The sequence below is a fragment of the Lactuca saligna genome, chromosome 1 (genome assembly GCF_052625555.1).
Source record: "Lactuca saligna cultivar CGN05327 chromosome 1, ASM5262555v1, whole genome shotgun sequence".
Classification (NCBI taxonomy): Eukaryota; Viridiplantae; Streptophyta; class Magnoliopsida; order Asterales; family Asteraceae; genus Lactuca; species Lactuca saligna.
Genome location: NC_136417.1, coordinates 64,529,593 through 64,601,681, shown reverse-complemented (window position 1 = coordinate 64,601,681; position 72,089 = coordinate 64,529,593). Strand labels below are relative to the sequence as shown.

The 72,089-nt window shown below is 36.3% G+C and overlaps 1 protein-coding gene across 1 annotated transcript; it reads right to left on the bottom strand.

The window, feature by feature from the left end:
- Positions 1 to 31,204: 31,204 nt before the first annotated feature.
- On the bottom strand, positions 31,205 to 36,211 carry LOC145038326 (glutathione-disulfide reductase). Its single transcript, XM_078986723.1, has 16 exons — positions 36,013 to 36,211; positions 35,545 to 35,692; positions 34,657 to 34,721; positions 34,410 to 34,479; positions 34,209 to 34,280; positions 33,739 to 33,942; positions 33,568 to 33,641; positions 33,409 to 33,492; positions 33,159 to 33,246; positions 32,907 to 32,988; positions 32,733 to 32,806; positions 32,500 to 32,607; positions 32,358 to 32,422; positions 32,166 to 32,279; positions 31,981 to 32,080; positions 31,205 to 31,633 (listed from the first exon to the last, which is right to left on the bottom strand). The coding sequence occupies exons 2-16, from the start codon at positions 35,680 to 35,682 to the stop codon at positions 31,484 to 31,486; spliced, it is 1,488 nt and encodes a 495-aa protein (XP_078842849.1). The 5' UTR covers positions 35,683 to 35,692; positions 36,013 to 36,211; the 3' UTR covers positions 31,205 to 31,483.
- Between the last annotated feature and the right edge of the window lie 35,878 nt (positions 36,212 to 72,089).

Genomic DNA, 72,089 nt, shown 5'->3' with positions numbered 1-72,089 from the left:
CCCAGCGTACGTGTTGCCCCTCCGCGATCAACTTTGCATAGTACGCTAAGCGTACTCATAAGTAAGCCCAACATACTTAAGGGTCTATTATGCTCAAATTAAATATCTTCAAGGTTTTCAAAGTAATACCTGATTTGGAGTGTTACAACTCTCACACACTTGAACTATACTTTATCCTCGAAGCCCGTAGCTGTGAATAGATCGGGATAATACTCTCGTATCTCCTCTTCCGGTTTCCAAGTCCATTCAGAGCCTCTTTGGTGTTGCGATTGCACCTTTACCATCTTTACCTCCTTGTTTGGAAGACCCTTTGTCTTCCTATCTAGGTTGGAAACCTGCCTCTCGACATAGTTCAAGCCCTCATCTACCTAAATATCGTCCAACGAAATAACTGTGGACTCTTCAGTGACACACTTCTGAAGCCGAGATACGTGGAAGGTGTTGTGAATCTAACTAAGCTCCTCCGGCAAATCCAGGAAATATGCCACCTTGCTCACTCGGGCCATGATCCAAGAGATGTGCCACCTTTCCCTTACAGGGCGATACTTTCAGTAGCACAAAGTCCCCCACCTAGAACTCGAGATTTTATAGTCGTCAGTCAGCATAACTTTTCTAACAGCTCTGCCCTACCCGCAGCCGGTCGCGCACCTGCTAAATCAGCCCTGTAGTCTTGATTACTACCTCAGTGCTCCCCATGACCCAATGCCCAACCCCGTCCCAACAAACTAGAGTCCTGCACCCCCGACCATATAACATCTCGAATGGAGCTCGGTCGATACTGACATGATAATTGTTATTGTACGAAAATTCTGCCAACGGGAGATATGTGTCCCATCTCCCTCCAAAATTCAATACGCATGCTCGAAGCATGTCTTCCAATGTTTGGATCGACCTCTCGCTCTGGCCATCAGTTTGGGGGTGGTACACCATGCTAAAATGTAGTTGAGTGCCCAGTTCCTCATGGAACTTCTTCTAGAACCTGGATGTAAACCGGAGATCCATATCACAGACTACTGACACTGGAACCCCGTGTCTATCCACCACCTCTCATACATAAATGTTCGCCAACTTTTCTGCGAATCTACTCTCAGAAATCAGAATGAATTGGGCACTATTCGTCAGTCTGTCCACGATCACCCATATGGTGTCCACGCCCCTCGTCGTCCTCGGTAAATTCGTGATGAAGTCCATAGTGATCTCTTCCCATTTCCATATGGGAATGGGTGGCGGTTGTACCTTGTCATGAGGCTGCTGATGCTTGGCCTTGAACTTTGTGTAGGTCGAGCACCACTCCACAAACCAGGCGATCTCCTGCTTCCTGTAGGGCCACCAATAACTCAGTCTCAAGTCTCTATACATTGTTTTAGCCCCTGGATGAAAAGAGAACTTTGAATTTTGTTCCTCCTCTAATATCCTCCGTCTCACTCCTCCAATCATCGGTACCCATGATGGGTTTTGATCATAAGAACATCCTATGTGCTCATACAAACCCTAATGCTTGGATCTAGGTTTCTCTATTGTACATGCAATTTATCCAAGACTATAAACCCTAGATCTAGCATATGATAATCAATAAAACATATAATTAGGGTTTAGATCATACCTTAATTGTTATGTAGCAATAACAATCTCAAATCCTCCTTGTAATGACTTTAGAAATCTTAGAGTCACAAATGTCACTCCTCTAATGGTTCACAAACACCAAGAGCAAGAGGATAAAGAAGAGAAGAGAAGGAGGCTCTCAAAAACGTGTGGAAACCCTAGATAATTTGTTCACCCCATTTTTAGAGCATAAGGGTTCTATATATAGTGAGGCTATTAGGGTTATCTAACAAGGAAACCCTAATTTGGATGCTTAAGCCCTAAGCAACCTATGGACTCCTTTCCTTAAAGGCCTTGGACCATTTCCAATGGGTTTCCCCATAGAATTCGTCCAACCTTATAATATAAGGCAATCCATAGCCCAATTTCAATTATCTTATAATTACAATTCTAGTCCCTTAAGTTTAATTAATCTCTTTTAGTCACAAACTTAATTCTTATTAATTCTTGACTAATATTAATTAAACAATATGATTTCTCCTTTAATATATTATTCCCATAATATATTAATAAATCATATTTAATCCTTTCTCTCCATAATTCATCCTATCAAGTTGCTTCGGTGAAGGCAACCCAAAAAGACCATGCACCATCGGGTCAAGTACATACCAAAATAGTTATGGACTTAGACACTAATCCAACAGTCTCCCACTTGGATAAGTCTAATAACTATTCTGCGTATGACTTTAGATCCTGATCTGCAATCGTAGCTTTCCAAAGCCGCTATCAACTCTGATCCTATCAGATACGCGTATCCTTTATATAAGGGATCATATATTCATCCATTCTAGATATCGTATAAGAGATGATTTCTAATCATTCTCTCTGTACCATTTCTCGACTTCCGATTTGTGACGACTGACTAGTTGAACAAATCAAATTAGCCCTAGCCCGGCCGAGCATTTACGTTTGTCATCACTAAATCATCGAGGGGCCCAAAGATATCGCTTGTATCCTGCTTTGGATAAAAGGAACGGATAAACTTTGATTCAATGCTCGCATGCACTCACTCACCGAATCACACACAACAATATGTTTTATGACACCAAGTTACTGGTGCGTTTACATATTATCAATGTGCAACCGATTTGCAAGATATAACTCACACATCTTGGTTTCAAGAATATAAGATATTATCGTCTCACGAATCACTTGTGATACAATTCATGGAGTGATCCAAGTGAGCGTGGGTTTAATCCAATGCTCATATCATATTCATAAGCACTCATGAACGTTGCAGCAAATATTTGCTTATGTCTAATACTCTTTAGACAATCCACACACCAATTCATGACAGTCTTCATTCATACCTACTTCCAACATATGAACGACTATGGCCCGTTCGAATAATTTGACTGTTCTAAACCAATTAAATTATTTACGAAGTCAAAACATGCAAAGTGAAACACAAGGATAATACTAATCCCATTTGGCCTCAAACCTTTGAGTATAAATAAAACACCTTTTATTTATCACCATATTGATTACTCATTATTTGTTGTTTCGGGTTTTCAACTTCTTACTTGAATTATTATACTTGTCCCATGCTCTTAGCATGCACACAATGTTTACATATGGTTCTTACTTTGTGAAATAGATCAAATGAACACATTACCAATCATACTCATTTCACAACTCCCAATCCTTTTCATAAGTGAAAGGATATCAAATTCTTGCCACTTATAGGATATGTTAGATTCTAACATTTTATGCAATGGTCCTTTTGTAATGTCACTGCACTAAAGTCACAATGACTATTGCCAATGATATTACAAATTCCTCTATTGGATATTGTTACAATACAATTCCATAGATGTGATTTCTCTCACTCAAAGTACATTTCTTTGAACATCCTTTTGCATAAAGTTTCTAATCTAGACATAGATTCTCAATATCTAACTCCAATATGGAAATCTTTCCATACTTACCATATCACAAGTCATTCTTAATAGAATCTTATCTATTCATAATAATGTCGATATGCTCCATCCAATACCATACTTCCAACTACTCGCAAGCAACCAATCCTCAGCGAGCTTTGGATCATCCTTTGATAGTTGTTTAATTATCTTACTCAAAACCGATTCTATTCCTTTTTCCCTCTAAATGTGATAGACATTTAGAAAATTTTAGAATGGTCCAATATTATATCATTTGCAATCGATCCTATACCCGAAGCGTATGGGACAAGATGCATAATCTCTTACATGAAGATTTAATACTTTATTAATCTTCTGCCATAATATTCTATGTTCTACGTTCTCAACATTCAAACTATGAAGAGGAATTCCATAATCATAATCGAAATTTGAGAACACACTATGTATCCTTGACTAAATTATTAACATTTGACAACCTAATCCTTTAGATTTGAAATGAAGCATAATATTCTCTCCCTTAATTATAGCAAAACAACTTTTCAACTATTACGACTTTGCAAAGTATAACTCTTGTTTTCTATAATTAATATTGCTAACATGCAATACTTTCCATAATAATCATACTCTATCATAACATTTATGCTCCCACTATTATGATGATTATTATAAACATAACACTTATGCTCCCACTAGCTTTGACATGTATTCAGAAACCAACTTAACTTCCAGAAAAACAATACTTGTTGAATTTCTTAAGTTCATGTTTCTAATACCTAATGCTTTGATAATCCTTTATCTAAGCTTATACACCTTTCCATTAGATAGCTCATATGTGTGTCTAAACCATTCAGACTAATTGCCAAATCTTACAATTCGAATCATGCAAAGAGATACCATAACCATAATCGAATTCGAGAATTCAATTTCACAATCACTATTTTCTTAAAATCTTTCTTAGTGAAAGCATTTCCTCACAGTCACTTTCATGAAGGAGGGAATCTTAGATTTTAATGGTGTATGTGTTCCTATCCATGTGAATTTGTCAAAACTAAGGTTTGCGACAAATTCAAACTCATATGGACCGAACTTTCTTAATCTTGATTTCTTGCCTTATGGTAGCACAGTTGCCCACCATGTCTTCCAAGTAGTTAAGCAGCTCACCTTTTCCTATCAATTTACCTTTCATTGATCAAGGTCCTTTCCTTTTATGCATAATGAGAACTCATAGGGCTCACATGCATAATTAACTTAATTGGAACGACACAGAAATAATATAGTGTCAACACAATAGGTTGTAAACCTCAACTCGTGTGCTAGTGATGATCAATAAGGTCTATTTTGATTTGTTCTTGAAACCTTTCAAGACCATTAATACTCCCACTGACTCTTCGACATATAAGATTCTCTTGTCAATAAACATTTCTTGACAAATATTTAAGAGTTAGTGTAGTTTTTATCAAAACACTTCATAAATAGGTCCTAGTTGGTCTTTGTCTTATCCAAGACATCACAACTTTCCTCATTTGATGAATGTTATAAACCTTCTTAATACTTATTACTCAATGTCACAATCTTAACTCTAAGACTTGTTTTGGAATGAAGTATGATTGACTTCTTGATTTTAACCATTTCTTCAATTCTTGATTTCTCTTTTTAGACATACAATTGTACTAAGACTCACTTAGAAAATCAATTGAGATATGGTTCTTAATCATTAAGACCTATCATAAAGCGTAAAGGTACTCTCCCTTCTTCTTAGAATGGAGAAACTTTTATCTTTCTGCCTACTTAATTCTTCTTATTCATTCTGTTATTGATTTAAACCTTTTCAATCAATTCAGAATTACACTTAATCTTATAAGTATAATCATATTTACTAAACCTTTAGTAAATCATGACGAATATCTTTGTTACTCTTATGGTGGACTTTGATCAACACACAACTTTGTGTACTCGATCTCCTAGTCCTTCACTTGACACGTTGTCAACGAATTAGTCTAATTTCCAAATATGAAATTTCTCATTCATCATGCAACCAAGTTGCGTGATTCCAAATTTCTGTCCAACTGAAACTTGGGCGATGAGAAACTCTCCTTATTTGGTAAATTTTCTACATTTCCATAATTAAGAATCAAATCCATTATTGCTAATAATAGAAACATTCAAAACATCAATTTTTTTTCATACACGCCATTGCAAGGATAAATAAATAATATAAATCAAAATTTTAGTTTATTGCGGAAAAATTTGTCCTTACAATGCAATTCATTGAAAAACTTTGCTAATACATATTTCTTAGCACTCTTATTCTAACTCTAAGTAGTAGCTCAAGAATCTAATCTTCAAGTAATGCGATCGAAATCCATTTCTTCACGATTAGATTCCGCTCACTTCTTCCCTTAAGCTTCCTCTCTTTTCTTCGATTCTACAAAACATCAAATGTAATCTTATCACATCATGTATTAAGAATCTAGAATAGGAACTTAAAAGAGTTAGTTAATGGATTTTACCTAAATCAGAGCCATACGTTTTGACTCTCTCGTCTCTTAGATCTCTTAGGTAAATAGGGCAGCTTCGTCTCCAATGCCCCTTCTCTTGGCAATAAAAGCAAATGGATTCCTTTGGAATGGCACATGGAACTATCTTAGAATCTATCTTTTTTGGATCTCCAATGTCACAATTTTCAATATCCATTGAAGTTTGGGAGTTTGATTCACCAGACAAATTTGCTCGACCAACTCGTCAAATAATTTCTGATATAGCAGCTATAAGCAAATATGTCAAATCAATGAGGGTCACGTCATGATCCATCATATAGTACTCTCTTGCGAACTCACTATATAATTTAGGAAGCGACTGAAGAACCCAATCAACAGTCAACTTACCTGAAATCACGACATCCAACATCCTTAACCATTCAATGTGTGACTTCATCTCTAAGACGTGTACACACATGGGTTTCCCATGTTTACTTGCCAAAAGGACTTGAGTGAGCTTGAACTTTTCAAGCCTTCGAACTTTTGGGTTAGGGAGAACAACGGGAGGAGGAGGAGGAAGTGAAGCATGACTTCTTGTTCCTCGATCGAATCGTGGAATACCATCTTCATGTGGAATGCTTGTTCCACGAGATTTGGGAAGACCATACGTACTTTGACATCCACAAAACGGGAGAAACTAAATTCAAGTTAGTTGATTGATTGAGTCCTTAATAAATCACCCAAATGAGATATTATGGCTAGGACCCAACACAATACGCTACAACCTAGAAAAGGTATGTCATAATCTAGTTGCAGAATATTTGAAGGTAAGTGAATGACGATTCACTAATTTTCCACCATGAAAAATGAAAAAGAAATTTATGTTTTAAATCTATGAAAACTCCTAGATCCTTTGAGATTCATTGAATTTTTCAATGGCATGTTTAAATCTCGATATACCCCTCTAGTTTGTGACTGGATGTCGAGGATCACAAAGCGGGTGTGAATAACCATGCAATCTTACATGGTGCCCTCACATGTTACGGTCACCTATTCGATGTGCCGGTAAACCACACACGCTCCACCGAACTATGACAAACATTGAGTCACCCTTTGCTACCTTTGCTTAGAACCATTTAGTGTGCCGGTAAACCACACACGCTCCACTAACGTCTTCGCAAAGGCACAAAGTGTAATTTGATGGAATTGCATAAATTCACTTTTGCCTAAAGTAACTAAGATTGGGAATTTGTAAAACATTTAGTTACTTTTGTACTTCATTATACTTATAATGGAAGGTTTTGTCCTATACTACCCATTCGGCTGACGACCCTCCACTAATCAAGAGTGCGGTGGGTAAGAGTGGATACCCATTCAATCGCCATTTTATAGGCAATTTCCTTAAACACCCCTTATAGACCAGCTTCGTGAATGAGGCCTATTAACAGTAAAACTGAATTTTACTCATACATATATGTATTGTTAGACTTTTAATGTTATATATATTATATGATGTATTTTACACTTTTAAAATACTAGGTGGTCAAATTTAACAATTATACTTTTAATTCAATTAAATTGTAAACCAAAACTTTATGGATTTATTAAACTTCTTTTAATTATACACCTTAATTAATTAATAAAACCATAAGGGTGTGATTTGAACTAACAATACTAGGGTTTTAGAATTTAACATTTCTAAATTAAACTTTTAATCAACTTTTAAATTCCAAAACTTGAGGGCAAGTTTTGAGACATTTCAAAACGTTAGGGTTTTAACTATTTAAATTTCAAAATAAAACTATTAAGTTCAAATTTAAACTATAAAACCTTACATGGGCATAATTAAAACTTTTTCATAATACAAGGATCAAATAACAAATAATATAAATTAAACAATTTATTTTATCATTATCTATATTTGACCTAATTTAAATTTCTTGCAAACCAAGTTACCCAATTAATACAAATAATCAAACTTTATCATATAAGGAAGTTATTATCCAATCAATTGGTAATTATCTTTTGTTTTATGAAGGATAATCACCCAAATATAATAAAAATCGGATTTTATCATAAAAATACGTTTTTGGTATTAATCCTTCAGCAAAACAGCAAGAAATCCCGATATTCCCTCTGTCTGATGCTCCGACTCGCCGAGTCACACATTGGAACTCGCCGAGTAGGGCAGACTCGCCGAGTCAGTTCGAACAGAAGGCCATAATTCGATTTTAGATTGAACAAACATACAAGGCATCAATACAATAGAAACCAATCAAGGCTCTGATATCACTGATGGGTTTTTATCATAAGAACATCCTTTGTGCTCATACAAACCCTAATGCTTGGATCTAGGTTTCTCTATTGTACATGCTATTTATCCAAGACTATAAACCCTAGATCTAGCATATGATAATCAATACAACATATGATTAGGGTTTAGATCATACCTTAATTGTTATGTAGCAATAACAATCTCAAATCCTCCTTGTAATGACTTTAGAAAGCTTAGAATCACAAATGTCACTCCTCTAATGGTTCACAAACACCAAGAGCTAGAGGATGAAGAAGAGAAGAGAAGGAGGCTCTCAAAAACGTGTGGAAACCCTAGATAATTTGTTCACCCCGTTTTCGGAGCATAAGGGTTCTATATATAGTGAGGCTATTAGGGTTATCTAACAAGGAAACCCTAATTTGGATGCTTAAGCCCTAAGCAACCCATGGACTCCTTTCCTTAAAGGCCTTGGACGATTTCCAATGGGTTTCCCCATAGAATTCGTCCAACCTTATAATATAAGGCAATCCATAGCCCAATTGCAATTATCTTATAATTAGAATTTCGGTCCCTTAAGTTTAATTAATCTCTTTTAGCCACAAACTTAATTCTTATTAATTCTTGACTAATACTAATTAAACAATATGATTTCTCCTTTAATATATTATTCCCATAATATATTAATAAATCATATTTAATCCTTTCTCTCCATAATTCATCCTATCCAGTTGCTTTGGTGAAGGCAACCCAAAAGGACCATGCACCATCGGGTCAAGTACATACCAAAATAGTTATGGACTTAGACACTAATCCAACAACCCACACTTGGCTATATGGCATCAAAACGCCACGACTATCATTAACAAACAAAGGATATTGTCCCCAAATCTTCTCTATCTTCCAATTCTCTTTCTTCACTCCCTCGACCTGTGCCTCTTTGATCATATCCAGTCAAGGAGAAATCACCTTCATCCTCATAAAATGTTCCCAATCGGGGACCCATCCGTCTTGCGGCTCAACGCATCGGTCACCACGTTGGCCTTCTATAGATGGTATAGGATCTCACAATCATAATCACCATGTTGGCCTTCCGTGGATGGTATAGCACATCCATCCACCTCCTCTGTCGCATGTTGAGGTTCTGCTGATCCATCATATACTTTAAACTCTTGTGATCAGTATAAATGGTGCACCACACTCCATACAGATAGTGCCTCCAAATCTTGAGGGCAAATACTACTAACCCCAGTTCCAGGTCATGAGTGGGGTAATTCGCCTCATGAGGCTTCAACTGCCTCGAGGCGTAAGCTTCATGTGCCCTCTCTACATCAGTGATGCACCTAACCCCGGAATCAATGTGTCACATTACACCACCAAATCGTCTAACCCCTCGGATAGTACTAGGATCAGAGCCTCGCATAACCTCCGTCTTAAGATCTCAAAGGCAAACTGCTGGTCTATACCCCACCGAAATGTCACATTCTTCTTGGTCAAGCGGGTCAATGGCACAGCTATCTTGGAGAAATCATGTATAAATCTCCGATAATAGTCCGCTAAACCTAAAAAGTTATGGATCTCTGATGCATTCTTCGGTACTTCCCACCGCATCACCGCCTCAACCTTGGCTAGATCAACCGAAATACCCTCCTGATTGATGATATGCCCCAAAATTGTACTTCTCGTAGTTAGAAATAACACTTGGAGAACTTTTCATAAAGGTTCTCCCCCCTCAGGGTCTCTAGTACCTCCCTCAAATGCTGCTCATGTTGCTCCTTGGTCTTAGAATGTAACAAAATATCATTGATAAAAACGATCACCGAACGATCCAGCATCGGTCTACATACCCTGTTCATGAGATCCATGAACGTTGTCGGGGAATTAGTGAGCTCAAATGGCATCACCACAAACTCATAATGCCCATACCAAGTCCTGAAATTTGTCTTCAGTATATCCTCATCCCGAACCCTCATTTGATGGTACCCCAACCGAAGATCGATCTTGGAAAAACAAGACACACCCTGCAGCTGATCGAATAAACCATCGATCCTTGGCAACGGATAATGGTTCTTCACCATTAGTTTGTTCAGCTCTCGGTAATCAATGCACATCCTGTGTGATCAATCCTTCTTTTTCACAAACAGGATAGGTGCTCCCTACAGGGAACTACTCGGACGGATGAACCCTCGGTCTAGCAGCTCCCGAAGCTGCATAGATAACTCCTGCATCTCAAGCGGTGCCAACCGATATGGCAACTTCGCTATCGGAGCGGCACCGAGCACCAAATCTATATGAAACTCAACCTGCCTCTCCAGAGACACCCCTGGCATCTCTTCGGGAAAGATATCCCGAAATTCATATACAACTAGCACACTGCCCACATCCGCCATGGTCTCCACCCTTGTGTCTAAGATATAAGCCAGAAATCTCGTACATCCCTGCTGTAGAAATCTCCTAGCCCTCGCAGCCGAACAGAGAGTTGGCCCCTGCGATTCCCTCTCACCATGTATAACCAGTTCTCCCCAACTAGGGTTCAAATCCTCACCAACTGATGCTCTCAATCAATCATTTCCCGTTGGCCCCCAACCAATTCATCCTAACAGTCACCTTCAACCCTCGCAACGCTATCCGGACTAGATCAACACGAAACCTCTCACTAAGCACATTTAGGACACAACCCTGATACACCCTTGCAGCACTAACGGTGAGGTCATCTGCAATCTCTACCTCGAGTGGGGAATCCAGAGTTTCTGGCGCGTGTCGGAACTTCTTGCTAAATGCAAGAGACACAAACGATCAGGTAGCACTCGAGTCAAACAAAACATGAGTAGACATACCGTCGACCAAAAAGGTCCCTATACCAGAAAATAGTACACATAAGTCATACAATTAATAAGAATATAGAATAAGAGACACGTACCAGCTACAACGTCTGTGGCTGCCCGAGCCTCCTCGGTAGTCAGCTGAAATGCATGGCTCTTCATTACCAGGGCGTCCACCTTAGTAGGGCAGCTATCGGTGATCCTCGGTGTAGTGGGTGCAGGCATTGCCACTGCTCCTCCCCCTCCCTACAACTTCGGACAGTCGGCCTTTATATGTCCAGTCTGGTTACAATGGAAACATATCAAGCCCTTCTTAAGGCAATCCCTTCTTAAATGGCCATATTGACCACAAGAGTAACATCTCAATATCCTTGTTGTCTGACAACCCCCACTATGCGACTTACCGCACCTGACGGCCCTGGCCCTGCTAGCCCCTGCTAGAAGTGTCTGAGGCCTAAGGCTTCTTAGCCTGACCCACCGCTGTCTGTGCCTACTCCGGCTTCCGCTTGGTGCGGAAGTCTAACTCCATCTCCCATTCCCGGGCCTTCTCAACCATCTCATTCAGGTTTTTGCACCTTGTAAAGCTCACAAACTCCTAGATATCATCCCGCAGCATGGAATGATATCTCGTCCTCCGCATATCCTCATCGGTAGTGTATTGTGGGATCAACAAAGATCATTCCTGAAACTTGGCGATGATCTCCGCCACAGTCTCGATGATCTGCTGAAGGTCATGAAACTCTCTCACAAGTCGTTGCACCTCAATGACTAGTGCAACCTCCTAGTCAAATCGCCAAATGAACTCGGCCCATGTCATCGCAGCTACACCGGTTGCTCCCACCTGGCTAGTAACCTCGCCCCACCAATCTCGGGCCCTGTCTCTTAGCATGCAAGAAGAAAATCCCACCTTTACTGCATCCGGGCAAGAACTCGTATGTTAGACGTTCTCAATATCTGCCACCCAGCATCGGCTAATAATGGGGTCCCTGACCCCAAAAAACTATGGCGCCTGCATGCCTTGAACTCCCTGAATAAGGGAGTTCGGGCCCCAGCCTGACCTACAGTAATCTCAACTCTGAATTCCCTGAGCCTCTCCTCCATGATCTCCATCATAACCTCCTTGTCCGTCCCAAAGATAATTGGGGTAGCATCAAGGATTCCCCTCATAACCTCAGCTGTAATAACCTCATGCATCCTCTCTTCATTGACATTAATAGTGTCGCCTGATCCATCCCCGGATCCAGATCCCGATCCTGATCCCCTAGTCCCATGTCGTGTCACCACCATATTGTACTGCAATAGAATAAAACATAATTATCATGATATCCATAACAGGGATCTTCACACACTTGTCCTCCTTAGAGTTCCCAAGTCTAACGTTGGTTTGGGCACAGGTCATGTGTTTTCAGCAGTACGGGCCCAATACTACCTTCCATACCTACATGTACCTTTCTCCAAAGCTCTATCTGGTAACTCCAATTCATCCCAAAATAAGCCATATCCCACAGACTATCGTATATCTCAAATCTTAGGACGCCCTAAGATTTGTTCTACTCACATTAATCAGACTAATCATAACAGGTTGCCTTTATGCATGCAAACTATACACAGAAAATGATCAAATAGACTTTTGAATAAAAGATTCTACCTCAGGACCATAACCAAACAAGGAACAGGAAATAAGGCCAAATCAATCATGCTAAGGCTATAAGCTCCTAACCGTATACAATTTTAAAATCATACATATAGCAAGTTCCATACGATCATCAAAGGTCAAATATCAGTATAACATGGTTAACACATTGGGGAACTACTTACTTGGCTCGGCTGATCACGTGCGTTGCACTCCCATCTTTTCCTTCCTTTGAAAGCTTTTAATTATTTTTTAAAACAATTTTTACCATTTCCTTAGTTTGAGTCCTGACACACCCGAGAATATGCCTAGATCCCACAAACCAAGGCTCTGATACCAACTTGTAACGACCTAATTTTTCAAAGAAAATTTTCATTTTTGAATAATCAAACACATTACCATAATTTAAGAAATTCAATTCTAATTGTTCTCAAAACATAATTCAAATACAACTTTATTCCAAACATCAAAGTATCCCATAAAAATATCTGAGAGAGAGTGCACGTCGTGCCATCACACCTTGCCCTTGCCCTTGGGATCTGAAGTACTTGAAACAAATCCACAACCTGTAACTTAATTGCTTAGTGAGTTCCCCAGAGCATACCACACACACAGTCCACATATCACATATTATATTAGCTAGAAAGTCACATACCACATAAGCCATGCATACATAAACCTGTAAGGATGACATGGGCTCCCCCCAGGGTCTTACATCTTTGTGCCATGGTCTACCCCACATGGTCTTACATCCAATTGCCACGGGCTCCCCCAGGGTCTTACACGCAATAAAATTCAGTCATATAGCATATCAAATCACAGAAATGACTATCATCTTACATGCATATACATAAACCTGTAAGGATGTCGTGGGCTTCCCCCAGGGTCTTACACCTTCGTGTCATGGGCCACCTACATGGTCTTTACTAACACATATTCCATAATCACATAATGGACCGGCCTTGGTGCCTTAGACCCACTGGGTATGGTGAGAACACTCACCTCTGTCCGAAGAATCTGAAAGTCGCTCTCCTAACTGTCCTTAACCGCTTGCACTGAATAATAATATTAACCAATGTTAGACCTTTGCCTGATCAAAGGGAAACCCAAACGCCAATTCCTTAACCGCCCGCACTGAATAATAATACCTTATTTGGAGTGTTACATGTCAGGGCCGGACAGAGGCATCTGTGGTGAAGAGCAGAGCCTTCCAGAGGCCCTTTAGTAGGGGATGATGCGTCAGAATTTTGGGCCAAAACCCTTGAGGCCTTGGTATTTAGGCATATTTAAGTTCACAAACTCCTATGGTTTTGTCACTTCTCAGCATCCAACCGTGGAGAGACCTTATAAGAGCAAACCTAGCCTCCTTTGTGTGATTTTGATATTATCTTCCATTCTTGGTGCATTTTTGGTGTATTTTAGTAAAGGATTCGAGAACGAAGGTGCAAGAAACCAAGAGCCTTGAAGAATCCATCCTTCTCCACACTTCAAGACTTTTGTAAGTGTAAAAAATCCAATCTTTTTTCATGTTTCATGCATAGATCTTAGATTTAATTGGGTGATTGGTTGCTTTTAGCTAGTTTTGTCCATTTGGTGTTTATTTACTAGAGTTTGATGAACTCCAAAGCTTGAGACTTGTACTTGGGTTCTGATCCAAACTTTCGGTGAAGTAAAGAGTGTATGTGGGAGCTCTCTTTGCTCCACACAAGAAAAAGGGAATTTTGGACAATATAAGATCTAGGATTTAGGGCTTAGCTTGGTTATGTCAAGTAAATGCATAAGTTGGAAACTTTATCCATTAAGACATTATTTAGACCTAGATCTAAAAGATTTGGTCTCTATCTTAATGGATTAAGTGGTTTAGAATTGGATGGTTGAAATCTTGGCATGACACACCCCTTTCCATGGCAGCGACGTACCTCCTTCATCAGAAGTCATGACTACTTTGTCCTTATAAGGTGTAGAGTGCCTTGTCTTGGCCCGGTGCGCCTGGTCTGTTGACCTCATTGACTTTGACTTTGACTATTGACCATTTACTTTTTTACTAGTTTGACTCTTGGTTAAATTGGTGGATTTTGAGTAATTAATTAAGGTTGATCTCGGATTAGCATTACGTGGTTTGTACTAGTTGTCTCATTGTAGAGACTGTTGTTGAGATTTTTTTTTTGTTGCTAAAATCGAGTGAGTTTTCTCACTATACTATGTAGGATATTAGGTGTCATGTTTTGATATATTGTCTTTATGACCTTTTGCATGAAAGACTATGATGGTATCATAGAACTTGTATGAGAAACTATGGTGGTAACATAACACTTGCATGAAAGACTATGATGCTACCATAACACTTGTATTAAAGACTATAGTGGTATCATATCACCTGCATAAAAGACTATGGCGGTACCATAATATTTGTATGAAAGATTATGGTGGTATCATAACTGTTGCATGAAAGACTATGATGGGATCATAACAAGAAAGACTACAATGAGACTGTAGCAACAGAAGTGAGTGTAAGACTACAGTGGGATCATAACATTCGTATAGGTATGTGGTATCTTGGGGAACTCACTAAACTTTATGCTTACTCATTTAAGTTTACATGTTTTCAGGTTGTTTTGCTAGCAAAGCAAAGGGCACTATTTGATTACATCGTATCCATGGATCTTTTTGGAGTCTTCCGCTTATTTGATTTCACTATCTTTATTATTACTCTGATTTTTGGATTATGGTTTGATACATTGAACAAATGGTTGTTTTATCTTACATTTTGGGAATGAGATTTGAATGATCACTCTTATGTCAAAATGAAAATTTTGGTTTGAAATTTAGGATGTTAGAAGAAATGTCCGCAATTCCCTTCAAATTAACAAACTTGTCATCATGGTGTATCTTGACGATCAACATGATGTCTATTATCATTGTTGTTGATATGTGAATGATTTCTCGAAGCTAGAAACTCATTATTTCTCAAGCTTTCAATGTTTCCATTGTTTCTTTTATCAAAGAAGCAACTTTCAAAATATTTTGATCCTTTCTTTGAAGATGTTTTGACAAAGTATTGGTGCACCATTTTCTTGCATTTTTTTTTTTTTTTTTTTTTTTTAAAAATCTAATTTTTCAACACTTCTAGATCTATAGATAAATTTGAGGGGTAGCATGTCTACCCCTTCGAGGGTCAACATATGTATGCCTCTAGTCCTAGTCATGAATCCTTTTATCGATTCAATATTTCAAGCTTCAGATGGAACCAGATTATTTCTAGATTATTTCTTTATAGACATATGCACGACTACACATTATTATACTTGAGTTTTTTTTTTTTTACAAAATATAATGTTGTAGTAAAAAAAACTATAAAAAGCAAATTAATGAAAATATATTATTATTTTGTATTTCATCAAAGTTTAAAAAATGCGGTTATATTATGTAAAATCACAAACATACACCGCATATAATGACAATATAAAAATATTGAAATATACATTTAAAAGTTAAAATCTCTAACAAAACAACCAAACAATTCATATCGAACCATTCAGACTCATCATAATTCTGCGTCTGCCCCAGTAACAACTAACCTTCGATTCTTGGAAAATTATCCACAATTGAATCTGTACATATGAATACACAGCCTAAGATGATCGAAATATGTACGTGTATTAGTGTATATATGGGCCATTATTTAAATTATACACGGATAAAGAAGACAAAGACGAAAGTGTAGAATCCTAATGTTACTTAATGGGGGAAAAAGAAGCCAACTAACACTACCAAAACTGGAAACCAAATCCCCATTGCTGAAGCATAAATGTATGTATTTTCTGTGGTTCATGGAAATTAAAGGGTTTCTTTTTTTAGAATTCAAATATGAAAGTGCAACAAGCCAACCCAATTACTACTGCTTAGTATCACAGAAACAAATAATGCATATGGTAACGTTAATCGTTCTGGGGGGTAAAAAAAGGACGTGGGTAGTTGGCTAAAATTTAATATAATCAGCCATTGATAAGGAAGCATTGATTGTAAACGACAGTTGTCGGACCTTTTTTTGACCCACCATGTGCCTGACGAAATGCTTCAACCAATAATCTAGTTGTTTCAATCGTTCTTTCTAATTTACTTTTTTTGTGTATATATACGTTTGGTATCTGCATGACTGCATGCATGTTCCACTGGTTTTTAATCATTTTTTGAGTGGCTTTATTGAGTGGGAGTTAGGGCTAATGGGTGTGCATATAGTACGCAGTTTACTTGTGGTGATTGTGGTTTTGGTTGCTTTCATTGGTGATTGTGGTGGTGTTTTGGGTGATTTGGTTAAAGGAGTAAAAGATGAAAAGAAATTGTTTGGGAAACCTATACCTAGGTTTGGAAGAGGTTTAGGTCGTCCAATTTATAGGAAGGGGTATAAATATGGTGGTGGAGGTCTAGGGGGTGGTATCGGTGGTGGTGGAGGTTTTGGTGGTGGCGGTGGATTGGGTGGTGGAGGTGGGATAGGTCCCCGTGGACATCTTGGAGTGGGTGGTAGGCTACCTCACCGTGGAGGACCAAAAGGCGTTGGTGGTGGATTTGGTGGTGGTGGCGGGCTAGGTCACCCTGGAGGTCTAGGAGGTGGTGCTAGAGGTGGACTTGGTGGTGGTGGCGGTTTAGGTGGCGGTGCTGGAGGTGGACTTGGTGGTGATGGCGGTTTAGGAGGTGGTGCTGGAGGTGGACTTGGTCACCATGGAGGTCTAGGAAGTGGTGTTGGTGGTGGTGGCGGTTTAGGAGGCGGTGTTGGAAGTGGCCTTGGTGGTGGTGGCAAACTAGGTCATCATGGAGGACTAGGAGGTGATTCTCGAGGTGGGCTTGGTGGTGGTGGTGGTGCTGGAGGTGGGCTTGGTGGTGGTGGTGGAGGTGGACTTGGTGGTGGTGGTGGACTAGGTCACCATGGAGGTTTAGGAGGTGGTGCTGGAGGTGGGCTTGGTGGTGGTGGTGGTCTAGGAGGAGGTGCCGGGAGTGGACTTGGTGGTGGTGGAGGGCTTGGAGGTGGAGCTGGTAGTGGTGGAGGGTTTGGAGGTGGTACGGGAGGTGGACTTGGTGGTGGAGGAGGGCTTGGTGGCGGTGGAGGATTTGGCGGTGGTGCAGGAGGTGGTCTTGGTGGTGGTGGTGGACTTGGTGGAGGTGGTGGTGGTGGACTTGGTGGAGGTGGCGGTGGCGGTGGAGGCTTGGGCGGTGGTGGTGGATTTGGGGGTGGTTCCGGTGTTGGTTTTGGAGGTGGTGCAGGTGGTGGCGGAGGTTTAGGTGGAGGTGGTGGCTTTGGAGGAGGAGGTGGTTCCGGTGGAGGTTTTGGAGCAGGCGGTGGCGTCGGCGGAGGTGGTGGATTTGGTGGTGGCGAATTTCACGGTTGATATAGGTGTGAGGTGAAGTTGGTCTTGGAGCAAGAGGTAGTCGTTGGAAGCCTACATACATTGCATCAAAATCTTTCAATGCATTTTTTCTCTCCTAAAAGTTGTATCGTTTGAATTTGTTCCCAAAATTTTACTGTTTAAATCTTCATGCGTTAATATTTTGCAAATAACTATCAAGGTTAAATACCACCCTAAGTTTGTAAAATTTTTAATATATATATATGTACTGTGTTACACATTTTTAGGCGCCAAAATACATATTTCTGAAGTAAGATCCTCAAATGAACACTAATATTAAAAAAATAAAAATAAAAATAATCACGTTGCTCATAACTTATGTTGTATCAACATTAATCATGTTAATGTTATTTGAGGTCCCAAAAATGACTGTTTTGAAACCATAAAGTCTGAAATTTATCTTTAAAAGGTACAATCTTGATATAACTATGTTTCATAAATGCGTATCAAACTATGTATCACCTTGGTCCTAGAAATTAAATATTTCTTGACTATTAGAACACAATGACACATAAACAATATATATATATATATATATATATATATATATATATATATATATATATATATATATATATATATATATATATATATATGTTATCCAAATCAGCCTGTACAGGGACCAAGCATGAATCTTGCTTTAGGTAAGTGTTTTTAAGACAAGTCACTATATTGGGACATGTATGCATGTTAAACATGTGAACTGAAATGTCCAATGAAAATCGTTTAATGATTTTTTTCTACTTCAACTACTGTGACCTACCACCATGAATTAAAATGTTAAATGAAAACCATCCACGTTTGATTACTTTTCTCTATGTCAAACTATTGTGACCTACATATAGCATGTTAAAGTGCTTACCATTAAAATAAAATTATAAAGTTGAGTGACTTTAGGGGAATAGAAAAGGTGTTCACTATGAATTTCCACTAAAACCACTAAACTTTGACAATGTTTTCTATCGTGGCCCCTTTAACCTTCTATAATTGATCGTCAGAGAAAAAATTGTCAAACTTCGGTGGTTTTTATCAAGCATGTTGATTTACAGTAGTTAAACTGTGAAAATGACAAATATATAATGGTTATTCAATAGTTTCCCTAATTGTATACTTATAACAATAGTAGGGTAATATGTTGCAAGTATACCCTTAATATTTATATATTGATTTCATGTAATGCATGAATATGGTGGGATATCAACTCAAAAATCTTATTTATTGTGTTTCTAAAAACCGAATATTTTTTTGATGATTCCTTGAGATTAAGAATGACAATACTATGTTTCCATGACGCAAAATGTCCAAAATATGTTGAAAATAGGGTCTAAAACAGAATTTTCGAACAAAAGAGCGACTGAAAATAAACAAGCACACAAAGGTGGTTGTTGGTGAACATGGAATGTGCATGGTTCACTGACACATGTGCTCGGTTCCAGCATAGAAAGGTAGGACTCAAAATTTTTTTGTCTAGTATGCCCTGCATGTTAGAAAGCTGTTTTGCACTAATCGGGCCAATAACTTCAACTTTTCCAAACTTGATTATTTTTCAATCGGAATACTTGGATTGTTTTATCAATGTAACAAGGAGGGCATGTCTAAATTAAAGGGGAAATTTTACAACATGGTAGTGATGCCTAGATGATCTTATTGAATGTCCGATTACAATCAACTAAAAGACAAATAATAAAAAAGATAACTCCAAACAGATTCTTATATGATAATCAAAAATTGGCCATCAAACAAAGAAAACGAAAAAGTTATAAAGATGAGAATATAAGCTATCGATTAGGATAAGATTCCTAATCAATTTTCTAAATCAAATCTCAAAATAAAGTTTTCGAAAATAATAATAAAAAAACATTAAAAAAAAATAGTCTGCCTGAACGATCCTGAATGGCCGAAAAAACAACACATGTCATGGCAAAGTGGTAGCTTTTTTAATCGGCTCATTTTACATGTCATGTGCAAATTTTGTCCAATTTCAATCTATAAGATCACTTCGGCGGATGTAATCACACTTCCATTACACTTGCACCACCTGCATCATCTTCTTCCTCATGAAAATGATTTGTCCTCGAGTTTACTTTATTATCTAAATCCCTAATGACGATTTAATGAAAGGCGAGAAGTCTGCAACAATGAACATAGTTGACACATTGTAATGACCCAAACTTGATTTTGTAAGCATTGTGGTTGATTTTCTTCAAAACACAAAAAGGACAATCAGCAACCCATGACTGGCTAAAGCTCTATTATGAAACTTCTCTTGCCTCAAATGAATCAACACTAGATCACCTTCACGATAAACAACATGTTTGTGATTTTTATCAGCAAGATCAACATAATGTTTATTATGTATCTCAATCTACATGTGAACCTGTTGATGAAACTATTTAAGTTTACTCAACGGCTCGTCAACTTCAACACTAAATGTTCAACAATAGTTATAGGAGCTAAATCAAGCAGGTGATCGAGTTCCTGCCACAAACCATCTCAAATAGGCACTTGCCCGTAGTACTTAAATTGAACACTTAAAGCAAAATTTGCATTTGAAGAGTGAGATCGCACTACTTGGGACTGTTGCCAATTAAACTTCTCAGTAAATTCTCTTAATTACTATAACGTCCCAAATTCCAGAATAAATTTTCCTTTTTTAAAATAGAAAAAACACTCATTTTTATAAAGTTACATTAAAATCAAATCATTTGTTCATAAACCATAATTAAAAAATCATAGTTATAAGGAAAACAATATGGAATCTCAAATCATAAAACCTTTGATGTGTGTGTATAGTTCCGCCTTTGCAATCCGATAAATACCTGAAAAACATTTGAATCCACAATTGTAAACCAAAGCTTAATGAGTTCTCCAAAATACCCCACACAACAATACACATACAATGTATGCACACATGAACCTACAGTCTCATTGGACCTCCTCGCAAGGCCTACAGTACACCTGGACCGCTCTCATTGTGTAACGCCCATAGATCCGAGATAATCAATTTAGAAATAATAGGGGTCAAAAATGACTTTTCGAGAAAAGATTATTTGAAATAAATAATCTTAACCAAGTTGTAGAATATGTCTCAAGGGTTCCGTACATATAAAGAACACCGAAATTCGAGTTATAACGAAGAAGTTTTAGCCCGTCGAAGTTTTACGGCAAAACCGGCACGGCATCAGGAGACGTAAATAGTGAATTTTTGATAAAAGACTTTTTAGCCTTATAAATCTAAACAAAAGTTTTAGTATAAGTTAAACCAAGAACATACAAAAAAGAACACCCAAATCTGACTTCGTATGAGGAACTTATGAATTTTCTAAGATTCGGCTTAGCAGTACACAGTCAGAAACTCGAATTTGAGATCGAGCGGTTTTTAGCCTACGCGACCTAAATGAGAGTTGAAGATCTCATTAATTGGAACTCAAAGATAAAAAGATAAACGAAAACGGAGTCCGTATGTAGAAGTTATGAATTTTACACAGACATTTAACAATATAACCTCCTCTTACTGTTAAACTTAAGATCGGTAGAGAATTATCCGACGGAGTCTAAATGAAAATTGTACATCTTGTTTTTACCTATGTGTGGATATAAATAACGTTGAAAACGTAGATTGTATGCAAAGGTTATGAATTTTTGAAAATCGGCTAATTTCCACCCTATGTGCAATGCCACGTGTAAGCACCAGGCTGTGCCTGGGTGTCTCCAGGTGGCTCACGACGTGAGCATCAAGAAACTCATGATGTGAGTGACCCTCCAGCCCCCTATAAATAATAGTTGAAGCCTCCATCCTTCCTCACACCTCCCATCACGTCCCTATCTCTCTCTCTCTCTACAACTTCTCTCTAGCCCCGAAACCCCCCCCCCCCCCCGACAAGCCTATGGAACCTCCCTAACACGAGGCGGAAGCCCCAGAGTGCCCAAAGACCCCGATAAGAAGAGTCTTTCGGCTCAGGAACGCTGCTCCAGTGGAGCCCGGTTTTGAGAAAAAACCCGTTGTAAGTGAGTTGTTCCTAACCTATCTTTAGTATAGCTTATGATTCAATATACTAATGTTATTAGGACCTTATAATAAATATTCGGGCTATTATTCTGAGTTATATAAGTGTTGTTATGATATCTTTTTAACCACTTGTGGTACGGGGAATTTGGTTTAAAGGGTCGCATAGGGTTGTTGGATTTCAGAATTGTTATATACCAAAATGGCCCTGCCCTCCGGTATTTTATCTCTGGCCCCTGTCTATACATAGTGGGTGAAGAGTATTGTTTAATGCTTATATAATAGTAATAATAGTTAGACTATTAATTAGTCTCAACGAATATTAGACTAAACTCTAGTAGTAATGATACTAGGTTATATCAAAGGAGTTGTTTAAAGTAAACGAAGTGTTGTCCGAGTACCGAGTCACCACCTTATCAGGTGAGTGCATAATTACTTTAATCTTACGCATAGATATGAAGTATTTTATATAAATTGCATGTTATGTGTGTATACTATCTGAATACTTGTTGCCTATGTTAGATGAATGATTTTATACATGTTTTAAAATGATTTAAAATGTATATGTACTTTATATCTACAATTATGTTAGGTATGGCATGGGTAGATGAATAATGAGAATTAAAGATGATGTGAGTAAACATTGGCAGCTATAGACTTAATGTCTAATAAATAACATCGGTAGCTATGGACTTAGTGTCTATTGGACAAACACTGGTAGCTATGGACTTGGTACCTATTAGGTAAACACGGGTGGCTATGGACTTAGTACCTATTAGGTGTTGGTAGCTATGGACTTAGTACCTGGCAGATATGGACTTAGTGCCTATTAGATAAACATTGGTATCTATAGACTTAGTACCTACACTGGTAGCTATGGATTTAGTACCTGATAAATGAACTTTAGCAGCTATGGATTTAGTGCATTGGTAGCTATGGAATTAGGGCATGTATTATAAACTCTGGAAGCAAGTGACTTCGAAATGAACGAATGCAGGATAGATGACTCTTAGGGTAGACCCTTAAGAGTAAGGAAGATAATGGGGATGGGTAATTTGGTTGATTGTTTGATGTTTAAACATAATAATTATATTATTGTGGGTTGAAAACCATATGTACTCACCGTGTTTCCCAACCTGACCCACTCAGTTTATTTATATCACAGGTGTTGATATGAAGTCACATTGCACTGAGAGATTAAGGAGATATAAATCACTAGTGATAATTAATGTAAGTTATGTTTATGCTTATGTTTCCGTATTAACGATGACATCCAAAATGTTTTAAAATGAATAAAAATACTTTTTCTTCAAAAAAGCCTTGATAACGTGTTTATCATGTTTTACTGGGAACAAATTCCGCAACATTTTTATTAAAAGAGGTACTCTGGTTTTTATAAAGCATAAACAAAATCGGTCTTTTCTAACTGTGAAAATGGAGATGTCACACCTTGGGCCTACATTCTTATTGAACTGCATCGTAAGGCCTACAGTACACTTGGACCACCCGAGTATCTTGGCCTACAGCACAAAGCAAGACCGCCTCAACCTAAACACAATATACCAACATATGCAAAGAAATAAACAATAACCAGTAAACATAGGTAATCATATATATCTACCAATCTAACAGATCACTACAATATATCAATCATCCTACATAAAAGGATACATACTGCAGTACGATGTATATTAAGAAAACTCACATGGACTAAATAGTGGAAGCTCAACAGCATTCTTAGCAACAGAACAGCTTGTTAGCCTAATTAGATTTCGGGCTTTATTTTTTATTGGGTTTTATATTGACCTATTAGCTTGTCTATATATTATGTCTTTTCCTTTCATTGTATCTTGTACTTCTCATTTGATAATAATACGAAACTCTAGCTGTTCTATGTCTTCTTAGTTTACATGGTATCAAAGCTCGGTTGATCATCTGTATTTTTTGTTTTTCTGGGCGAGTTGTAGCAGGCACGACGTTGCGTGGATCAATTTTGAGGGTTTCGCAATTTTGGGTATGGTTTTCCTACTCGTTTTTGTATTCTGTTTGGTTTAACTTTTTTGTTTCATCAATTTCAATGGTTTCGTTTTTCATGTTGGTTTTGTTGATTTTGAGTTATTAATTGTCGTTGCTGATATTCGTATTTACTATTGTTTTGGTTATTCTCGTTTCACTGATATTGAAATATGGCCCCGAGAGACGATTCTCTTCAATTCATTAGTATCCAACTTGATGGCAAGAACTATGCCTATTGGAGTTATGTTATGAAGAATTTTTTGTGAGGCAAGACTATGTGGGGAATTATTACATGTGACAAGAAGAAACCAACAGATGAAATGGCTGAGAATTATGCAGCCTTATTAGATTCATGGGAGATTGATAACTCCAATATCATTACTTGGATTAATAATTTTGATATCTAGTCTATTGGTACTTAGTTGGTGAAGTATGACACAACAAAAGAGGTTTAGGATCACTTAGTTAGACTGTATACTTAGTCTAACTTTGCAAAGCAGTATCAGTTAGATTTTTGATATTCGATCCCTCCAACAGAATAATCTTGGTATTCAGGAATTTTATGGAGCTATGTCGGATTTGTAGGATCAATTTTCTCTTATAGAACCTGATGTGTTAAAGGCTTTTAAGCCTTATATTGATAGAAGGGAAGAGCAACGTCTGTTTCAGTTCTTAATGGCATTACATTCGGATTTTTAAGGCTTGCATGGATCAATCTTGCATCACACACCTCTTCCCACTTTTGATTCGGTTGTTCATGAGTTGATTGTTGAAGAAACTCGTATCAAGTCTCATGCTGAAAAAGGTCCCAAGATAGCCACTCCTGCTGTCTTTGCTATTCCACAACGACCTTAGTCTTCAAACTAGAATCACCCCAAAGTTGCATTCGATGAGTGTGCTTTCTATAAGAAGAAGAACCATTGGAACGCAAATTGTCCTTTGCTGACGAGCAAGGGAAATCAGCAGCAATAGAAAATGAGATCACTTGTACAGCCTTAGTCTTTACAGCAGAATAGGTCTTATGGACAGTCTCAGTCATGTCCCTCGTTTCCATCTTTTAGGCCACCATAGTATATTGATATTCCACCTTCAGTTGAAAATGAGACGGATGTTATACCACCATCAGCCTTAGATCCCCAGATTGTTAATCAGTTTCGATAGTTCATTGTTGCCATGTCATCTTCCATGTCTCATTCAGGTTTGTCTTCTAGGTATTCCTTCATCCTTATGGATATTGGATTCCGGTGCATCTCATCACATGTCACCACATATGTTATATCTTGCTTCGTTATCATCTTGTACACCTTTCTCTGTTATGTCTACTAGTGTTACACTTGTGTTAGTAGAGGGTGTTGGTTTTATTGTCACTCCTTATATATCTTTAACATATGTCTATTACATTCCTATGCTTGCTTTGAATCTTGCTTCGGTTAGTCAGATGTGTAAGTCTGGTTGTTAGGTCTTCTTTTCTAATTCATTCTGCTATGTACATGACATTCAGTCTCAGAGGGTGATTAGGATAGGCAATAGACTTGGGGAACTTTATGTTTTGGAGCAGCTACCTGTTGTTGATGTTGCTGCATCTAGTGTTGATTTTTCGTCTTGTTGTTTAAATCTTTCATCTTCTGTTTTTTTTTTTTATCTTTGGTGTTCTAGTTTGGGACATGTAACAACCAAAAATTTCCAACCAATTTAAAACATTTCAATCCATTCAAAAACTATTAAGTTAATACAACTTGTTTTCAAAACAGTTTTAAACATCAGAGTATCCCCAGAACCAAATCACAAAATCGTGAAACATGAGGAGCGCTACGATCACGCCTTTGCCTTGCCACGATCACCAAATGTACCTGAAACAATAAACTGAAACCGTAAGCTTGAAAGCTTAGTGAGTTCCACCAAAATACCCATACACACATAACCATACACATACATCAATAAACAACATACTATGAGTCCAATCAACCGCCGAGTTGGAATACCCCAGGCCCTCAACCAACGCGTTGGAATGCCAACATACTACGAGTCCAATCATCCTCGGATGGAATACTCTCGGCCCACAACCATCGGGTTGGAATTCCCACACACCTATACATACAATTACTACTATGGGACCAATCATCCCTCGAGATGGAATACCCTAAGCCCTCAACCATCAGGTTTGGAATGCTCACCTACTATGAGTCCAATCATCCTATCGGGATGGAATACTCTTAGCCCACAACCATCGGGTTGGAATGCCCTCATACTAACAAACGCATGCACTTATCAGATAATCATATAATAGTCCACATAAACTACATACTAGGGCCCTATCATCCTACCTGGATGGAATGCCCTCTAATACTGCTCAAACATGTACACATATAGCAGGTAACCTCCTACCAGCATACAGACAGACAAACCAACTATAGGTCACTAAGCATAGCCACATCCAATGTATCAGGATACCGAGGTAACCAACAATACTAACACATAATCATCCTTTCTACCAGAATGCCAAGTAACATATCCCAGCAGTAACTAATTCAAATAACAGATCAAAGGGCCGGCAGTGGTGCCTTAGACCCTTGGTATAGTGAGGATAACTCACCTTGCGAGTAGTGTCGAATTCCTGCAAATCTCTGACTGCTGTCTCACCGGAAATCCCAATTATCACATGATAATCACCAAGTTAGAATCCAACATAACTTTTTAGACTAAGTGCCCACACCACTCATTAAATTCATTATCCTTTTATTGGGCCAAGACCCAAAACCAAGTCCTTATGTAAAGCCCAACATTGGCCCAATTTACTAAATTGGGCCCACCTTTCTAGTCGGGCCTAGATCCAAGGTCCATAATAATTATTGGGCCCAAAATACTCCATCTATACAGTTCAGTCATGGCCCAAGCCCAACTAGCCCATAAACAGTCCAATACTTCAAGGCCCAACTTCGAAAACCCAACAGAGGGCATACACTAGGCGAACTCCTTGGTACGCGGGGCATATGTCGCTCGTTGACTGGAAAGTGGGTCGCTGACCCACTACGTTGGGCGTTCAATAAGTTACGATAAGCGTAATGCACGGCTGTACCAAAATCCTTCCATATGCTTAATGGCTTAAGCACTTAAACTCATATGCCAGATCCAGTGACAAAAAGGGCCTAGGACTCATAAAGTCTCAAAATTTATCCTTTTGGACGTCCATAAAGTTCTTAACTCAAGGTCTTAACCCATTAAGACCTTCCTACTTCATACATGGGACAACCAAAGCCATTGGGACCTCATTTTTCTCACTCCAGACCTCTCTTATGGTCTGAAAGGACATATTATCTTAACCAAAACACATCATGCATCATATTGGGGGGTTTTGGACAAGAAATGGTGTCAAAACTTCGCAACACTTAGATCTACACAAAATAGATGTCAAGCAAGAAGCTTTATACCTTCAAATGGTTGCAAAGGGTGATGCTATCTCGGATCTACAAGCTCCAGCCACCAAGTTTCCTTCTTTGCCAACCTTTTCTTTCTTCTTCTAAGCTTTTCTTTGCCAAACTAAGCTCCACAAGGCCAAACACACCCAACAATGGAGATGGAACGCCTATCTAGGGTTTTTCTGAGGATAAGGGAATAGATAAGGAGGCTAGGGTTGATCCCTTGTGTTCTTTAAATAGTGGTTGGCCCTAGAATTAGGGTTTTATGACTCTGAGCGTACGCTGGGCATAACTCTAGTACGTTGGGCGTACGCGTCCTTGTACCCGCGATCATTTACTCTATCACGTTGGGCGTAACCCAGCCTACGCTAGGCGTACCCACGTGTGTCCCAAATGCATGCATGGCCTTTCCTCGTCAACTTTTTCCATTAAGTGCCATATATGTCAATATCTTCAAAGTGTCATAACTCCTTTATTCTAAGTCCATTTCAGACAAACTTTATATCCACGAAAAGGTGGCGAGAAGCCCTGCGCTTCTAGCAACACACCCCAGTCCGAAACCTTCTCAAATGAAACCTGTTGCCCATAAAAGACTAAAACGTCCTTACTCTTGATCTCAAGAATCCATAATTAATTACTTTTAGAACGGGGCGTTATAGGACATGTGTCAGTGTCTCGTTTACAATTTTTGGTTTCCACTAGTGTGTTAGGTTCTTTGAAAACTGATGATATTTCTGATTGTTGTGGTTGTAAACTGGAAAAAAAATTAGCTTTACCGTTTAATAAAAGTGTCACTCATTCTGTTGCTCCCTTTGATATTGTGCCTTCTGATGTATGGTGTCCATCTCCGATCACCTCTAAATCTGGAGCTAACTATTATGTTTCACTCATTGATGATTACACTCGCTATACGTAGGTTTAATTTATGAAGCGCAGGTCTGACTTTTTCACCATATATAGTGACTTCAGAGCTCTTGTCAAGACTCAAAACTCTGTTATCATAAAATGTTTTCGATGTGATTTAGGAGGGGAATTTACCTCTAATGATTTTAAACAGTTAATGTCATCTGATGTTACTGTGCATCAATCATCTTGTACAGACACCCCTCAGCAGAATGGTGTTGCAGAAAGAAAACATCGACATCTCCTCTAAACTACAAGATTCTTGCTACTTTCTACTCAAGTTCCCAATATGTTTTAGGGATAAGTTGTTCATACCGACAATTACGTTATTAGTCACATTCCTACTGCACACACTTCGGGGAAGTCTCCTTATGAAATGTTGTTTGGGCAACTTCCAGATTATTCTTCATTACGATTTTTTTGGTGTACCTATTTTGTCTTGAATCCTCATGTAGAGAGAGATAAGTTGTTTTCAAAATCAGCCCTTTGTGTATTTTTGGCATACAGTATTGGTCAGAAAGGTTATCAGTGTTATGATCCAACAAATTAGAAATTGGATGTCTCACAATGTCACCTTTTTAAAGCACATTCCGTTCTATAGCATTCTTGTTCAGTCACATGTTGCAACCCGAGAGGAGCTCCATACTACTTATCCATTTAGCATGGACATGGATGATCCACCACTTACCACTAATCCACCACTTATTGTTGATCCACCACCTGTCACTAATCCTCTTCCTGCATATCATCAAGATCCCCCACTATGGAGGCCTTACCGTAATAAGAAGTCCACTAGCTTCCTGACTTTGTCTATTCTTCTTACTCACCACTATTTGCCTCATTTATTGCTAATTTACATCATCTCTCTGATCCATCATCCTATAAAGAGGTCGTATCTAATCCTCTTTGGCAAACTGGTATGGCTGAGGAACTCGCAGCTCTTTAGACTCATACTTGGGATCTAGTTCCGCTTTCGCCCGGAAAGCTCGCAATTGGTTGTCGTTGGGTATATAAAATCAAAACAAAGTCTAATAGATCCGTTGAGCGTTATAAAGCAATACTTGTTGCGAAAGGGTACTCACAAAAGTATGGTATGGATTATGAGGAAACTTTTGTTCCTGTTGCAAAAATGAAGATCGTTCGCACCATAATTGCAGTTTCTTCCATTCGCTAATGGAAGATTTATCAGATGGATCTCAAGAATGTGTTCTTGAATGGTGATCTTCATGAGGAAGTATGCATGTCTCCTCCCCCTGGTATTGCTCACCAACCAGGTGAAGTTTTCGACTTCATAAGGCATTATATGGCCTAAAACAAGCCCCTCGTGCTTGGTTTGAGAAATTTTCTATGGTGATTACTTCACTTGGTTTTAAGCCAAGTAACCATGACTCGACTCTATTTGTTCGATTTACGATGCATGTCGGATTATTCTTTCCTTATATGTCGATGACATGATTATCACACACACACACACACACACACACACACACATATATATATATATATATATATATATATATATATATATATATATATACACACACACACACACACACACACTGTATGCTAGGCATGTACCAATCTAACCTCCACCAATCATTGGAAAACTACTAAGAAAGATTTGCGATTTGAAGTGAAGGAGTATAAAAAGCTCACTTGCAATACATATAATGCTTTGGAAGTAGTTGATATTCTAGTTCTAACTTTGAGATACATTTTCATGTTATTACTTGGTTAAATTTTTTTGAAGAACCACAAGTAAACTCATGACTTATAAAAGTGGATCTAGGAAGTCAATTAACTAGCACCTATGTGTTTGGTGGCTATTCACCGACTACGATTTAAGGTAATCACTCATATTAATCGCTTATGATCAAAGTCGGGAAAAAGCGATCTTGGTTGTTGAAAAATTAAAGAGTCGAATATTTAAATAAATCTAAATATATTAACCATAGAAGTCAAAGTTAATCAGAAACTAATATGTTAATACTTAAACTTTATGATTCTATTTGTTCCTCCTACAATGAGTCCCTATGTCCTCATCTTCCTTTCATAGAGCTTCTCTTTTATTTCTTTCCACTCACTTTTGTGATTTTGTCTATGTGCATCTCCCTCGATCTTCACGCATATTTTCTCTCTCTTTCTTTCTCCTTCAAGTTTTAGGGGGTGTTTGGTAAAAATAAACATATAGTTTATCAGTTTATAACTTATTAGCTTATAAATTAAATTAGAGTGAGTTAACTTGTAAAAAAATAACTAATCAACTATTTGTCACCCCTAAGTTCATTGGCCAAATACTCATTTAAACACTAGATATTACTTACCGCTTATGTATTGTTATTTACTTACTATATTAACATTATGATAATATATATCTTTTAAATTCCTTTATGATTTAGAGTCCTATATTAATCCTCATCTAGATCGATTAGTCTCTACACCCCAGTAGACCGACTTACCGTCTAGCAATATTTACAAACCGTGTACGACACGTGTCAATGTGTCATGAAATGTTTATGAGAAATCTTATCCGAGGGCTCAAATCATAAGTCTATCTTAAGGCTGCTAAAAATTTATTTAAACAATTCTACAACCGTTGGTTTCTCAAATTGCGGTAGTTCGAATGGAGCACGATTGAACATCCATACAAAATACTTGTTTGGGTAACTTCACCATAACGTCTTGCTTATTATTATTGTAAATTCAAATATTTTAAACTACGCTTCATTTCCTTCCATTAAAAAATATATATGCACACAACAATTAAAGCAAACATAATCAATACCAATGTACTCCATTTCTATTCCTTGAACTCCAAATCTTACAAGCATAGCAACTTGTACTTCATGCAACAAAAGTAATTCATTGCTCCCCAAAACTCATCACCCCCATATTCAAAATCTTATCCAAATGACCCAAGAAATTGATAAAAACACATCCACATTATTTATATGCCAACAATAAAATGAAGCAAAAGTATACCCCATATGTGTTTTCCATGGATGTGGAGTTGTGAGGAAAAAGCAACCAAGTCAAAGACATGGTCAAACCTTTTCAAAGGTTGGTTTTTGGTTTCCCAGAGGCAGCAATCCTCCGTGTGACTGACCGCATGGTAACAAACTCCTCCGCAGATGATGGGTGGATCCCCACCGTGCTATCGAATTGTGCCTTTGTTGCTCCACACTTCATCGCCACAGCAATACCCTAAAAAATATCCAAATTTAATAACAAATATGACAAGGGGCATTTACGTCTTTTTACACAGACAAAAGATCAAGAACAACTCAATGTCCTACCTTTTTTGGTTAGACAAAAAACTTGCAATTTTTGTCCCACTAACATCAATCCCAAATTTCTAGGGCTATTTTTTTATATAAGGACGACAAGGGCATTTATGTCTTTTGCACATAGTTCAATGTACCAAACACAGTACAACTTGTTCTAAGAGCAGTCCCAAATTTCTAGGGCTAATTTTTTTTATAAGAGGATGACAAGGGCATTTATGTCTTTTCATATATATACAAAGCACAGTACAAATTATTGTCATGTACCTGCATAATTTCTGCTGCATCGGGCCCACACATGGACGCACCAATAACTTTATCTGTCTCAGCACTGACGATAAGTTTCATGAGTGTCTTCTCTTGCCTCCTGTAAAAATAAATAAATAAATAAAAATCGAATGCAAAAAATAAAAACAGGGCCCACGAAAATGGAGAAATGACAGTTCACATACCCAGAAATGGAGTTCTTCATGGGATTAAATGTTGATGTGAAAATCAAAATGTCTCCTTCACCTTTCTCTATAGCCTGTTCTTCACTTAGCCCCACAACAGAGAGAGGTGGTATGCTGACATGGCAAATTATATAATTATATATATTATATTTATGAAAAAAAAATTAAAAGTTAAGTTGAAGATTGTTATACCAGAAAACGGCACAAGGTATGTTGCTGTAGTCTGGCTTGCTAGGTTCGTTACCAAATACGGTTTTCTGTGTTCCATGAAAAACGGAAAATTACGTATTTGCCCTTTGATAATCATTAGTTATAAGGGTTTGAAAGTACATACAGCAAATAAAGTTCCTTCCATTAGGGCAACAGGAGTGAGATTCATTCGATTTGTGACATCACCTATGGCCCAAATGCTAGGGACATTGGTGCGAGAAAATTCATCAACCTGCATATTTTAGAAAACAGAAGAAACGGAATTGGAATTGGAATTGGAATTGGAGATTCCATTCCATCAGAATCCATGAATCGAATTCCGTAAGGTATTAAGTAAAAGGGTTTTAAAAAATAGACCTTCACTGCTCCTGTTTTGTCAAGTTCAACCCCTACACTTTGCAAATTTAGCCTCTTGGTATTAGGTACACGTCCTGCAACAACAAAAAAATATAAAAATATAAAATTTGAAAATTAAATAATCAAGCAATTATTTATTATTTCCCGCTATATAAAATAGATGTAAAAAATTACCAGTGGCAAAAAGTACAACATCTGCCATTAATTCTTCACCATGATCTGTGGTAACTTTTATACCATCTTCAGTTTTCACCAACTGAAAAATATGCATCCGGTTTTAAAAAAAAAGGAAAATTTAAGAAAAATAAGGCAAATTGCAATGAAGTTTTTTACTTTTAATAGCAACTTAGTTACAATCTTTACCAATAATAATAATAATATGTAATAGATGTGGTATAATTAATAATTTAATTGGATGAAAAGAACCTGTGTTATATTTGTTTGTGGATGCAAAATTATGCCTCTTCCTTCAAGATTTCTGGCAACAAGAGCTCTCATTTCATCATCAAAACCCCTGCAAAATTAAATTTAAATTGATAAAATGAAATTTTTAAACAGTCAAAAAAATATAATGGTTCAATCAGTATAGAAAGTATTTAAGTGGTTAAATCAATGAAATAGTGAAAGTAAATATTCAAACAGGAAGAATTCATAAAGCTTTGTATATAATATTAACCTTAAAGGAAGTTCCTTTCTGAAGCATAGATTCACAGTGGACCCCATCCCACGCCAAATTGAAGCAAACTCAACAGCAATATACCTGATCCAATATAAAAAAAAATGAAACTAAAAGTACAGAAATTTAAGGATGAAAAGGGTAAAATGGTCAACTCACCCTCCTCCAAGTATAACTACACGCTTTGGTAGCTCTTCCAAGCTCAAAGCCTCATCTGAGGTTATAGCCAGCTCCTAAATTGACACACACAGAGAAACAATATGATATGAAAAGGGTAAAATGGTCAATTTACCCTACCCAAGGAGATTGTATTTTGCATGAAATTTTTACCTGTCCAGGGATATTTGGACGTTGTGCCCTGCTGCCAGTTGCTATGAGTATGTGTTTTGCTGAATAGGAGAGTTTAGTTCCATCCAATTGGATCACTTCCACTTCATTGGGGCCCACAACTCTACCCTCTCCTTCAAAAAGTTTGACTCCTGCATTTGAAAGTAGGCGTTTGTATATCCCATTTAGCCTCACTATTTCTTCAGTCTGCAACAACAAAGTTATATATCAGATGTTATTTATGAGAAGTTGAGAACTGAAGAAAAAAAAACAGATAGAAGAAACAAAGTTGTAATCAAAGAGGAGCAAGGGTAAATAGGTAAATACAGTGTGGATACACAAACAGTGAAAAAAAGATACTAGAAATAAAGCAGAAAGTAGATAGAACAAAAGCCTCACTTAATTTGGGAAATCAACAAAGTCAAAATTCAAAGTCAAAAGTAAAAAAGGCTCTATTAGAATGTAGAATAGACCTTCTTGTGAAGTAGCTTTTTCCAATCAAAATCGATGTTATCGTTCACTTTCCATCCATATTCTTTTGCATCCTACACATGTTGAAGCAGGGATGAGTGAAGAAATATAAGTATTTCTCTTTTTAAACAAAGTGCTAATGGAAATAACAAAAAAATATGAATTTCTAATATCAGTAGTTTCTAATAGAAGCTCAAAATCACCTGAATTTCAGGACCAAATGTTGCTCCATAGACCAAGATCTTTTTAGGAACACACCCACGAATCACACACCTACACCACATGCAAACATCAAAGGCATTTAGATTATATAATAAAAGAACTATAATTGTTGCTTCATGCATCATCTCAGAATATATATACCCAATTATCAAACATTATATATGTTAGATAATAGATAGATGATAGATAAAAATATGTAAAACTTGAAACAGAGATTTAGAAACTTACGTTCCTCCAACGCCTCCTATGGTTTCTGAGCTGATTGGATGAAATGGTAGCTCACAAATCCCAACCTTGCAATAAGAGTTGAGTAAGAAAGATAAATAATTGAATGAGCATGCATAGATTTCTTGAAGATAAGTTTTATATCTTCAAAAAGCATCCAGAATTTAATGCAACATTAGTAATAGGAAATTGAGGAAACCGTGTTATATTATCTCCATGGATGGGAAGCTATATATGACTGAAGTATTCGAGTACTAGTCAAATGTCTGAATAAAATACCATTAGAGAATGACCATGTAAAAAACATCAATCACATTGTAATGAGGGAGCAATTTGTTTCTTTTATTGGAAAATTTCAAACTAACATTAACTAGACACTTATTATGATCATCACAGCTTATTGATGATATTGAAGAGTGCTACATACATTTGACTAGTACTAAAAAGCATAACAATAAACCATGTGTGTAATACCAACTGTTTTAAATTTCATGGAGTCAAGGAGCAATTCAAATAGACATTTCCCATTATCCCATATGATGTTATGAATGGAGTGTTGTATATAACTCCAACATGCGTACACTCTGTATAGCAAATACTTCTATTCGTAGAATAAACTAGCAATATCAATAAAAATTCTAAAGCACCATGAAAACCACACCAAAATGAAATTAGCTCAAATGATACTCATCACTGAATCCCTTTAGGGCAAGAAATTACGTGTTGACATATGTTTGATATAAACAAAAAAAAAATGCATACACTACATGAGTTTTTTATGGGTAATTCAACATCAGATTCCAAGCAAAACCTTGGATTCGTTTCCGTTAAGAGATGAGAAATGAGAATGGACAGATAAACAGACATACAGGTTTATCTAATAAATGATACCTTAGCTCCATACTGAGCTGAAAATCTGGATGCCCTAACCCCGCCACTACCAGCACCAATCACGAACAGATCAAAATCGTAATCATTCTCTCCAGAAAGATTATCCAAATCTCCGTCAATCAGCATCTTCCTCGACATGATTAGAATACTAAATCCACATAAAAGCGCACAAGGTATTAACAATCGATCAATCACAGGTAATACATCCATTTCCTAATAACTACTTATACGATACTCGACCAGAACGTATATTTCAAAAACCTTTTAAAAAAAATCAGATCCGAAAAATACCACATATAACGATTGCCTAAAATTTATCACGTAATTTCCGCTATATTTGTACAAAAACAGTCCCGGATCAGAGAAATACTAAATTTGAAGCTGCGACATCGATTTGGGGGAGGAAATCATCGGAGCAACAATACTAAACATACATAACAAAATGAAGTATCTAGGTTAAAATTTTACCCTTCTAGAGCTGAACCAATGTACTAAACTTGATTTCCAGTAGTGGTTTTACTTGTTCTTCAAGAAATTAATATTAATCTGCTTCAAAATCTGAGGGCTTGAACAACAATTTGCCACGACACACACAAGCAGGTCGTGATTACTGATGATTGATGAATTTGAGATGGAGAAATCGAACTTGCTTTGCTCTACATGTATTTAAACCGCAGGGCTTGAGAATGTTCGCTTGTTCTGATTTGGTAGTACCTTGTGCATTAAGATGTTGTACTCTTCCACTGGGATGTCGATCTGCCAAAAGCAAAAACTTTTGTAAATACCCAATCACAATTTTGCTTTTTGCAATCTTTTAACTGTGATAAGCTTTTTACTACTAAAATTTGTTTAAAAAAATAATAATAATAAATAAATAAGTTAATTATTTTCTTAAAAACTATTAACTTCGAAGATAAAAACCTAATAAATTTATAAATTCTCCCAATTAACTCCACTTTTTGTAACTTCATCTAATTGAAAGAAATTAAATGTTTATCTAATCCCTATTCTAATAAAAAGAAAAAGGGTTAATCTACTATTGAAAAGTATCATATAGAGATAGAGAGCTTCTCATTAATGTTATATATCACCAACTAGATGTAAGATCTGTGTATTACACGGGTTGATTTAAAAAAAAAATTAAACATTAAATTAAAATATAAACAAAATTTTTTTTTTTAATATATAATTTTAAAATAAAAAAATGAAGAAATAAATTTATTGCAATTTAATATAATATATATGATATTTAATACTTTACATATATATAAGTATGATTTTAATTTTAAAAATTGAAACAAATTAAAAATTGACAAGTGGATAATATTTATTTTAAAAATACCACAAAATGATATGTCAAAACTCATGAGAGATTAACATGTGGTAAAAAAAAAAAAAACCTTCATTTATTAAGAAAGACTATGTGTAAAACCTGTGTATTACACGGGTTGATTTAAAAAAAGATTAAATATTAAATTAAAATGTAAACAGAAAATATTTTTTAATGTACAACTTCAAAATAATAAAAAAAAAACGCATTTATTGCAATTTAATATTATATATATGATATTTAATATTTTACATATATAAGTATATGCCTTTAATTGTAAAAAATGAAACAAACCAAAATTTGACAAGTGGATAATATTTATTTCAAAAATATGACAAAATGACAAATGTCAACACTCATGAAAGATTGACATGTGGTAAAAAAAAACTTCATTTATTAATAAGGATTATACAATTTGTCAACCTATTAATTATCCAATTTAAATTACAAATTTTAAATTTTCACTATAATTACACTAATTAATAGTTGATTATCCATTTTAAATTTTAAAATTTAATGTTTCCACTCTAATTATATTAAATTCATAACATTAGATTGAAAAATAAAATAAAATTAATACAGATTATAAGATGATATAAATTCAAATATTTATTTAAATCAACAATTATAATTTTATATAATAAAAAATATCTCTTAAGTAATAATTTTAATATTTTAATATGAAATTTTAATTAATTTTATAAATGTATTTCTCACGGGTTATAAACCAATATTGTATATAGTAAATAGGTTCAAACCATATCATAATAATTTAGAATATAGTTTTTTTTCTCATTTTAGTAAAAGATGTCAACTATTTGATCCAACAATTCAATTGGAAACTCGTTTGATATGTATAGGTTGTGATTATCTTTCTGATGATGAATTTTGTCTTAACCCATTACATGAACATTTTAATAACAAAAGAATTGAGACCTTTCACACCATAACATACTTTCAAAGTTATGAATGAAGGACGTTGGAGATCAACAAATGAGGAGTGTGGAAGAGTTTTGAACTCTTGGGTATTTCATGGACGTATAAAGGTTGTATGTAAATAGCAAAAACTATGGAATGGGTAAAAAATTATTTTTTTAAAAAAAAAAAACAAATTTCATAAATGGTCAGTGTAGTTTCCGAAAAATATCACTTTCAGGAATCAGGATATCTCTAAAGCGTTACACCGGAGGCATTTGGTTTTAAAATCAAATATGGTTAGTCCTTTGTCTATGTTAGGATTTATGTTAAATCTATAGTGAAAATATATTTTGTCCTTTGACTAAAGTTGATAAAACCTATATACTTGAGGGTTTATTTATATAAATTATGAGTAAAAATTCTAAGGTGTTCGTTTGTTTTTTGTGAGATAAAATGTATGCAGTCTGCGGACCACAACTGTAGATCTCTGCAGAAGAAGAGGTGAACCAAACGTCTGCAGTCTGAAAAAAGAAGACTGATTGTTTTTTTAACATCTGCAGACTACTAAAATAAACTAATTTTTTAAACTACAAAGTGATTTTTTAATATATTTATGACTTTGTTATAAATAATTAACACATCTAAATCAATTTTTATGTATTCTTGTATAAAAAGTGAAAATAAAAATGGTACAAATTAACGTATATATTTAGATAAAAACAAACAAATTTTGATCGCAAAGTTATGCCTAAACATTGTAATTAGGAATCAAAGAATTTGATATATAAATGAATAGAAAAAAAAACTTTGATTTTTTCAATTAAATCAATTAAAAACGTACAACAATTATTTTTTCTAAGAAATTAACGATGTTTTATTAAATAATGTTTTATAAAATTTGGCACAAAAAATATAAGAATATATATATATATATATATATACACACACACACACACACACACATATATATATATACATATATATATATATATATATATATATATATATATATATATATATATATATATATTTCATATTTATATAAACAACTTCAACGACCATTATTGTAATAATCTTTTATTTATAAATTTGTCAAAAATATCATGTTTGTGTCATCGAACTTTTTTTTTAAAGTATTGTAACTTTTTTTTTTTTTCAAATTGTTAAAGTTGGAATAAATATAAATTCAAAAAAAACTAAAAAAAATAAAGTATATGTTTTTTTTAGGCTAGAAGATTTATGAAGATGTTAGAAGACTATGGTCCATATCTGCGTCAAGAAGAGGGCGCGCATACATTTTTAGGTCTGTAGTCTTCAAAAAAACAAACAATCTGCGAAGACTAATGTCTGCGCGTGGTCTGCACCGTGCAGATAAAAGAGCCCACGAAGATCTGCGGACAAATAACAAACACCACCTAAGTCATCGTCTAAAAGACTTTCATATTACACTCGTTTGCAATTAATAAAACAAACTATAAAAAAAATTGTGTAAAGGACAAAAACACAACCTTGATGCGTGAGATAACAACATTCTAATTCGTAAATTCTTATATAGAATATGTGATTTATAAATATCAACAATCCATATTTATTAAGGTGACTATTAAACCATATCAAGCGGTCCATAAAGTATGAAAATAAAGTTTTAATCCAAACAATTATATATGGAGGAAACCAACAAAAATAAAGTTTGAATGTTTATCTTAAGGAAATTAATAAAAAAATGTAAAAAAAAATTATATAAGCACAAAAACTTAACTTTAATGCGTTGGGTAAACTCCTTTGCAATTCGTATATAGAATGTGATTTAAAATGTTAACAATCTACATATATATCGGTCACGATTATATACTATCAAGTAAATAAAAAAAAGTAAAAAAATAAAGTTTCGATCAAAAATGTTATGTACGAAGAAGATGGACAAAAATAAGACTTGAAAGTGTATTTTAAGTAAATTAATGAAAATGAAAACTATAAAAGAAATTATATAAGGTACAAAAAAATGTAACTTTATAGTAAGTAGTAATTTATAAAATACTAATAACTTAACTTTAAAGTTATAAAAGATAAAAAAAAAAAATGTTACATGAAAATTACTTAAGGGGAAAAAATATAAATGTAAAAATGCATAATTACAAATAGATGTTTATTGTATTATTGTATAATATGAAGTGAATGTAGTAATTAAATTTGAATTTAGTAAATTTAAATATGGAAATAATATAACAAATGAACAGTAAAATAGTATAATGAATGAACAGTATAACAAATCTGGAAATAGTATAACAAGTGAAAGTAGTAATTAAATTTTGAGATGCCCTGTAACATTCTAAAATCCAAAACCAAAAATTTCACTTTTAAGTTAATAATTCATAAAACAGATTATTGAAAACATCATTAAGTTATCCCATATCATAAAAACCATAAGTCATATGTCTTAAAAGAAGTCATAATAATGTCAGAGTATAAATCCCAAGAACATCATGGTGCAGAAAATAATGGTGTGATGCGTTGCAATCATGCCGACTTCTTTCCCTTCGAAAAAGAAGTACCTAAAACCAACACTGAAAACCGTAAGCACAAAACTCAGTGAGTTCTCCCATCATACCACATACCATATAATACACATACTATATAGCATATATGGGTGCTGGCCTACCCCTTTGGTTTCTTTCAACCGGTAACTACCTAATATATCTGGGTGTTGGTCTACCCATTCGGACTCTTTCAACCAGTAACTACCTAACATATCTGGGTGTTGGCCTACCCCTTTGGTATATTTCAACGGATAACCGGGAACTATTTCACCCCTACCATTACCACATAATACTCTAGCATATACATATATATCACATACTACCTAGCATATTGATGGGTTTTGTACAAACAATCCTATGTGTGCATGCAACCCTAGATTTGGATCTATGTTTTCTCTATTAGATACACAACTTTATGAACATAATAAGAACCCTAGCAAGCAGGTATATATTTTGAAATTTATATAGAAGAGTAGATCACATACCTCTTGTTGTTATATTGCAATAACAACACTAATGTTCAATCTCTTAGTCTTGAACGCAAGTACCACAAGTGTAGTACCTCTAATGGCTCACAAACACCACAAACAATTGGAGAGGCAAGAGAGAGAGAGAGAGAGGATGAAATCGGCTCTAGGAACCCTAGGGAACAAGTGGCCGATTTCCTTAGCCTTAGGGGTATTTATATAGGGTATAGATTAGGGTTTCAGTCCTTATCCTTATCTAGTTGCTTGCCCACCAAGTAACCATAAGATAAGCCTTGAAAGCCTTATCCTTGGATGATTTCAAGGATCCTTATTCCTTGAATTCGTCCAACCTATCTCTAGGGTAACCATTGCCCTACTTTGCAATTATCATATAATTACAATTCAGCCCCTATAGTTTAATTAATTACATTTGATCACAAAATTAATTCTTAATTAATTATTGACCAATATTAATTAAACAAATATGATTTCTCCTTTAATATATTATTCCTATAATATATTAATAAATCATAATAACCTCTTTCTCTATTATTTCTCCAATCAAGTTGCTTTGGTGAAGGCAACCCAAAAGGACCATGCACAATCAGGTCAAGTACTTACCAAATATGGTTACGGGCTTAGACACTAACCCAACAGTCTCCCACTTGGATAAGTCTAGTAACCACAAATGTAAGTATAACTCAATTAGCAATCGTAGATCTCAAAAACGTTATCAAACTTTGATCTTATCAGTAACCTGTCCTTTAGATAAGGGATCGTACAGTCCTCTGTTTTAGATATCATGCGGACAATCTCATGGAACATAGTCATAGTTATTGTCCAGTAACTAGTTTCTCGATCCCAAATTCATTTTACATAGAACTTAATTGAACACATCAATTCAGTCCTGATCGGGCCCGGCACATAAGTCAAATCAAAATCATCGAAGGGCCCTGATATCACTTTTACCCTCTTAGGATAAAAGAAACAAATAAACTTTGACTTATACGCATTTACTACTCACTAATCAATTATACACAACAATGCGTTTTATGACATCAATTTACTGATGCGGTTTCGCATTATCATTGTACAATCAATTAGCAACCAATAAGCCATATATCTTGGTTTTAAGACCATATGATATTATCGTCTTGCGATCACTCGTGACAGATTCCATGAAGTGATTCCAGCAAGCGCGGGTTTATTCCAATTCTCAAAACTTATTTATAAGCACTCATGAATGTTGTAACAAACCTTTGTTATGTCTAATACATTTTAGACAATCTACACACCAATTCATGACAGTCTTCATTCATACCTACTTCCAACATATGAACGACAGTGAATCGTTTGAATAATTCGATTATTCTTAATTAACTCAATTATTCAGGAAGTCAAAACATGCAAAGCAAAATAATAGTCAACCAATTAACATAAGACAATAGTTATACTAATAAATAACACTCCTTTATTTAATCATCAGATGTCAATTACAATTATCTATTACTCATTTCTAAACTATCTAATCCAAACTAACATCGTCCTTCAACCCAATGCTCCTAGCGTGTTGCAAATGCTTAACCCTACTTAGTCCATTCGTAAGCGGATCTGTTAGGTTATCCTCTAACGATATCCTCTTAACTATGAGGAGTCCTTCTTCTACCCGATGTCTAATCAAGTGATATTTTTTGTCGATATGTCCAGATCTACCATGTTCCCTCGGTTCCTTGGTCAAAGCAACCGCTCCTTCATTCTCACAAAAAATTTCCATAGGCTCCGTTATGGCAGGTAAAACTCCAAGGTCTCCAATGAAGTTCTTCAACCATATTGCCTCCTTTGATGCTTCGCTTGCTGCAATGTACTCTGATTCGCACGTTGAATCAGTTACAGTTTCTTGTTTGGAACTTTTCCAAGTCACTGCTCCTCCATTAAGGGTAAAGACCCAGCCCGACTGCGAATAGTAGTTGTCCGTGTCGGTCTAGAAACTGGCGTCACTATACCCTCGCACCTTTAAGTCATCACTCCCTCCGAGAACCAGAAACCATCCTTTGGTCCTCCGAAGGTACTTAAGTATATTCTTGACTGCGGTCCAATGTGCTCTGCCGGGGTTCCCTTGATATCTATTGACCATGCTCAAAGCGAAGGCCACATCAGGGCAAGTACAAGTCATATCATACATGATTGAGCCAACTGCGGAAGCGTAAGGTACTCGGCTCATCTCTGTTATCTCGGCTTCGGTACTCGGACTTTGATTCTTACTCAACTTGGCATTACTTTGGATTGGTAATTCTCCTTTCTTCAAGTTCTCCATACTAAAACGTTTTAGTACCTTGTCCAAGTAAGTGTTCTGACTAAGTCCTATTAGTCTCTTACTTTGGTCTCTCATTATCCTTATTCCCAAAATATAGGAAGCCTCTCCTAGGTCCTTCATAGCGAAACACTTCCCGAGCCATAACTTAACTTCCTATAGCGTCGGGATGTTGTTTCCTATGAGTAATATGTCATCGACATATAACATGAGAAAGCTAACTTTACTCCCACTGGATTTGACAGATACACATGATTCATCTTCGCTTCGTACAAATCCAAACTCTTTGACTTTCTCATCAAAGAAAAGATTCCATCTGCGAGATGTTTGCTTGAGTCCATAAATGGACTTCTCAAGCTTGCACACTCTATTGGGATGCTTCGCATTGACAAAACCCTCTGGCTGAGCCATGTAAACATCCTCAGCCAACTTCCCATTAAGGAAAGCGGTTTTGACATCCATTTGCCATATTTCATAATCATGAAATGTAGCAATGGCTAGCATTACCCTAATAGACTTAATTTTAGCAACTGGTGAGAAGGTCTCGTCATAGTCAACTCCAGGAGTTTGAGTAAAGCCCTTCGCAACCAATCGCACCTTATATGTGGGCACATTCCCATCCATGTCCGTCTTCTTCTTGAAGGTCCACTTGCACCCAACCGTCTTACGTCTGGGCACATTGTCAACCAAATTCCAAACTTGGTTGTCATACATGGACTGAATCCCGCTGTCCATCGCCTCTTTCCATTTCGCAGACTCCGGTCCTGCCATGGCTTCCTTACAGCGGTTAAGTTCATCTAGATTTACTAGTGTACTATCACTAATATACGTTTCCCCTTCGGTAGTAATATGAAAACCATACAACTGGGGTTGAACTCTAACTTTTTCGGAACGTCTAAGAGGTAAGGATTCATCAATTGGTTCATCCGGAGTTTCTTCCTCGGGTTGAGCGCCAGTGTTAGAGGTTCCTTTATCGCTCGACTCTTGAATCTCTTCAAGATCGATTTGCCTCCCACTGTCTCCTTGTTTTATGAGTTCTTGCTCTCGGAAAACCCCTCTCCTCGTAACGAAGACAACATTGTCACTCGGTTTATAGAAGAGATACCCAAAAGATTTCTGAGGGTAGCCGATGAAAATACATCGCTCACTACGAAGTTCGAGCTTGTCGTGAGTCTCTCGTCTTACGAAAGCCTCGCAACCACAAACCTTGATATGTGCCAATGAGGGAGCTTTCCCTGTCCACATCTCGTGAGGTGTTTTGGTAACCTTCTTTTTAGAGACTAAGTTAAGGATATGGGCGGCAGTCTCTAAGGCATACCCCCAGAATGAGATAGGTAGTAAAGCACGACTCATCATGGAACGAACCACGTCTAACAAGGTTCGATTACGCCTCTCAGCCACACCATTCAACTGCGGTGTCCTAGGCGGCGTCAATTGCGAAACTATTTCGCATTCCTTGAGATAGTCATGGAACTCAAGACTTAGGTACTCTCCTCCTCGATTGGATCGAAGTATCTTGATTTTCCTGCCCAATTAATTCTCCACTTCTTTTTTAAACTATTTGAACTTTTCAAAGGTTTCTGACTTGTGCTTGATTAAGTAAATATACCCATATCTACTATAATCATCGGTAAAAGTCACATAGAATCAGTTCGCATCCCTTGTGGTGGATCTAAAGGTCCCACACACATTGGTATGTATGAGGTCCAATAAAGTCTCACCCCTTTCACAAGTGTCAGTGAAGGGTGACTTGGTCATCTTTCCAAGTAAACAAGACTTACACACATCATCGTCCCTAAGGTCGAATGACTCCAACACTCCATCCTTTTGGAGTTGGGCTATACGTTTCTTGTTGACATGTCCAAGACAACAATGCCACAAGCATGCTTTATCCAAACCATTGGAAGAATCCACACACAACACATCATTTCCTAAGTTATCTACAACCATAACAGTTTCATAAATTCCATTACAAGGCAATGCTTCAAAATATAAGACAACATTTAGATAAGCATAAATTGAACCTTTCTCATTATCAAACGAATATCTAAATCCTTGTCTAAACAAACCATGAAATGAAATGATGTTTCTTGCCATATCTGGCGAATAGCAACAATTATCTAAATCCAAACCTAATCCATTACTAAGCGCTAAATAATACACTCCAATCTTGGTGACAGGTGACAATCTGTTGTTTCCCATGATTAGATTTATTCTTCAATGCTCCACATCTCTATTTCTTCTTAGTCTCTGCAAATCAGAACATATGTGAAAACCACATCCTGTATCAAGAACCCAAGAAATAGTACATGATGAATCATTAGATTTAATTGTGTAAATACCTGAGAAAGATGGCTTGATCTTCTCATCCTTGATGGCTTGTAGATATTCCAGGCAGCTTCTCTTCCAGTGTCCTATTTTGTGGCAGTGGTGACATTCTGCCTCCTTAGGGTTTGAGTTGGGCTTAGCAGGATCGACTTTGGTTCCACTAGTAGAGGAACCATCTTTTGGCTTTCCCTTGTGGTGGCTCTTTGAATGAGCCTTCATCTTTTTTCCCTTCCTTTGCCCAATAGCTAAAACGTGAGCAACGGGAGGAGTGGGAGTTGGTGCAATAGATTTGTCCTTGAGGTTGCTCCCAACAGTCCTTAGGAGTCCTGGAGTTTGCTTAGGGTGAATTCTTCTTTGTTCATGTGGTAGGTCATCCTAAATTGGTTGTAGCACCAGGGCAAGGAGTGGAGAATGATGTCGATAGCCAAGTCTTCACCAAAGTTAACATTTAACTTGCGAAGACGATCAACATACCTTTGCATCTTTTGCAAATGTGAGGTTAGGATTCTCCACTTCCCATCTTAGCGGTGATCATGTTGGTGATGATCTCATAGCACTCTTGCCCTGCGCTTTGGTGGTACCTCTCCAACAAATCTTGGTGCATTTTATAGGGATACATGTCCTCATAGGACTTTTAGAGCTCAATATTCACAGTGGCCAGCATAATGAAATGAACTTTCGTTGCATCACGCTCATGGGTCTCAAAGACGGTCATTTCATCGGGAGTAGCGATTTCTGGATTGATCTTTTCAAGCTTCTCGTCGAGGAGATATTCTTTGTCCTCATAGCAGGCAATCATGCGAATGTATCTTATCCATTCGTTGAAATTCGATCCGTCGAATGTCACCTTTTGACATAGGCTCATTAGCGAGAATGAACTAGCAACAACATTGTTTGCGTTTGCGTTAGACATATGCAAATAGAAAGGAATAAAGTTTAATTAGAATTAAATCACTAATTAAACATCCGAAATGAGAAATTAGGGCTAGGATCCAACAACATTATTTACACATTAGAAGAGGGATGTCGTAATCCAATGTGCAAATAATTTGGAGGTAAGTGAATTACGATTCACTAATTCTTCACCATGAAAAACATAAGGCTTAGGTTTTAAATGTACTGAGAATTCCTATATTTCTTGAGATTCATTGAACTTTTCAATGAGATTTTTAAATCTCGATATGCCTTTCTTGTTTGTGATTGGGATGCCGAGGATCACAAAGCGGGTGTGAATAACCATGCAAATATACATGGTGCCCTCATTGTTACAGTCACCTATTCGATGTGCCGGTTAACCACACACACTCCATCGAATTATGACAAACAATGAGTCACCCTTCGCCACCTTTGCTTAGAACCAATTAGTGTGCCAGTTAACCATACACGCTCCACTAACTTCTTAGCAAGGGTGCAAAGTGTAATTTCATGGGATTACATCAATTCACTTTTGCCTAAAGTAACTAGGATTGAGAATTTTGTAAAAACGTTCAGTTACTTTATATAGTTTCATTATACTTATTAATGAAGAGAGGATTGCCCTATCCTACCCGTTCGGCTAACGACCCTCCTCCAATCAAGGAAGCGGTGGGTAAGAGTGGATACCCATTAAACGGTCATTTTATAGGCCATAACCTTATACCCCTCTTATAGATTGACTTCATGAATGAGGCCTACTAACGGTAAGACTAGCAATTTAGTTATATATATATATATATATATATGTATATATATATACATACATATTAATCTTGTAATAATATAATAGTATAAGGTGTATTTTAAACATTTTTAAAAATACTAGGGTTTTAATCTCAATTTAAAATTTTCGAAATTTATAACTTTTAAATTAAAATTTTAAATATTAAAACTCTTGATTTAATAATTATCTAAATTAAAAAATTAATTTTAATTACTAAATCATAAAGGATTATTATAAATTAAACAATTAATTTTATCCTAATCCCTTATATCCCTCTGAATTTCGAAATTTAGGGAGTGGATAATTCAAAATCTTTAATTACAATATTTAACAATTAAAAGATAATTACAAGATATGGGATTATCCAAATCCCTAGATTTTAGGAACTTATCTTGGGGAGGAGGCAAATCTCGAAAATCTAGGGTTTGCAAACCCTAGATCTCGAAATCTTGGGCAACAAGGAAAAGGGTTTGAAAACCCTTCAAAATTTCGAACACAAGGGTTCAAGAACCCTAAAATCGAATTCCTAGCCTCTTAGGGTTTATTGGCCATAAACCCTAAAGTGTCAAATTCATACAATTGTATAATACTAATTGAAAACAATTCAACCAAAGGCTCTGATACCATTGATGGGTTTTGTACAAACAATCCTATGTGTGCATGCAAACCTAGATTTGGATCTATGTTTTCTCTATTAGATACACAACTTTATGAACAGAATAAGAACCCTAGCAAGTAGGTATATATTTCGAAATTTATATAGAAGAGTAGATCACATACCTCTTGTTGTTATATTGCAATAACAACACTAATGTTTAATCTCTTAGTCTTAAAAGCAAGTACCACAAGTGTAGTACTTCTAATGGCTCACAAACACCACAAACAATTGGAGAGGCAAGAGAGAAAGAGAGGAGAGAGGATGAAATCGGCTCTAGGAACCCTAGGGAACAAGTGGCCAATTTCCTTAGCCTTAGGCGTCTTTATATAGGGTATAGATTAGGGTTTCAGTCCTTATCCCTATCTAGTTGCTTGCCCACCAAGTAACCATAAGATAAGCCTTGAAAGCCTTATCCTTGGACGATCTCAAGGGTCCTTATCCCTTGAATTCGTCCAACCTATATCTAGGGTAACCATTGCCTTACTTTGCAACTACCATATAATTACAATTCAGCCCCTATAGTTTAGTTAATTACATTTGATCACAAAATTAATTATGAATTAATTATTGACCAATATTAATTAAACAAATATGATTTCTCCTTTAATATATTATTCCTATAATATATTAATAAATCATAATAACCTCTTTCCCCATTATTTCTCCAATCAAGTTGCTTTGGTGAAGGCAACCCAAAAGGACAATGCACAATCGTGTCAAGTACTTACCAAATATGGTCATGGGCTTAGACACTAATCCAATACATATATGGGTGTTGGCCTCCCCTTCGGCCTCTTTAAACCGGTAACAGGGTCTATCCTACCCTTCCTACCACTGTCGCACAATAACATAACATACTAACACATAAAACATAACAAATAGTGGCATACTAGACAATTATCACAAACATAATCATCTCAACTATAAATCAAGGGTCGACATTGGTGCCTTCGACCCACTCCTATTGGAAGGTAACTCACTTCAATAACTGGGAAATAATTGTAAAGGCTCCTGCTCTGAAATTGACCCCTTTCAGACTCCTACACATAAGCATTTCCTTTAATTATCCTTTTTGTAGTCATAACCCCTTTAAGGGTCAATTTTGGTCAAGGTCAAAGTCAAAGTCAACATCCTGGTCAAAGATAATATTCTGTTCAAAGTCAACATCCTGGTCGACTCAACTCATCGAGTTGGTCCACAAACTCATCGATTTCCATGAATCAGGAACCCTGAATCGCGATTCAACCCGTCGAGTTCCTCCTATCCATAGAATCAGGACTTTCGCTACAACTCGTCGAGTTCTTTAATCTTCAAAACTCAAAAAACATTAACCAACTTATTGAGTCGTCTCCTAGACTCACTGAGTTTGCTCAGGAATTAAAAAAGGTTGGGGATCATGATCCAACTCGTCAAGTTCCCTTACACCCATTCAGTCATTTCCAATCGATTTCAATGCTTCCAACCGAAAGATGTGGTCCCCTAAGACTAAGTTACCATGTAAAGTTGTTAACTTTACGTCCATGCATGGTGTGATGAAGCTATAAACACCAAAACTAAGCTATATAAGGTATCTAGGGCATGGGGAAGGGCCAAGGCTTGATAAAGCTGGCAACTTTAAGCCTCAGAAGCTCATAAGTGCCTAGAGCTGAAGTTACAACTTCATAATATACTCAAATCCCGAAAATGACTTCAATATAGTCCAAAAGTGACAAAATACTACCCTAAATGAAGATCTAAGTAATAGAAAGTCAAGGTATCAACTTTATACCTCAAATGAGTCAGAAATGCAGCTCAAACTCCGAATCTACTAGCTTTCTCTTGAATCCCGAAGCTTCTCCTTCCTTATCAAGCTTTAAAATCACAAAGAATGCACAAAATGGCTCAAAACTCTCCGAAAATGTATTAGGGTTCCCTGGCTAGGGTTTGGGACGATGGAGGCTATAAATGAGGCTAGCCTTTGGGGTTAAGGTGTTTAAATAGGGTTATAAACCCTGAAAATTAGGGTTTCATTCTGGCAGCCCTACTCGTCGAGTTGAGGCTCTCAACTTGTTGAGTAGACTTTAAATCCTGTATCCCAATTTTTGTTCCTACTCAATGAGTTTGGGGCCTATAATTCGTCGAGTTCTTGAACAAAATGAATAAATCTTATTTAAAATACATACTAGGAACCGAGCGTTACAAATCTCCCCCACTGATTTTAGGCTTCGTCCTCAATGTCTGTTGCATCTGGAAATAGTTCTAGGTAGTGTTCCCTCATCTTGTCCTCTGGTTCTGGAGTCCATTACGAACCCTTTCGGCGTTGCCATTGCACTTTCACTAACTCAACCCTCTTGTTCCTCAGATCCTTCGTCTTCCTGTCGAGGATGGCTATTGGTCGCTCAATGCAGTTCATGATGTCATCACTTGAATATCCTCTAGCGGCACCACTACGGAGTCATATACCAAGCACTTCCGTGGCTGGGAGACATGATAGGTGTTGTGGATCTAACTAAGCTCTGCTGTAAAATCCATCCTATACGCCACCTTGCCCACCCGGGCTATAACCCTGAATGGCCCGATATACCTTGGCCTAGCTTGCCCTGTTTTATGAAGAGGATGAAACCTTTCCAATGTGACACCTTCAGAAGGACCATATCCTCGTCCTGGAACCCCAGGTCCAACTGGCGTCTGCCGACGTAACTCTTTTGCTGACTCTAGGCCGTCTGGAGTCTACTTCGGACCAGCTGGATCCTCTTTGTCGTCTTGAGTACCACTTTGGTACTCCCCATGACCCTCTGTCCAACCTCACCCCAACATATAGAGGTTCTGCACTTCCTCCTATAAATCATCTCGAAGGGAGGACGGTCGATGCTAGCATGGTAGCTATTATTGTAGGAAAACTCTGCCAAGTGAAGGTAGGTATCCTAACTACCACCAAAGTATAAGAGACACGCCCACAACATATCCTCCAAGGTCTGGATGGTCTGCTCTTCTGACCATCCGTTTGCGGGTGAAAAACCGTGCTAAAGTGCAGACAAGTACCCAATTCGTCATGGAATTTCTTCTAGAATCTGGAAGTGAACCATACATCTCGATCGGAAATCACGAAAACTGGCACTCCGAGTCAAGCTACTACATCTTTGATGTTAGATTTCGGCCAACTTCTCAGCCAAAATGCTCTCTTGGATTGGAATGAAATGGTCACACTTGGTCTACTGATCCACGATAACCCAAATCGAATCCACTCCCCGTGCGGTCCTGGGAAGCTTCATGATGAAATCCTTAGTAATGTTATCCTATTGCCACATAAGGATATCCAATAGATGTGTCTTGTCGTGTGCTCTCTGGTGCTCGGCCTTGACCTTCCTACATGTCAAGCATCGCTCCACGTACCAAGCTATGTCCCGCTTCATGCAAGGCCACCAATAATCTGGGAGAAGATCCCTATACATCTTCGTCGCCCCGTGATGGATGATGAACCTCGACTTGTGTGCCTCATCCATCAGTAACTGGTGTACCCCGCCCCAGTAAGGAACCCAGACCCTCCTATACAGGGTCAGCAACCCACAGTTGTCATAGTCAAACGAGGCCACCTGGCCTATGATTCACTTACACTTCCGGCGCTCCTCCTTCATACCCTCGACCTGCATCTCTTGGATCCGCTCCAAAAGTGGAGTGACCATCGTCATCCTCAAGCAAATGTCTCTGATCGGGGCTGCCTTGAGACTAAGTGCATCGGCCACAAAATTGGCCTTCCCTGGGTGGTAAAGGATCTCACAATAATAATCATTCACCACATCTAACCACTGACGCTGCCTTATGTTCAGATTCGGCTGATGTATGAGGTACCTCAAGCTCTTGTGGTCCGTGTAAATGGTACAACGAACCCCAAAAAGGTAATGCCGTCAAATATTGAGTGGGAAAACAACCGCCCCCAACTCCAGATTGTTCGTCGAGTAATTCACCTCGTGAGGCTTCAGTTGCCTCAAGGCGTGATGATGACATGCCCCTTCTTCATCAACATTGTGCCCAAGCTCGAAATAGACACATCACAGTACACTATAAAATCCTCAACACCCATTAGCAGGGCTAAGATCGGTGCTTTGCACAATCACTGTCTCAAAGTCTTAAATGGTGTATGCTGCTCAGGTCCCCAATGAAATACATGTTGGATTAAATGTCTAAGCCGATAACTGTTATTGGTATGTACTCGACCCGAAAATAGCATGGTCCATTTGGGTTGCACTTCATGGATACAATTTATATGGATAGTCTTTTGAGAATGGTATGTTTATGATTTATATTAATATATTACAAGTTTTAATATATTAATATGAAATCATATTATTTAATTAGTATTGATCAAGAATTAATTTAGAATTAATTTGGTGATCAAAAGGAACTAATTAAATATGGACTCTTATTTATATATAGAGTGAGTCAATGCTAATTTAGAATGGGCTAGGCTTGCATGGAATGTCCATGGATAGTCCATGGAGCTTCAACCCATGGATCTTATGGAAATGAAAGGTCATGGGTATTAGGGTTTACGTGAATGTAACCCTAATCCACCACACTATATAAAGGAGTCCTTGGCACATGAAATTATACTAGTGTGTGAGAAAAAAGAGTGGGCCAATTTATAGTGTGCTTACTATTCTCTCAAGTTTCCAAGGTGTTTTTGGTGATTTGTGATTCTACTTGAGGCTTCCACACTATTGGGGCTAAGCTCTTAAAGTTCAAGACTTCAAGCTTCATCAAAAGGTATGTTATCTAACTAGGATTTTTGTAGTATAGTTGCTTCACATTATGCTAGTTAGGATGAAACCTTGGAATATTGAATATTTGCATGTATAATAGAGAAAACATAGATCCAAGGTTTATAGGGTTGCATGTACACCATAGAAGTGTTAGAATGCTCCAAACCCATTAGTGGTATCAGAGCCTAGGCTTGTTTTCATTTATACTTGATGCAAATTGTCGAAAATCAAAGTTTATATGTTGTCTGGATAGCTGAATCGATGAGTCTAGGGAGGGACTCGATGAGTCCATGCCTAAAATCATCCAACTCGTCGAGTTTGGTCATGCACTCGACGAGTTGGACCCCCTGACAGCATATCTTCGATTGTTAAGGCTGGAATTGGTCTAGAATAATTACCTTAAACTGTTTTGGACTTATAAAACCTGTTTTTTATGTGGTAATGATTATGGTAAACCAATTTCAAAGTTATTATCAAAAATTTCAAGTTTTATATAGGTTTATATGATTCTTGAAATTGTTGATATGATTGTTCATACACTTATGAGTTTTGGTAGATCATAAGAATTATTTGCAAATTTTTATTTAGTTAATTATTGATCTAAATGTTTTAATGGAGTCCATAATTTGTCCTCAAGTTATGGATTACCAAAAGTCATTTCTTCTAAAGACCCATAAAAAATTCATAGGTTACACAATTGAAGAGTCTTTTTCATCATAAATTATCTTATGAACTCCATAACTTGTCCTCAAGTTATTGATGTTAAAGAGTCTCTTCATTAAAGTTGTAAAATCTTAATTAAACTCATATGTTATGAAAATCCAAACGTTTTTTGAATTGTCCAAAACTTGTCCTCAAGTTTTGGAATTTGTAAAGTCTCACACACACTTTAATTCCAAACCCTAGAGTTTTAAAAGTTAAAATTCAACCCTTATATTTTATGGTATTATAAGCTACTAATATATATATATATATATATATATATATATATATATATATGTATGTATGTATATGTATGTATGTATGTATGTATGTATGTATAAGATCAAATCAGTCTTACCGTTAGTAGGCCTCATTCACGAAGCTGGTCTATAAGGGGGTATAAGGTTACTGCCTATAAAATGGTAGTTTAATGGGTGTCCACTCTCACCCACCGCTTCCTTGATTGGTGGAGGTTCGTTAGCCGAACGGGTTGAACAAAGACTATAATTCTCATTATAAATATAATGATAAATATAAAGTAACTAAACCTTTTATAAATTCCCAATCTTAGTTACTTTAGGAAAATGTGAATTTGGTGTTAACCTATGAAATTGACACTTTGTACCTTACCAAGTCGTTGGTGGAGCGTGTGTGGTTAAACGACAGACTAACTTGGACTAGTAAGGAAGGAAAAGGGTAACTTAATGTTTATCATAGATCAGTGGAGCGCGTGTGGTTAAATGGCACATCAATTAGGTGATAATATTAAGGGTACCAAGTTAATTTGCATGGTTATTCACACCTTGTTTGTGATCCTCGGCATCCCAATCACAAACTTGAGAGGGCAAAATCGAGATTTAAACATGCCATTGAAAAGTTCAATGAATCGCAAAAGGTCTAGGAGTTTCAAACAAATTAAAACCTAATTTGTATTTCATTTTTCATGGTGGAAATTGGTGAATCGTCATTCGCCAACCTTCAAATATTTTGTAGCTTGGATTACGACATCCCTCTTCCAAGTTATAAAATATTGTGTTGGGTCCTAGCCTTAATATTTCATATTGGGTGTTCTATTAAGGACTTAAATCAACTAACTTGAATTTCTCCCATTGTAGATGTCTAGTTCAGACAACTATGATCTTCCCAAATCTCTTGGAACAAGATTTCCTAATGAAGATGATGTCCCGCGATTGGATCATGGAAATCATACTTCTCTTCCTCTACCTCCTCCATTTATTCTCCCTGAACCAGAAGCTCGAAGATTTGAAAAGTTCAAGGTCACTCAAACCCTACTTGCAATGAAACATAAAGATGGAAGACCTATGTGTACTCATGTCTTAGAAATAAAGTCACACATTGATAGGTTGAGAATGTTTGGTGTCGTTGTTCCAAGGAAGTTAGCTATTGATTAGGTTCTTCAGCCACTTCCTGAGTCATATAGTGAGTTCATTAAGAACTACTATGTGACAGATCACGACATGACCCTTATTGATCTTACCTATTTGCTAGTTGCTGCTGAATCAGAAATGTTTTGGCATACTGGAAAATTAAATTTGGGTGGAAGGTCTATTTCTCAAACTTCCTTAGACACTAACAATGGTAAAATTGGAAATCTAGAAAAGCTTTCTCTTCCCAATGGAAAGGGATCGGCCTCGGTCAACCCGGTTGACCAAAAGGTAAAGGGAAAGGCCAAGTCTGTGATAGTCCCGTGTACCATTCCCAAAGAGTCTATATATTTTCATTGTCAAGAGAAGGTGCAGTGGTTACACAACCTCCCTAACTACCTGGAAGATCTAAGAGAAGGAAGAATCAAAACGTTTGACCTCTACTTCAGGTAAGTCCATTATCTAACTCTGTTAAGTTCCTAATTTATGATTCTTAATACATGATGTGACTAGGTTACATTTTGATGTTTGACAGGTTCAAGCAAAGGGAAGGAAGCTTAAAAGAAGAGTATGCTGAATCTGATCGCGAAGATGGATTTCATCGCATGGTTAGAAGATCGGATTTTTGAGCTACTACTTAGGAGTTATGATAGATTGCTAGGAAATATCTAATAACATAGTTTTCATTTAAAGTTGCATTGTAAGGAAAAAGTTTTTCCGTATTTTATAAATAAATAAAATTTTGTTTTTCTTTATTTTATATCTCCTTGCAATGACATTTACGGAAAATTGATGTTTGTATGTTTCTAGCAATATTGGAAATATGAATTTGATTCTTTCATTTGTGGTGGTGTTTAAATTTAACAAATAAGGAAAGATTCTCATCAGCCAAGTTTCAATTGGACTGAAAACTTGGAGTTATGCAAGTTGTGTTGTATGATGAATGAGAATTTTCATCTTTGGAAAATTAAGACTAATTCCTTGTTCATATGTGTACGTGATTCAAGTGAAGGACTAAGAGATCGAGTACGCTAGGTGTGCGTTGGTCAAAGTCCACCACAAAATATCGATAAGACTATTCATCATGATTTACTAAACTTTAGTAAATATGGTTATACTTACAAGTTTAAGTATAATTCTGAAACATTGGATAAGTTTTAATGTATGGCAGAATGAATGAGAAGAATCAAATTTGGTAGAAAGATAAAATTTTCTCATATCTGAAAAGATGGGAGAGTACCTTAGTATCATGTTTTATCATCATCTTAATGATTATGAGACCATATCACAATTCATCCTCTAAGGACATCTTAGTGCATTCTTATGGCTAAGAAGAGGAGTCATGAATTGTTGAAGTGGTTAAATCTAGAAGATGAGTCATACTTCGTTCCAAAACAAGTCTTAGAGTCATACTCCAAGATTGTAACTTGAGTGACATATCTTAAAGAAGGTTTATAACACTTGTAAAATGTAAGAGTAAAATGTGTTCTACTCTTGTGCATTTGAAATTGGTAAGTTGTGATGTTTTGGATAAAACAAAGACCAACTAAGGCCAATTGTGTGAAGTGTTTGTGTTGATAAGAATCCGAATTATCTCTTGAATATTTTTTTTTGTCAAGGAATGGTACTTGGAAAGAGAGTCTTATATGTCAAGAGGATAGTAGGAGTCTAAAAGATCCTGAAAGAGTTTCAAGAACTGATCGAGAATAAAACATGTAGTTTATCATTAGCGCACGAATTGAGGTTTGTAACCTATCGTGTTGACATATTCTTATTTTTGTGCCCATTCCAGTTAAAGTTGACTATGAATCTGAGTTCTACAAGTTCTCAATTGTTTGTATAACAATCTGGAAGCAATGGTAGGCCTTGTGTTGCGAAGTGGCAAGAAGTTAAGATTGCACAAGTTCAGTCCATATGAGTTTAGATTTGTCACTAACCTTGTCTTGTGATTATGGTTTTGACAAAATTCACATGGATAGGAACACATACACCATAAAATCTAAGTGTCATAAGGTTTCTCTCCGATTCATGAAAATGATGGTGAGGAAACGCTTTCACTAAGTAGATTTTAAGTAGATAGCAATTGTGATATTTGCATTCTCAAAGTCGTTAGTGGAGCATGTGTGGTTAACCGGCACACTAACATGGACTTGTGAGAAATGGCAAAGGTCGAAACAATTGAGACTATGATTACGATATCCCTTTTCATAGCACTAAAAATTGTTTAGACACATATGTAAGCTGTTTAAGAAAAGTGTATGATTTTGATAAAGTCTTATCAAAGCATCTTGTATCAGAAATATGAACTTTGGTAAGAAAGTCAATAAAGTATTGATTTTTAGAAGTCTAGCTGATTTCTGGATACATGTCAAAGCTAGTGGGAGCATAAGTGTTATGCTAATAATCATCATGTTAGTGGGAGCATGATAATTATTATAAGTGCTGCAAGTTAGCAATGTTAATTATAGAAAACAAAAGTTTCAATTGGGAAAAATTGTTTTGCTTTAATTAAGGGAGAGGAAATTATAATTCATTTCAATTCTAAAAGCTTAGATTGAGACTTTAATCATCTTATATATATATATATATATATATATATATATATATATATATATATATATATATATATATATATATATATATATATATATATATATATATGAATTTTTTGTTAGAATGACTCAACTTAAGGAAATTCTATATATATTGCTTTCTCAAAATTCGATTATGATTACAGCATCCCTCTTCATAGTCAAATTATGAAAACATGACAAATAAAAAATATTGTAGCAAAAGACTGGTCTAGGATCATGTCTTTATGTGAGACATCATGAATCATGTTCCATATGTTTGGGTATAGGATCGATTACATGTGATATAATATTTATCCTTTCTAAATTTTCCAAATACCTATGGCATTAAAAGGGGAAAAGGTCTAGAATTGGATATGACTAAAATGATTAAGCAATTGGCGAGGATAATCAAAGGTTTACCAAATATTGGTTGCTCATGGACAGTTGGAAGTATAGTGTTAATTTTTGAAGGACCATATTGATATATTCTGAAAAGAGGCAACTCTTGTTCATAAGTGATAGTGAAAATAGGAATATGGAAATGTTTCCATAGGTGGAAGTTATTCAATCTGTGTAAGATAAGAAAAATTAATGCAAGAAGGATGTTCAAGGCAATAAACTTTGAATATGAGATTTCATTTCCATGGAATTGATATCCATTGGAATACTCTATAATGTCTGTTGACAAGTCTCTGTGACTTTGTGCATAATCATTATAAGAGGATCAGTGCATATAAGTTTAAAATCTAATAGATTTCGATAAATGGATGGAATTTGGAATTCTTACATTTACGGTACGGATTTGGGATTGTGAAATGAGAATCATTGGACTTATGTTCAATCGATCTATTACACAAAGTAGAGATCATAAACAAACATAGTGTGCATACTTGGTGTATGGTATAACTATTGTTTGGACAAACATAGTGTGCATGCTTAGAGCATGGCATGACTATTGTTTTGATTCAAGTATAAAGTTGATTATTTGTAACATTATACAATGAATAATGAGTAATCAATATGGTGTTTAAATAAAAGGTGTTCTATTTACTCTCAAGGTGCTTGGGGCCATATTGTATTAGTATTATTCTTGTGTTTCACTTTGCATGTTTTGACTTCCCAAATAACTGGGTTATTCAAATTCTCCACAGTCAATCATATGTTCGAAGTAAGTATGAATCAAGACTGTCATGAAGTTGGATTGTAGATGTCACACCCCCAAACCAAGGATGGCGGAAACGTCTGGGGGTGGAGGACTTCATGTACAGTATCACAACAACGTGTATAATAGTGCTCAAAGTAAAAACAACCACCATAAATATAATTGCAAAAGTTACACCAAAGTATATGTTTACATGTTTCAAAAGCAATTACATTATGATGACAAAATAAATTTGTTGACGGTTTAGCGTCCCATCCTCAAAGCGATGAAGTTTGCCTGTTTCACTGACTTCCTGAGAATACAAGTAGTTTTAAAGAGTGTCAACACAAAGGTTGGTGAGTTCATAAGAGTTTTGTTTGAAGTAGAAACCGTTTTTCCTTGTAAAATCGATTTAGTTTGATTTCCAGAAAATCCAATATTTTCTTAGTTAAGTATGAATAGAAATAATCCTGCATGATGCATTAATGAACCCTAGAGTAATCCGTAGAGTTCCTCTATAATCGTCCAACATATATAAGTTATATAAGGTTTAACTTAGATAAAACGTTGAATATAGTGGGTCTGCCCCAGGTCCACAACCCAACGAGGAACAGGAGATGAGGCGGGCACCACCAATTCTAGGCCAATCAAGACTAAACTCTTATATGACTCAAACATATACGCTCAGCGACCATAGTTGAAGTCTAACAATTCTAGAGGAAATATAGTTTAATATCATAATAACTTTGTATAGAGACCCGGTACTTTGTATCTGTACCCCTTTTTGTATAGAGACCCGGTACTTTGTATTTGTACCCATAGAGATAAAAGGTGATTTTAAATCAACATAAAACTCATTTAGGTTTTTAAAAATAAAATCCCGTAAACTTATGGATTGTTCCCTATGTGAGCCGTTATAATCATACTATGACTATGTGAACCTGCCACGACGTTCTCGGTGTCGCGAAAAATGAAATGACATTTGTCACCCGTAGACCTGCAGATCCCACTGTAGCTAGCAGCGAGGTGTGGGGTGTCAATCCCAATATAGATCTATATACAAGTATCACGTTCTCCCTCCAGGAGATTCTGATTATAACTACCAGGAATTATATCCCGCACTCGGACGTACGGGGAGAGAGATAGAGAAACTCACAATATAGGATAACAAGTTTACGTGAAATGTGTGTGAAAATAAATATTTCTTGTATGAATGTACCCTTCTTGTACGAGTGCGTAGAGTGATGTATCATAAACTATACCTATTATAGTTTATCTAAAATGTATGTACTATGTATGAACGCTTTTATGGAAAAGTATTAGTGTAGTGAATTTATCGAACTCTTTTCATAGTTTAATAGTGCGTGTTCCAAAATGAATGAATAATATTTAATATGAATGTTTTAGTTTCAGTCTATAATGATAAACTAGCAAGAAAACACATTCAAATATTAGAACTTATGATTATACACTTTGCTCAACATAATACAAAGTGTTATGATATTTACATGCTGTTGGCAAAATTTAGCAATTCTGCCCTGTTTTGGAAAAATCATAGAAAAATCATACGAAGTCGAAAACTAGATCCGTAAATTCTGAGAGTTCACAAAATGTGTCTAGTTTGCTCATAATTTTTATCACAATTTATAATGACCTCTAACTTGGGTGAAAAAGTCCATAATCACAGACTGGTCCGGATTGTTGTTTGAAATGATAGGCAGTTTTGTAAAAATCACCATAAATTGTAGAAAAATCGTATGGAGATGTGCAAGTAGCCATTTTAAAGCTAAAAACTTGATCTATTTGCACCTTGTACAGTTTTGAAAACAAAAATAGTTAAGATGCCCAAAACAGTCCGTGAATGGAGTTGAACTTTTCTGATGAAGGCTGTTAGAAAAATTTAGATACGTTCTTAGTGTTTTAACTTGTATTCCCCCCCTGAAAACTTGAGAAAACATGAAAATGTAGGGGTATGAACTCACCTTAAGTGATTTCAGTAGATGATTGTTGGAGAAGGAAAGTGTTCAATTCAAGAACACTTGGAGATGCCTTGAAGGTTTTCGAGAATCTAACATCATAGTTAGGGAGTTTGTGTAAGCAACCAAAGATTTGAGCAGAATGAAGTGAAATAATAATAGGGAGGATGAATTTTTACTTACTAAGTGTGGAAGAACACTTGAAATCAGCCTTGGATCTCGAAAATTTGTGTAAAAGAGTTTGAGAGAAAAAGTGGTGTTTGATACTTAGTGGAATGAGAGAAATGAGAGAAAATGAGGAGTGTGGTCGTTTGTTCCAGCTCAAAAACGTGGGGAGAGGGCAAATTGAGTGTAAGGGAACATTGAAGTGACATGGGTAAGGTGGGGAGGTATGGCTGGTCATAGAGTGGGTGTGGGGTGGTTGCTTGTGACTGAGAATCAATAACACTGCTTGAATGCGAAGTTGGATTGATGATTGAAGGGTGATTCGCGAAGAAAGACGCGAAGTCAAGGACTATGAAATTGTTGTTTGTAAGAATTTAAAAACTCGATTGTGGAGTTGTTGATGCTCATTTTGCGAAAGTAAAACAATCGAGTGTTCGCATCTATGAGTCAATTTGAAGTCAATTGGGTTAATATTCGCATATGGGTTCAACATATAAATTTTTGATTTCGCAAGTTTAGAGTTCAAGAACTAAACTGTGTTCGCATCTGGAATGAAAATTTTGTGAATCGCATTCGATTAATTAGCTTAAAATGCGAACGAGATAAATGCGAAGGGATGCGAAGGGTGTAAGAATGAAGATGCGAAGTATTTCATAGTAGAATGCGAATTGGGGAATGTTATAAAGTGATGAAATTGCAGTTTTTAACGAGATAAATGCGAAGGGATGCGAAGGGTGTAAGAATGAAGATGCGAAGTATTTCATAGTAGAATGCGAATTGGGGAATGTTATAAAGTGATGAAATTGCAGAGTTTTTAACGAGATAAATGCGAAGGGATGCGAAGGGTGTAAGAATGAAGATGCGAAGTATTTCATAGTAGAATGCGAATTGGGGAATGTTATAAAATGATGAAATTGCAGTTTTTAACGAGATAAATGCGAAGGGATGCGAAGGGTGTAAGAATGAAGATGCGAAGTATTTCACAGTAGAATGCGAATTTGGGGAAGAAAACAGAGGATTTCAAATATTGTCCCTGGAGTTTCGCATTTTTGGAAATAAATACTCAACTTCGCAAATGGGGTCATAAAATGATAAAATTGCAGAATTTGACGGTTGTCACAGTAGAAGTCTAAGGTGTTGGACATAGCAAGAGTTGCTACAATATTCATGAATGCTCATAAGTTCTGAGTATTGGATTAATCCCACGCTTATTTGAATCAATTCATGGATTTTATCACGAGTGATCATGGGACGATAATATCTTATATTCTTCAAACCTAGAGATATGATTTGTTGACTATAACTTGATGCCATAAAACATTCCTTTATGTATGATTCAACAAATGGTCATTAAAAACATATGAGTCGAAGTTTATCCATTACTTTTACCCTTGGAAGGATAAAATCAATATTTGTGGGCCCCTCGATGATTTAGTGATGACACCCCTGAGTGCTTCGCCAAGCCTGGACTGATTTGATTTTTTTAATTAGTCGGTCGTTATAAATCAGAAATAAAGAAACAACAAATGGATAGAGAGAATGATTATAATCCATGTCTGAGTCCATATGGTATCTAGAATGGAGGAATATATGATCCCTTATCTAATGGACACGTCATTTGACTAGGTGAGAGTTCAGCAGTGGCTTTAAGAGCTACGATTACTAGTCGGGATCTTGGAGTCATGCTTGAATAATAGTTTTAGACTTATCCAAGTGGGAGACTATTGGATTAGATGTCTAAGCCCATAACTATTATTGGTATGTACCCGACCCAAAAGTAGCATGGTCCATTTGGGTTGCACTTCACTGGTACAATTTGTATGGATAGTCTTTTGAGAATGGTATGTTTATGATTTATATAAATATATTATAAGTTCTTATATATTAATATGAAATCATATTATTTAATTAGTATTGGTCAAGAATTAATTTAGAATTAATTTGGTGATCAAAAGGAACTAATTAAATATGGAGTCTTATTTATATATAGAGTGGGTCAATGCTAATTTAGAATGGGCTAGGCTTACATGGAATGTCCATGGATAGTCCATGGAGCTTTAACCCATGTATCTTATGGAAATGAAGTTCATGGGTATTACGGGTATTAGGGTTTACATGAATGTAACCCTAATCCACCACACTATATAAAGGAGTCCTTAGCATATGAAATTGTACTAGTATGTGAGAAACCAAGAGTGGGCCAATTTCTAGTGTGCTTACTATTCTATCAAGTTTCCAAGGTGTTTTTGGTGATTTGTGATTCCACTTGAGGCTTCCACACTATTGGTGCAAAGCTCTTAATGTTCAAGACTTCAAGCTTCATCAAAAGGTATGCTATCTAACTAGGCTTTTTGTAGTATAGTTGCTTCACATTATGCTAGTTAGGATGAAACCTTGGAATATTGAATATTTGCATGTATAATATGTTGGGTTTTGAGCATTCTAACACTCCTATGGTGTACATACAACCCTAAATACCCTGGATCTATGTTTTCTCTAATATACATGCAAATAATAATATTCAAAGGTATTACCCTATCTAGCATACAATCATAGATACTTGGGTAATAGTATAGATATAATACATACCTCTTGTAGTGTAGCTTGACTCCATGGGGCTTGAGTGCCTAGTGCCTCAAATGTGACACCTCAAATGGCTCACACAACATCAAATGCTCTTGGAATAACTTAGAGAGAAATCCACACTTCATGAATACGGCTAACCCTTCTTTTACACATACTAGTGGCCGATTTTGGTGAATAACATGATGCTTATATAGTGTGTTACAATTAGGGTTACACCATGTAAACCCTAATTGTCATGACCTTTCATTTCCATGAACCATGGGTTATGTAACCTCCATGGAGCATCCTATGGGTTTAACCCAACTTTATTATCCATGGAGCTTTGCCCCACTATATAAGTTATGGATGATTTACACAACCAACCCATATATTTAATTAGTCTTCTTTTGATCACATAATTAATTCTAAATTAATTCTTGATCAATACTAATTAAATATTATTATTCTTATTATTAATATATTAGAACTTATAATATATTAATAACCATACGTGTCTTATTTCTCTCATTTAGTCTATCCAAGTGCATGATGCCATGCAACCCAAATGGACCATGCCGGGTCGGGTCAAGTACATACCAAATATAGTTATGGACTTAGACATTAATCCAACAGTCTCCCACTTGGATAAGTCTAAAACTATTATTGCGTATGACTTTGAAACCCATCTAGCAATCGTAGCTCTCAAAAGCCGCTGTTGAACTCTGACCTTGTAACTAAACTTTGACCTTGTCAATGACTTGTCCATTAGATAAGCGATCATATATTCCTCCATTCTAGATATCATATGGACTGGGACATGGATTAATAATTATTCTCTCTATCCATTTGTTGTTTCCCGATTTTCAATTTATGACGACCGACTAATTGAACAAATCACATCAGTCTTGGTTTGGCCAGGCACTCACATGTGTCATCACTAAATCATTGAGGACCCCACAGATATCACTTTTATCCTGAAGGTAAAAGGAATTGATAAACTTCAACTCATATGGCTTGTTCTACTACTTGTTGAGTCATACACAAAGGCACGTTTTATAACATCGAGTTACCTATGCATTTTCGTGCAATCAATGTACTATCAACTTATAGTAACAATTCATATCTCTAGGTTTGAAGAATATATGATATTATCGTCCCATGATCACTCGTGATCAAATCGATGAAGTGATTCAAATGAGCGCGGGTTGAATCCAATACTCAGAACTTATGAGCACTCATGAGTGTTGTAGCACCACTTAGTCCACCAACTTGGACCTCTACAAGACAACCCATGACATTATTGATTCATATCTACTTCCAACATATGACCGACTGTGGATGGTTAGAATAACTTAGTCATTCAGGAAGAATAACCTAGTTTATTCTGGAAGTCAAAACATGCAAAATGAAACACAAGAATAAATGAATCCAATATGGTATCAAAACTATGAATATAACTAAAACACTTTTTATTTATCACCATACTGATTACTTATTATTCATTGTTTCGGTTTTATCAACTTTATACTTGAATTTAAAAAACACTAGTTGTCCCATGCTCCAAGCATGTACATTATGTTTTCTAAACAATAGCTTTGCAGTACATCAAGTATGCACTCTATGTTTGTCTATGATCCTTACTTTGTGAAATAGATCGATTGAACGTACTTTCAATGATTCTCTTTTCACGCTGCTAAATCCTTATCGAAAATTGTAAGAATTCCAAATTCCTAACATTTACCAAAATCTGTTTAGATTTTAAACTTATATGCACAGAACCTCTTGTAATGAATATGTACAAAGTCACAAAGACTTGTCAACAGTCATTACATGTTATTCCAATGGAGATCAATTCAATGGAGACAAAGTCTCAACGCACATTGCTTTGAATATCCTTCTTGCATTAAGTTTTATAATCTTACACATATAACTTCCACCTATGGAGACAACTCCATATTCCTCTTTTGACTACTACTTCTGAACAAGAGTTGTCTCTTTTCTAGAATATGTCAATATGGTCCTTCCAATATTAACATTATACTTCCAACTGTCCTTGAGCAACCAATCTTTTGTAAAACCTTAGATTATCCTCGACAATTGCTTAATCACTTTAGTCATATCCAATTTTAGACCTTTTCCCCCTTAATTCCCCAAGGCATTTGGAAAATTTAGAAAGGATAAATATTATAGCACATGAAATCGATCTTGTACCCAAAGAAAACGGGACACGATTCATGATGTCTCACATAAAGACATGATTCTAGACCAATTTTTTGCTACAATAATTTTTGTTTGCCATGTTTTCAAAATTTGAATATGAAGAGGGATTCCGTAATCATAACCGAATTTTGAGAACGCAATATATAGACTTTCCTTAAGTTGAATTAATCCAACACGAAATTCATATATATATATATATATATATATATATATATATATATTCTTGACTAAAATTATTAAATTCTCAATCTAAGCCTTTTAGAATTGAAATGAAGTATAATTTCCTTTCCCTTAATTATAGCAAAACAACTTTTTCAACCCTTGCAACCTCACGAGTTGAACTTTTGTTTTCTGTAATTACCATTGCTGACTTGCAATACTTATCATAATGATCGTGCTCCCACTAACATGATGATTATCCGCATAATACTTATGCTCCCACTAGCTTTGACATGTATTCAGAAATTAGTGGACTTCTAGAAATCAATACTTTATTGACTTTCTTACCAAAGTTCGAATTTCTGATACTAGAATACTTTGATAATACTTTATCAAAATCATACACCTTATTGTAAATAGCTCACTGGTGTGTCTAAACAATTTAAGAACTATGAAAAGGGATGCCATAATCATAGTCTCAATTGGTTAGACCTTTTCTATTTCTCATAAGTCCTTGTTAGTGTGCTCTACTAACGACTTTGAGAATGCAAAGATTACTATCTACTTAAAATCTACTTGGTGGAAGAGTTTCCTCACCATCATTTTCATGAATCGGAGAGAAAACTTATGACCCTTAGATTTTATGGTGTATTTGTTCTTATCCACGTGAATTTGTCAAAACCATAATCACTAGACAAGGTTAGTGACAAATCCAAACTCATATGGATTGAACTTGTGCAATCGAAACTTCTTGCCACCTGGCAGTACAAGGGCATGCTAGTGCTTCCAAGTAGTTATGAAAAAAATTGAGAACATGTAGAACACAAATGTATAGCCAACTTAACTGGAATGGGCACACAAATGTCAACAAGATAGGTTATAAGCCTCTAGTTGTGTGCTATTGATGAAATACAGGTTTCATTCTTGATTAGTTCTTGAAACTATTTCAGGATCTTTTTGACTCCCACTGTCTTCTTGACCTATAAGACTTGTCAAATATTCAAGAGATAGTGTGGATTCTAATCAAGACAAACACTTAACACAATTGGCCATAGTTGGTCTTTGTTTTATCTAAAACATCACAACTTACCAACTTCAAATGTACAAGAGTCAAAAACTTTTACTCTTACAAGTGTTTTAAACCTTCTTTAAGACATGCCACTCAAGTCACAATCTTGGAGTATAACTCTAAGACTTCTTTTTGGAACCAAGTATGAATCCTCTTCTTGATTTAACCACTTCAACAATTCATAACTCATCTTCTTAGATATCAGAAGGCACTTAGAAGATGAATTGTGATAAGGTCTCAAAATCATTAAGATGATCATAAATCATGATACTAAAGTACCCTCCCATCTTTTCAGATTTGAGAAAATTTTATCCTTCTGCCTAATTTGATTCTTATTATTCACTCTGCCATACATTTGGAAATTTTCCAATGTCTCAGAGTTATACTTAAGCTTGTACGTATAATCATATTTACTAATACCTTAGTAAATCATGAAGAATAGTTTCATTCATCTTTTGTGGTGGACTTTGGCTAGTGCACAAGAATGTGTACTTGATCCCTTAGTCCTTCACTTGATTCACACATACATGTGAACAAGAAACTAGTTTTAATTTTTCAAAAATGAAAATTCTCATTCATCATACTAAACAACTTGCATGATTCCAAGTTTTGGTCCAATTGAAACTTGGGTGGTGAGAATCATTCCTTATTTGATAAATTTAGACACTACCACAAATGAAAGAATCAAATTCATATTTCTAATATTGCTAGAAACATACAAACATCAAGTTTTCATGAATGCAATTGTAAGGAGATATAAAATAAAGAAAACTTTTATTTATTTTTTCAAAATGCGGAAAAACGTTTTTCCTTACAATGCAACTGATATTTCAGGTTTCCTAGCAATCTATTATAACTCCTAAGAAGTAGCTCAAGAATTTGATCTTCAAACCATGCGATAGAACTCTATCTACACGATCGGATTTAGCATACTCTTTTCTCTTTAAGTTTCCTACCCTTTCCTTGATCCTTTCATACATCAAAATGTATTAAGAATCTTCAAATGAAACTTAAGAGAGTTAGATAGAGGAATTACCTGAAACAGGGTCAGACTTTTGATTCTTCTTTCTTTCAGGAGCTAGGGCAACTTTGATTCTAATGCCCATTTTTCTTTACAATGAAAACATATAGACTCTTTGGGAATGGTACAAAAGGCTCTCCCAGACTTAGACTTTCTCTTTAGCTTCTGGTCAACCGGGTTGACCAAGGCCTATCCTTTTCCATTGGGAAGAGAAAGCTTTTCTGGACTTCCAATGTTACCATTCTCCATGTCCATGGAAGTTTGAGAAATAGACCTTCTATTCATATTTGCTTGACTATTGCACCAAACCATTCTTGATTCAGCAACAATAAGAAAATAAGAAAGATCCATTTGGGTCATGTCGTGACCTGTCACATATTAGTCTTTCTATATGAATTAGTAAGTGACTGAAAGACCCAGTCAACCTGACAATAGCTAACTTGCTTGGGACAATGACACCCAACATTCTCAACCTGACAATTTGTGACTTCAGTCCTAAGACATGAGTGCACACAGGACTTCCATTTTTATGTTTTATTGTGAGTAGGGATTGAGTGATCTTAAACTTTTCAAGTCATTGAGCTTGTGGGATAGGGAGAATAATTGAAGGAGGTGGAGGAAGAGAAGTATGATTTCCATGAGACAAACTTGGGAAATCATCTTCATTAGAAAGCTTGATTTGGGAAGATCATGAGACAAACTTGGGAAATCATCTTCATTAGAAAGCTTGATTTGGGAAGATCATTGTTGTCTGAACTAGACATCTCAATGGGAGAAATTCAATTAAGTTGATTTAAGTCCTTAATATAACACCCAATATGAAATATTAAGGCTTGGACCCAACACAATATTTTATAACTTGGAAGAGGGATTCCGTAATCCAAGCTACAAGATATTTGAAGGTAGATGGATGACGATTCACCAATTTCCACCATGATAAACAAAATATTTAATTAAGTTTTAATTGATTTTGAAACTCCTAGATCTTTTGAGATTCATTGAACTTTTCAATGGCATGTTTCAATCTCGAGTGTGCCCTTCAGGTTTTGTGACAGGGATGCCGAGGATCACAAAACAAGGTGTGAAGTAACAATGAAAATATACTTGGTACCCTTAATATTTACCACTCAATCGGTGTGCTGGTTAACCACATACGCTCCAACGATACTATGATAAATATTAAGTTACCCTTTGCCTACCTTGTTATGTCTAGGTTAGTGTGCTGGTTAACCACACATGCTCCACTAACGGCTTAAACAAAGTGCAAAGTGTAATTTCATGGATTAGCACCTTATTCACATTTTCCTAAGTAACTAAGATTGGGAATTTATAAGTGTTTAGTTACTTAGTATTTATCATTAATACTTTTAATGAAGGGATAATTATAGTTCTTGTCCTACCTTTTTCGGCTAACGACCCTCCACTGATCAAGGAAGCGGTGGGTGAGAGTGGACACCCATTAAGTTGCCATTTTATAGGCAACAACCTAATACCCCCTTATAGATCGGCTTTGTGAATGAGGCCTACTAATGGTAAGACAACTTGCTCTTATACACACACACACATATGTATATATATATATATATATATATATATATATATATATATTCTTAACTTATAATATTATAATAGTATAAGGGTTGAATTTTAATTCTTTAAAATTCTAAGGGCTTAATTTGGAATTAAAGTATTCATAAAAGAAAACTTTTCAAATTCCAAAACTTGAGGGCAAGTTTTGTAACTTTCAAAACTTTTCAATTCCATAACTTATGTGTTTAAAGTAGTTTTAATTAAAAAAACTCTTCAAGTTTCATAACTTGAGGACAAGTTATGGAAGACTTTAAACTAATTAAGAAAGTGACTCTTCATAATTCATAACTTATGGAAGTTTTTATTTTCTCATAACTTATGATTTAATGGATTATTAAAATGAGTGACTTTTCATTTTATGTAACCATTGTGTTCTTTTAATGGATTTAATAACTTGTGACTTTTGGTTATCCATAACTTGCGGACAAGTTAAGGACTCCATTAAAACACATAATGATCAAGTATTAAACTACCAAGAAGGTTAAAAATAATTCCTATGAACATCAAAACTCATAAGTTCAAGAACATGCATATCAAAAATTCAAGAATCATAAAATTATCCATATAAAACTTGAAATTTTGATAACTACTCTGAAATTGGTTTACCATAATCATTATCACATCAAAAAATAGTTTTTATAAGTCTAAAACAGTTTAAGATAATGATTCTAGACCAATTCCAGCACCAAAAAACGAAGATAACCTGTCAGGGGGTCCAACTCGTTGAGTTCATGAACCAACTCGCCGAGTTGGATGAGTTTTGCCTTGGACTCGTCGAGTCCATGAGGGAACTCGGCGAGTCCACTGCCCAGACAGCACAAAAACTTTGATTTTTCAGCAATTGCCTCAAGTATACTGGAAAACAAGCCTAGACTCTGATACCACTGTTGGGTTTTGAGCATTCTAACACTCCTATGGTGTACATGCAACCCTAAATACCTTGGATCTATGTTTTCTCTAATATACATGCAAATACTAATAATCTAAGGTGTTACCCTATCTAGCATACAATCATAGATAATTGGGTAATAGTATAGATAGAATACATACCTCTTGTAGTGTAGCTTGACTCCATGGGGCTTGAGTGCCTAGTGCCTCAAATGTGACACATCAAATGGCTCACACAGCATCAAATGCTCTTGGAATAACTTAGATAGAAATCCACAATTCATGAAATCGGCTAGCCCTTCTTTTACACATACTAGTAGCCGATTTTGGTGAATAATATGATGCTTATATAGTGTGTTACAATTAGGGTTACATGTAACACCGTAAATTTCAAAACAAAATTTTCAAATTTTATAAAACATAATTCACTTAATATTCATAAAACAACCATATTTGAACATTCAATCCAAGTAATACAAATTCCAAGATCTCAAAATCATAAATCCCATGCGTGTGTATAGATCAAGCCGACGCCTTTCCACGGTCGTCACTAGCACTTGAAACAAATAACACCAAACACTGTAAGCACAAAGCTTAGTGAGTTCCCCAAAGTACCACATATAACACATATTAGCCACTTGAGGCTATAACTCTGTGGGTCCGTGCACCCAAACTCTGTGAACCCTCAGGTTCTAACTCTGTAAACATGCACATCATAAATCACAAAGAATAATGCAGCGCAACACATAACATATAAATATAGCATACAAGCATTGTATCACATAACTCTAGTTACCTACTCAAGGTAAAGTATAGTGAGAAGACTCACCTCGCGTGTCTCGGAAATTCGTAAATCCCTGAAATCACTAGTGCTCGATCTCCCGAGCTATAGTCCTCCTATAACACAATACATCTCTAATTAACACTTTCCCAACTAAGGTTGACTATCCCTTAACAAGTCAACATAGGTCAACATTGGTCAATGGTTAACAGTCAACTTTGATCGGACTCGGCGAGTGCACTATAGTGACTCGGTGAGTCTAAGCGCATACACTGATTTCCCTAGGATCCTCACTTGACACGTCGAGTATTCTCCTAACTCGACGAGTTCCACCTGGCATGAGTTTGTGGGGCCTCCACGACTCAACTCGCCGAGTCTCAAGAACAACTCGGTGAGTCCCAGCTTGACTCAGTCCACCTGTCAACCCACTCTAACTCTCCCTGACTCACTGAGTCAATCCCTCAACTCGGCAAGACCACTCGCTGAGTGGTGCTGGGCAATCTTCATGCTACTCGCCGAGTCTGTTCTTCGGACTCGGCGAGTCCATGCCATGCAACGACTCAAACTCACTCCTAAGGTCATATCTGTTCCACCAACTCATAGATCCAATCCTTCCAAGCTTATTTATCACGTAAAGTTGCTATGTTGATGCACATACAACATCTATATGACTATATATGATGATTTAGCCACAAATACCACAAGTCAAGGTCATAACCTCCATCGCTCTTCATAAAGCTTGATGAGTGAGGCTCTCTGGACCTCTATGGATCCAGATCCAAAGCCTCATCACTAGAAAGGGACTATTTGGGCATCAAATCAACCCAACAAAGGCCACATGAAACCCTAAATCCAAATATACTTCATAAAACAGAAGATGAGCTGAAATAATACCTCAAATTCAATCATCTAAGCTTCAAATCCACTGTATAGCAACCTCCTTTGCTTCCTCTTTGCTAGGATCTCCTTCTTCTTGCTAAACAACACTACAAAGGTCAAGAATGGCTTCCTTTCTCTCTCAAAATGTTCAAGCACTCTAGGGTTTCTCTCTATGGATTGGTGAGCACAAAAGACGGCCATAAGGCCGTTTAAATAGGTCTCAAACGCTGGGAATCAGGGTTTCATTACACAGTGTGGACTCGCCGAGTGCAGATGCGAACCCGCGTCCAAAATCGCGATCCTACTCGGCGAGTTCGAGCTCCAACTCGCCGAGTGCACTCACAATTCTCAAAAATGCACCAATAATAAATACTTGGAAATTTCGGGCTGTTACAATTCTCCCTCACTAGAACTAGACTTCGCCCTCGAAGTCTCGCTCTGCAA

Coding starts and splice junctions, on each gene's coding strand:
- LOC145038326 (XM_078986723.1), bottom strand. CDS start 35,682: ATGTCGAGGAAGATGCTGATTGACGGAGATTTGGATAATCTTTCTGGA. Junction 34,281..34,409: donor CATTTGGTCCTGAAATTCAG/GTGATTTTGAGC, acceptor CAACATGTGTAG/GATGCAAAAGAATATGGATG. Junction 33,247..33,408: donor AGAAAGGAACTTCCTTTAAG/GTTAATATTATA, acceptor TTAATTTTGCAG/GGGTTTTGATGATGAAATGA.